General features: G+C 43.0%; 2 protein-coding genes across 2 annotated transcripts in view; both read right to left on the reverse strand.

Annotated features, from left to right (window-relative positions):
- arvcfa (ARVCF delta catenin family member a) overlaps window positions 1–6871 on the reverse strand; it is an 18905-nt gene extending 12034 nt beyond the window's left edge. The window contains exons 1-7 of the mRNA XM_030768142.1: window positions 6765–6871; window positions 4831–5291; window positions 4456–4639; window positions 4177–4294; window positions 3014–3182; window positions 2753–2770; window positions 2463–2534 (exon numbers count right to left, since the gene is read on the reverse strand). Coding sequence (XP_030624002.1) covers window positions 2463–2534; window positions 2753–2770; window positions 3014–3182; window positions 4177–4294; window positions 4456–4639; window positions 4831–5291; window positions 6765–6871 — 1129 coding nt within the window. The remainder of the gene's footprint in view (window positions 1–2462; window positions 2535–2752; window positions 2771–3013; window positions 3183–4176; window positions 4295–4455; window positions 4640–4830; window positions 5292–6764) is intronic.
- An 11904-nt stretch (window positions 6872–18775) lies between these two features.
- Window positions 18776–29069, reverse strand: zdhhc8a (zDHHC palmitoyltransferase 8a). Its single transcript, XM_030768143.1, has 10 exons — window positions 28966–29069; window positions 23384–23505; window positions 22267–22427; window positions 21252–21424; window positions 21014–21116; window positions 20822–20913; window positions 20570–20699; window positions 20176–20290; window positions 19832–19941; window positions 18776–19756 (listed from the first exon to the last, which is right to left on the reverse strand). The coding sequence occupies exons 1-10, from the start codon at window positions 29067–29069 to the stop codon at window positions 18776–18778; spliced, it is 2091 nt and encodes a 696-aa protein (XP_030624003.1).
- Window positions 29070–72089: the final 43020 nt, after the last annotated feature.

Consider the following 72089-nt stretch of genomic DNA (forward strand, 5'->3'; position numbering starts at 1 on the left):
CCATGAGTTATGGTCACAGTCCTTCCCACTCCATGCTTGGTGAAGTCCACGAACATCTCCTTGGTCTTAGCGACATTCAGCCCCTAAACAAGAGCTGTCACACCATTCCACAAAGTCACTGAGGACGGGCCCGTGATCTTGGGCAGGGCCTGAGAGCAGGGAAAGGAGCAGAGTGTCGTCCACAAACTTCACCAGGTAGTGATTAGGATGGCGGCTTTTGCGGTCATCTGTGTACAGGATGAACAGAAGGGCCTTTTAAGACCCCAGCCACCCCAACCACAGATTGTTTCAGCTGCTGCCAACTTGCAAGCGGTACTGCAGCCTCAAGGCCTGGACCTGCAGGCTCTGGGACAGTTTTTTCCACCCTCTGTGTTCTTAGGGTGAGAAAGTCCATAATCCACAGAATTAGCTGGTGATCCAGGTTGAAGCAGTTTAAGTATTTTAGCCAGGATTTGAGGTTGTAGGGTGTTGAAAGCAGATGAGAAATCTGCAAACAGGAGCCAGGCTGATGTTTTTGGGCCCTGTGGGTGTTCTTTGACAGTGTTCAGTATGAAAAGTCTGGCATCGTCGACCCCTCTGTTGGTGCAGAACACAAACTGAAGAGGGTACATCTGTGCAGCTGTGACATTGGTGATGTGGCTTTTCGCGATCCTCTCGAAGATCCTTCATGATGAGGGAAAGAAAAGATCCTATGGGCCCTCTACAGAGGCACAACCAAGAGCATCCTGACTGGTGGCATCACTGCCTGGTATGGGAACTGCACTGCCCTCAACCGCAAAACACTGCAGCAGATCGTGCGGACAACCCAGAGCATCAGTGGATGTGAGCTTTCCTCCATCCAGGATATATACAATGGACAGTGTGTCAGTAAGGTTCGTAGGATTATCAAAGCCCCCAGCCACCCCAACCACAGACTGTTTCAGCTGCTGCCATCTCATAAGCGGTACTGCAGCCTCAAGGCCTGGACCTGCAGGCTCTGGGACAGTTTTTTCCACCAGGCAAGCAGCCTGTCTGCCTGTGATACACACACGCACACACGCACACGCGCACACACACACACGCACACGCACACACACAGCCGTAGCTGTGCATACACAAACACACACGAACATGCAGACAACTACATACACATATGCACATTTATTAAGGCAGGGCCTACATGCACACTGTACTTTACACACACTAAACATTATTTATATGATCTTTTTTGGTACTGTTTTTCCTGCTATTTCTATTGTTATTTATTGCTATCGTTGCTACAAGGTTGAGGAGCCGAAACCCAAGAATTTTAGTCTCTTATACATGTATAATGGGATGTAACAATAAAGGAGGCTTGAATCTTGAGTCTTGAGTCTTGTGTGCAGGGTTCTGTGGGTGGAGTGAATCAGGGGAGTGGGAAGCTAACATAGATTAATGTATCTTGTGAAATATTTAAGTCAATTCAGAAATAAGGTCATTCTTTGTTTTTTGAGGAATGTTATTATTCTCGTTTATTCTTCCCTTTCACTTTTTAACTACCAAACTTACACAAAAAACGTTCTACACACATACATACAAGTACTTTTCTCTGAATGTTGTACAACTGACATAACTAACAAATTTTAGCGTTCTGCCTTATGATTCTGCTAAACAATTTGAGTTGTGTCTAAGGGCTCACTAGTGCCAATAGTTATGGCAGACCTGCATGAGCAAAGTCAAATACCTAGTGACTGGTAAAAGACACAAAGAGACATCGTGTGGGAAATCTGAGCATTGTCTTGGAGTGCCCTTAGAAGTCCATCTCTCAATAGAAACCAGACTCCTGACAAACTTGTGGGCCTTGTCTTCATTCTCCAAAAATCTAGAATTTAGTAAAACTCTAAATTCTTAAAATCTTAAAATCGAACAGCTTGATGACATATTTACATTACTACAAACACAACAGCACGAAAAATTTCCTTAAGTAAAAAGCATTCTTTCTGCTCCTCAGGCCATACGAAATTAATCCTCACCTAGTATCCAGCTAATCCAGAGTTCTTAAATCTGTATTATTCCCCTATCTGGAATAGAACCTTTATTTTGTTTTGATTTCTCTTTAAGCCCCTCTTAAACCCCGGAAAGCATGTTGTTTTTTTGTCTTGTATGACTTGTCCCATCTCCAGAGCAAAACCAGTCCCACAAACCTCCTTCATCTGTCAGTTATCCCCACTGGAGTGAATGACTCCCACACACACTTCACTTTCTCTATTCAGACAACAAAGCTTGAGTCCTTACCTCACATATAAAATCACTTGTGCAGTGTAATCTGTGTATTTCAGTATCGTCACTGACCACCCATGACAGACAAGTGCTTCAGGAAAAATCATTGCTGCTGCGTGTCACTCAGCCGTGATACTTCACGGTAAATGTGCCTCCTATTCTTAGATCACAACTCGAGTAAAAGAACTACAAATGACAATGAAAGTAACGACAAGTATTTGTACCTCTCATGGGCCTAGAGCACTTGGGCATGTCCAGAGCGCTATAATTTTTGTCACTCGTTCCATGTCTTCTGGCTGGAAATCCAAACCATGGCCAAAAAAACAAACAAGACAAGGCCATTCGAAAATATTAGAGAATAAGCCATTCTGTTGTCCAAACTAGCATATTTGTGTGTAGGAACTTTTGTGACTATTAGAGTATGAGTACAGAACAAGTCCACCGTACATCACACAACTGGTTTAAGAACAGACATGCTAGTGATAACGCTAACACAGAGACGGAGCAGACTTACCAAGACTGAACCAGTCCTCTGAAGAAGGACAGCAATGACAGCAAATCAACTCATTTAAAAAGAGATACACACCAAATATGTATTACAGTTAGCTGATTAAATAGCTCAAATTAATTGAAATATTGATATTTAAAAAGGTTTCAACATTTGTCTAACCTTAAAAGTAAGCCATATACAGAGTTAAGTACAGACAATGTGTATTTTTTGGGGGGGGGGGGGGGGGGGGGCGGGAGCAGGGATAGAGACACTAGGTCTGATAACCTTTAGCACTTCGTCCACCAAGGCAGTCTGTCTTGTCCTTCTTCTTTTGGTGGCTCCCTGATTTAAATCCATAATTTCCAGCTTGGCTGTGAGATTTCTTTGCCTCTGGTACCTCTTTGTGGACGTGGTAAGAAAGGTTCCGTAAAACGCAAACACAGTTTTCCACTGACTGAAAATGTACAGTTGAAAAATCTGAATTAACTGAGAGCATTTCACATTCTGTTAAAGTGTTGAAATGAATTGTTCTCCAGATTACTTCTGCATTTTGGAAGTGGCTAAATTATTGTGGCTATGTTTTGTTTTTTTTCCCCTCAGAATGTACAGACCCCCCCCCCCCCACATTTGCAAGGGTTAGGGGCACAGGACCCCCACGACAGTGGAAAAAACGCAAATGTCTCTAGGTCCCCCAAACCTTGACTTTTAATAATGTAGCCTGTATTTATGGTCATAAATGATGAAATAGATTAATAATACATATACTTTATACTTTTATGACTTTATAAACTTTTTAGTTTTCTTTACCTTGCACATTTGAATAAAATGATGTCCAAAACAAGTGTGTTGATACGTTTTCATACACATCAAAAATATGACATTTTTTATCTCGCTCTGTACTCTCTTATTTTTATTTTTTCTACACAAACTCTCTACTATACCGACAAGAACCTACGTTACTAACTCCTCTTCTCTTAAAGGTATAGCGTCGAATTATGTCTCAATGCAACAGCATGAATTATAACACAAAAAAGACTACAGCATCCTGGAAGGGACACAAAAAGTACAATTATGGGGGGTGCACCGCATTTACATTTTCTAGTCTACACGCGTTGTCTTTGATTTTCCGCAGTAGGCTGCAAAACTCCCCCCAGAAAATCCCATTTAATTATTGATGGCAAACTTATGAAAAATCGAATCCACGAAAGTTAATCCGGCAAACATGGAGGGTCGACTGTATACCAAACAGTGGGCAGTCATTTCACAAAAGTGAACTCTGACTCATGTTATACTTTTCATTTTCTAACCGATCTATGTTTGCTGTGATAAACCACTTCTGAGATCTGTGAGTCTGATCCCTAAGACACTCTAATACCTGCTCATGCTTCTCAGGGCTGAAGCATGTGTAGTTTTTTGTTCCTCTTCTGGTTATTCCTTTGAATTCCTACCTTGTTGTTCGTATCTTTCTTAACCACAGCTGAGTGAAGGACATATAACAGAGTGCCCACTAGACCCTCACACTCACGCAGCCTTTGGCGAGCTTCAGCACCATCAGAGCTTACATTCCTACAGAAAAGATTTAGCACCTCTTAGACAGACTTACACACTGTGTTATTCATCACACTACTCTGTCATGGAGCCGTGAGTACATGCTATGCCATTTCAGAACATATAGGAACAATGATCATAACAAGATGATAACAGGATTGAGCCAATAGAATAACCACCTTAAACATCCAGATGTATTCTTAAAGACTATGGTCCAGTCTGGGGCTCGTGATGCAGAGTGACTACTGTGGTCTCCCTTCCACCCAGAATGAGGGATGATGATTTCCTCTGTGAGTGTCTGAAGCCCATGGCTGATAACACTCATTTTGATTGGCTCATGAGAAGAGAGGTTCCAGAGTGTTCCTATGATGAAAAATGAGACATGAGTGAGATGTGGCAGTGGAATAGAAACAGTTCATTTGTAAACTTGAACATATATATTCATGAATTATGCAGTGTAATGAATCTTAATTAATTAATTCATTTTCAGTTTTCATTGATTAAGCAATGAGTTATCCATGAACTGAATCATGTTCTGCCAGACTTGTGCGAACCTGTGACCAATTCTCTGACCTCCATATCGCTGGACTTTCTCAGCAGTCTAAGCAGTGCAGGAATGCCATCACAGTTATTAATGGCCACCTTGTTGAGATGGTCTTTGCCAAAGGAAATATTGCGTAGGGCACCACATGCCTTCCGGTGGACTTCATTCTTAGGGTGATCAAGCAGTCCAACCAGCACCGGTATGCCCCTGAGCTGCCGCACATCCTGCTTAACCTTGTCATTCTCGTAGCACAGGTGCTGCAGGTATGCGGCAGCGTTGGACTTGACTGCGTCAACAGGATGGCCGAGCATCATAATAACCTCTTTGAGATTTGGGTCCCTCCAGCGTGGGTCCCTGCGAATGGTGTCCAGACTCAGAATACTCATGCGTTTCTGTGGTATCAGTGTTTGAATCCCACAGAGCTCCTGCACGTAGGCATTTGGCAGGGGCTCAAAGAGATCATCATAGCTGCTTCATCAAGAATGTAATGGGTGACAGGACAATGGACAGAGAAGAGGTTAAACATGCTCTACACTTTGACTTTTACTGCAATCAGCTTGGGTATCAGCTGACCCTCTAATTTTGGTGTAATGTTTTCTTTATGACATTGTCCCAGAGTATTGTTTTATGTTTGCTCCTTCCACTGTGTTTTATGATAACCCTACTGTTTTCTAATATTTACAGTACTGTGTATTTAACTCATGCACCCACCTGACTTTTGTTGGGTCCAAGGTGAGATCTGGAGTTTGTTGGATGTGGAGGGTTCCACTCATTGTGTGGTAACTTGTGCAGTCGTCAGGCCTTGCATCACTTTCTTCATTCTCACCTTCTGTATTTCCATTGCACTCAGGTGGTGAATTGTGGGCCTCTTGGCCAAAGCTTTCCCTTTTAAGTGGTAATGCGTAGTAACTATTAGGTGACCAGTGTGTCTGGGAAGGATGGTAATAAACTCCACGTAACGTGCTGAACATCTCCCCAGAGCTCTGCTGGAGGAAAGAATTCGCTTGTTGATTTCTGAGGGTCCCACTATGAGTCTTGGCAGAGATCTTGTCATAAGGGAGTATCATTGTAGTTATGTGGTCAAGGATTGTCATTGTGGTTGTGTGGTCAGGGATTGTCGTTGTGGTTGTATTTTTAGGGAGTGTTGTTGTGGTTGTGTTTTTAGGGATTGTTGTCGCAGTTGTGTGGTTAGGGATTGTCATTGTGGTTGTCTGGTCAGGGATTGTCGTTGTGGTTGAGTTTTTAGGGAGTGGTGTTAATGTGGTGGCCACTGCTGATATACCCCAATCTCCTTTGACCATGTAATTGTTTGTGGAACACATGTCATCTGGATCATGGGGAGTTTGGGTCACTATCTGCATATTCTCCTTGTCCACAACTGTACCATCCTGCAGGAGAAGCCAAAAGCATTGACAAGTCAGTCTTCTCTCTCAGTTTTGTCTCTTTAAATATGTACTACAGTTCATACAGTTAAATTTTAATTGCACTTGAATTCCTTTAGTTTGTTCACCACATGGATAAAGCAAAGAATCGTTCTAATTTTTGTATTACCAGTCAGTACTCTGGAGTGTCATAACTCCAGTAATAGAAGACAGAACAAATTGTCTTCTCCCATTGTACGACTTGAACAGGATGCTTTGTCATTCAGCTGAAAGAGTATAATTTGTACTTTGAAATTACAGAAAATGTTTTAACATTGGTTTCTTTTTCATTTTCTCCTACAACATTATTAAAGCTATAAAACAAGGAAAATTGTGAGTTGTGCCTTTTATTTCAAAGTCATGATTTTTCGGTTGGTGTAAAACCTGTGATATTGTCCAAGCAAGATTTAAAACAAAAATATGTTGAAAATATTCATTCATTACGCAAATAAGTCAAATGCCTTAACAGTAGCTGTGTGGACTAAGCTCTGTCTGAACTTTTCTAATATTCATACCGGCCCACTGTGGGGTCATAACCTCCTCACATGATTTACTGGCACTTAGGGAGTGAATAGCAGCCTCTGGATATGATGATTTCTCAGTGGCTATCCCAGAACTGATCACATGCATGTGTATCATGCAAAACATTTACAGCACTCATTTACTGATCCCTTGTATTGACAATTCTGCAAAGATAATGTGACAGTTTCCATCCCACTTTTGTCTCTGTGAGTCTAGTTCTTTCACTGTTGGAGATAACAGCGGTCAGGGGACAGGTGGATGTTTCTAGAACAAATTCATCATCTTTAGTTTTGGTTTCTTGTTTTAAAGGGGCAGTAAAACTATCTTCTGGCCTGTGTCCCTTAAAAGAACACACATCGATTTGGATCCAACAGAGAAAAAATGGTTCAGAGCAGAAACTAGGGACAAATGAATATCACTTTTGGTGTTTTTTGAACTAGTTCCATTAGTTCCATTGTTGCTTTAGCATTTTGTCTGCCATCTCATTCTCTCATCATATGGAATTTTGTTAGATTTACCATAGAACAAGTATTTGTTTAGCTACTAAATGCAGAGTATGTCAAGTATGTATTTATACCATAGAACTGTTACGTCTGTGGCCGCATTTTCAGTTGTTTCCTTATGTTTCTAGTGTTTTGCTCTCACCCCTGTCTCCTGGGCTCCCCCTGTTGTTTCATTTTTTCTGTGTTTGTTGAGTGTCTGTGCCACTCCATTCTCTCTCTCTCTCTCTCTCTAGAATGCCCATCAGTCTACACTAGGGGTGTGCATCTTTTCCTTATGAGACGATCCAATCTCCTCTCAGTGTTTGATTCAGTTAATCTCCTCTCCTGTCAATATTTAATTCAGTTAATCTCCTCTCCTCTCAATGGTTACTTCAGTTAATCTCGTCTCCTCTCAGTGTTTGATGCAGCCTCTTTTCAGTGTTTAGTGGACAAGTGCTGAGAGGAAGTTGTGCGCGAAAAGGGTAGATGTCTGCTTCATATAGTGTAAAATGACTGAAAATATTTAATGCGCCATCAAGATGGCTGTCGTTCTCTGAGCTCTTCCTTAAATTTAACTTTTTTGTTCACTTATTCACACTGTTTTATGCAACAACACTATATTTTTGAACGTCATGATCACCAACGATAGACAGACTTTGATCAACATCAGATCTACAGTGGATACACACTTTATAGCCAAATATTATTCAACAGACTCAGCGAACTTCCATTTGTTTCGATTTAAATTGTTTAGCCTACCTGCTACACCTTAGCGGAAAAGGAAGTGGGGCAAAAGAGCTGGAGCACTGGTCAGGCAGAGACAACAGAGAAAACGAGAAAAGCGCCCTCTTCGAAGTATCCTTTTAACGAATAATGTTCATTGTAATGAACATCATAATGTTAAGACTAATATTACTATGTATACAGGTGGTAGTGAAATTTTTTCCATTAGTGTACTTTCATGCCCACGTAGCTCATCTCAGTCTAGAGTCAGACAGACCATATTTCGTAGCAATTTAGTTCTAATTCAATTGACTCCCACCTCCGATATGATCACTGTAAGCCCGGTAACCCTGAAGTTACGCTTTTATCAATTGCTTTCACCTAAGGCGTAGCTGGTTAGCAACCTGATTAGTGATCTAAGCCTTGACATGATGGTTTGTGTGAAACTTGGTTAAAGCCAGACGCTTTTCTCTCTTTAAATGAAGCCCTAACTATTCATTTTCCTGTGCTGCTAGGGCAGCAAAGAAAGGTGGGGGTGTAGCTCTAATCTATAATACTAAATTTTCTCCTAGTACCCTTAGTTTACCGTGAAGCAATCCGGTATTGCCTCATCTTTTCTCATAGCAGTGCTCTATCGTCCTCCAGGGCCCTATAGTCAATTTCTAGATGAGTTTTCTGAATTTATCTCTGTTATTCTAACTAGAGTGGATAAAATCCTGATACTGGGGGACTTTAACATCCACATCAATAACAGTACTGATTCTCCTCATAAAGCTTTTACAGCTATCATAGACACTTTTGACTTTAACCAATATGTCCACGAACCAACTCATTTCAGTGGCAACACTTTAGATCTTATTCTAGCTCTCGGACTAGATATCTCTCATGTTGTTGTCTCTCCTTACTCTGCTGCCCTCTCAGACCATTTTCTTATTACTTTCAAAGTAACTCTTCTGTTCATGCCAGTTGTCTCTACCACAGTTCGTAGCTGCCATTGCATTAATGCTTCCACCACTGCTGCGCTCGCTGATCTGCTTCCTACTGCTCTCAACTCTTTCAATGATCAGCAAAGATCTTTGAACGACTTGACGGACAGCATAAATTCAACCCTCCGTAGTGTATTAGATATGGTGGCACCATTAACTATAAAAAACAGGTGTAAACACTCAACACCTTGGATTAATAATGAAACCTGTGTGGTGAAGCAGGTGTGTAGGAAATTGGAACGAAACTGGTGAGCAACCAAACTAGAGGTTTTCCGCTTCGCCTGGCATGACAGCCTGATAGATTATAAATGCGCTCTCTGCACAGCCAAATCCACGAATTACTAAATTTACCCAGAATCACTCCCCTCAATCTAGCCCTTTTACTGCAAATGATTTTGTTGATTTTTTCACGCAAAAATAGACTTAAATTAATTTGAATATTACGACAAATTATGAAATCAGACTGCCTGCACGCTCTCTGTCAATGTGCCTGAGATTAATCATGATGTGCACCCTTTAACTCAGTTTAACCCTATCTCTCTAGACGCACTGTCCAAATTGGTGCACTCTGCTCAGCCAGCCTCTTGCCTCCTTGATCCCCTACCTGCTAAACTTTACATAGAGCCTTTTTTGTTTATCGGCCCAATAATCTTAAACACTCTAAATATGTCACTTAAATCTGGTGTTTTACCCTCCTCTTTTAAAACAGCTGTGATCAGGCCTTTACTTAAAAAAACAAACCTTGACCATGAAGTCTTAAATAATTATAGGCCGATCTCTAATCTCCTGTTTCTTTCAAAAATACTTGAGCAAATTGTAGCTTCTCAGCTGATAGCCCATATGTCCTCTAACAGTCTGTTTGAAATATTTCAGTCAGGCTTCAAGTGTTTTCACTCTACTGAAACTGCGTTTACTAGAGTAACTAATGAACTTTTATTAGCCATGGATGCTGGTGCTACCTCTATTCTTATTCTGCTTGATCTGAGTGCAGCATTTGACACAGTCGATCACACTATATTGTTAAAGCGCCTGGAAAACCAAATTGGCATTAGTGGCCTGGCACTCTCTTGGATTAAATCTTATCTCCTTTAGAGAAAGCAGTGTGTCCACTATAATAATGTGACCTCTGAATACCATAAGCTTAACTATTGTGTTCCTCAGGGATCAGTCCTTGGCCCTCTTCTATTCTCTATTGACATGCTCCCTTTGGGTGACATTATTCGTAATTACAACGTTAACTTCCTATGTTATGCCGACGATATTCAGATTTTCTTACCAATCCAGCACAATGACCGCTCTGAATTGGTTAACCTTGAGGTGTGTCTTTGTGCTATTGAGGGTTAGATGTCTTCAAATTTCCTGATACTTAACGCAGGCAAGACTGAAATGCTGGTCATTGGTCCTACTACACATAAGCATCTTTTTAGTGATCTTACCCTAAATTTTGTCAACTGCATCATCTCTCAAAACTCTTCAGCTAAAAACCTTGGTGTGATTTTCTAGTCTCTCGCTAGTCACTAATCAAAAACACAACCAAAACTGCCTTTTATCACCTCTGTAACATTGCGAAAATTAGGCCCTTTCTAAGTATGGCTGATGCAGAAACCATGGTACACACATTCGTTGTATGTCTCAGCTAAGCCAGACGAGAGACACCAGCTTAATAAAATTGAGGAATGTGTAAAGGATATTAGGCACTGGATGCTTACTAACTTCCTCTTACTCAACTCTGAAAAGACAGAAGTACTTGTACTTGGACCACATGCAGCTAGGAGTAAGCATTCTGATCACGTAGTAACTCTGGATGGGCTTTCTTTTTCATCATGTGCGGCAGTAAAAGACCTTGGTGTAAGTATTGACTCCAGTCTTTCATTTGAAGCTCATGTAGATAATATTACCAGGATAGCCTTCTTTCAACTCAGAAATATTAACAAGATAAATGCAATGTCATTTCACGATGCAGAAAAACTAGTTCGTGCTTTCATTACCTCTAGGTTAGACTATTGTAATGCCCTACTGTTTGGATGTTCTAGTAGGTGTATAAATAAGCTGCAGTTAGTCCAGAATGCAGCAGTCAGAGTTCTTACAAGAACCGAAAGATATGACCACATCACTCCTATCTTATCAACACTGCACTGGCTCCCACTTAAATCTCGCATTGATTATAAAATCTTACTATTAACCTATAAAGCACTAAATGGTCTTGCGCCACAGTACCTGAGTGAACTCCTGGTCTTTTATGACCCACCATGCATACTTAGATCTAAGGGTGCAGGCCATTTGCTGGTACCTCAAATTGTAAAGGCTACAGCAGGGGGGTATTTCAGGAAGCGGGTTTAACAAACTCCGAGTTTAATTCTGAACTCTGAGTTGATTAACCCTGAGATGGGAAACTCTGAGTTTTCGGTTCCAGAAAAGCTGATCTGAGTTGGTTCGATCAACTCTGAGTATGTTAACTCCGAATTAAGCGCGTGCATGACAATTATAAAAAGCCATCATCAGTGGAGCTCCGATACTACGATTCACCATGGCAACCGGCGAAAACAAAAGTCGTTTTACTTCAGCCCGCGGCAGTTAGAAATTCTGATACGTAGTTATGGCGAGTATGAGCACAACTTGGGGCGACACAGTGATGCAGCGGGTAGCGCTGTCACCTCACAACAAAAAGGTGTTTGGTTCGGTTCCCACCTGCATCGGCAAAGGCGAGATAATCGGCGTGGGAGAGAATGGCTGCCCTAGTCAATGCGTAGGTTTGAATGCAGAAGTCTATTCATTTAACATGTAAGCACACTTTCTTTTAATATTACAGGTGGAAGTGGTGGAATGTAAGTGAATAAAATTCTATTTTCCTTTAGGAGCAATCCTACAGGCAGAAAGCGCACTTGGTAGCCGCTGAAAATGAAATATAAAAACATAGTTCAAACAGGTAAGACACATTTTGCTTAGGCCTATAGGCTCATGATTGTACCTCATTTTGGTTTTAATCATATTTGACATATTAAACAAAGTAAATGTCATTCAGTGGCTATTTCAACTTGGAGTAGCTTTAACCCCCAACAGAATGCTGTTTTAAGACACACAAATGTCCTCTCACCTAATATCCTGCTTAGCAGATTAACATTTGGGCTGTAAATACTCCCAGAGATTTTGCCAATTATAGTAGTTTAAAGTATACTGAATCAGAAAGCTGTTCATCACAGGATGATGATGAAGACACGTTGTCTGCTGTCTCAGAGGGATTCAGAAAGGCCTACTGTGGTTTACATTAATATTATGTATGGTAGCTACTGACATTTCTCTCCCTATTAAAGTGTTTTTACATTCTTGTGTGGAATTGAGTTTAAAATGCACATTGAAGGGATGACACGTTCTTATCCTTTTTAACAGAGCATGACTGGGCATCACCAGGAGGAGAGTCCATCAACCTCCACAGCACAGATTGACACAGTGAGATGTTAAATGCCAGGTTAATTCTGCATGTAAATCTGTAGAATTTAATGTCATCCTTATGTTTTCTCAGTTATGAATTAAGGAGGAAAATGGCTAAAAATGACTGAGAAATGATGCACTTGCAGTGGCAGATTAAATGGCCTATCTTGAAATTCAATTACTGGAACAGCAGTTAGAGGTGGGTGCATGGTCACAGGTGAATTGTTCATTGTTGGAACAATCTAAATATAGTAATTGTTGCATTTGTAGGAAATAAAGACCAAATAAAATGTGACTGATTTTTCTTTATTTGACTGCTGGGGGTGGTGGTGTCTTAATCTGTGAAATGTTTTTGGCAAATTCTCTCGGATGGCTCCTCCATCCAGGACATCTGCAGGGTGGATGGGACTGTCTTCCTCAGGATCGTTCATTTGTGCGGCAGGGTGCTGCTCTCCTCTAATTGTGGCAATATTATTATGGAGAACAACACATGGCAAAATAATGTCACACGCCATCTCTGGGGTTACCCTGAGTTTACGCAGACACTGGAGCCGGGCTTTGAGCATGCCTATTGTCATCTCAACCCAGGCTCTAGTCCTGCAGTGGGCCACACTGGAACGTTGTTGGGGGCCCAGCTCAGGGTTAGGGTAAGGGCTCAACAGAGAGGGCTGACATGGGTACTCTCTGTCACCAAGCAGGTGGCCATCAAACTCTCCTGTAATTATACAGTGGATACATTTTAAGGGTGTTAAAAGAGGGAGACAAGGGAATGATATTTGTGCAAAGCTTTACTTACCATGTGCAAATCCGTTGCTCAGGGTACACTAATGATACATTCGTATATCATGCACAGAGCTGGGCCACTGGCTTCAACATTTGTGATAAAGTGCACTGCATCACATATGATCTTGACAGTGCAGAGAATGAGATACATTAGTTGCAGTATATTGTGATGTATGGTCTTTGTTATTGTAAGACAATAGTCAGTATACCTGCACATTAATGCTTTGGAAAGACTTCCTATTCACATAGTCAACTTCATTAACTGAAGGAGCAGTGATAGGGATCTGTGTGCCATCGATGCAGCCCATGACACTGGGAAACGCTGCAACATAAAAACTAACGATTGATCCCAGTCTGAGGTCGCAGCAGAATGTCATGAACACGATATAATTTAAAATATCGTTACCTTTAACTGAATGATTCTACATCAGTCGCCTGCAATCCTGTAATTCCTCTTTGATGGTCCTTAGAGGTCTGACACTAGGAAAATGTGCAGTAGCCGTTTAAGTACAAGGGACACTTTTTACGGCTCTACAAACAGTTGCTTTCCCGATATACTCGGCGTCGCCAGTGTGATAAAGGAAACTCCCGTCGGCAGAAATAAAAATGAAGAGCAAAGAACTTACTCCGATCTGAGAGCAAGAAGTCCACGGTGTGATTAGAGATGTAGGCCGTTGTTCGGATAAATGATAGATTGTGATGAAAAACGGTAACGCTCGATTACGTAGTCATCAGGGAATGATAATACATCTAACTGGGGTCTCAAAAACTTCTCCCGGCATAAGGCTATGCGAATTAATTTGGTTTCAACACCGATCGGGTTAGCGACGAAAGGAGACGCCATGTTTTACAGATGCTTCAGGTTCAGTCGGAGGGAGGAGCTAGGGAGAAACTCAGGATTTGTTGAAGAAAACCTGCCAGCGAGCAGGTTAGGTTCACAGAGTCAGTTACTGCGGTAACTGAGCCAGAGTTTGAGTTACCTCGCTTTCTGAAACGGAAAACCCAGAGTTTCCCTCATCTCAGGGTTAACAAACTCAGAGTTTTCACTAAACCCGCTTCTTGAAATACCCCCCAGGGAGCAGAGCCTTCGTTTACAGTTATGGAACTGCCTCCCAGTTAGTGTTTGAGACTCAGACTCAGTCTTTATGTTTAAGTCAAGGCTGAAAACTTATCTGTTTAGCCAAGCCTCTTGCTAACAGCTTTTTACTAGGCAAAGGAGCAAATCTGGAGGGTTCTCGGACATAGAGTGTTTGGTAAACTGGGATGTTTGGATGCTGTCGCCCACTGTTGTGGCATGTAAAGCACTTTGAGACAGTAAACAGTGATATTGGGCTCTAAATAAACTTGAAACTGAGGCTTTTCCTACCACTCTCCCTTCCTCTGGAATGATTTACCTACAGAAGTTAGGCAGGCAAAGTCTCTCCATACCTTTAAAACCAGACCAAAGACTTATCTATTTTCTCGAACTTATGCATAATATAATTTTGATTTGACTTTGTTATAGACATGTAAATGAGACTATAAACCCTTTGAGACTATAAATAGTGATATTGGGCTCTAAATACAGTTATATTATTATTATTATTATTATTATTATTATTATTATTATTATTCTTATTATTATTATTCTTATTATTAGTATTATTATTATTATCAGTTTACAAAAGACCACCATCTGTTATTTCCAAAGTTTGTGGGCTTTCGTTTCTATTTGTTTGTTTGCTTTGTTGACCATTTTTCATCCACAGGAGTGACATAAAAGCAGAGATACTGTAAGTGTGATTCCTCTTTATTTTTATTGTATATAATTCTTTGGGACAGCATTTCTGATTAGCTATGGTTTTCATTAGAGATGTCCCGATCCAATCTCAAAGATTAATATTGGGGCGATCAAGGTATTTTTTAAGTGATTGGTATCGGCTTTACTGAGCACCACTCTAAGCCCGATCCTTTGTTTTATGTCAGCTGTCACGCAGGTGTCGTAAACGGAGAGCGTAATGTGTGGCAAGACACAACTAAAATGTCTGCAGTGTGGATATGTTTAAATTGGGAAACAAAAGCAGTCCAACAGCCAATTGTAATGTTTGCAACGCGATCATTTCGCGAGGCGGTAGTAACACAGAGCTGCGTTCAGTAGGTTACTACCACTTTGATACGGCGCCTAAAAAATAAACACTCAGCGGAATACAGTGAGTTCACTCAGGTAACACAGGCAAAGGCTGCTCCAAAGCAACACAAATTGGAGGATATACTCTTAAAAGAAAAGAGACATTTCGTCGAGACAGGGCTTTGTATCGGCAGATACTCAATATTAAATGACTCGGGACTTGATCGGGACATCCCTAGTTTTCATTATAATACAGGAATATCTCTAGTAATAGTCTAATTTAATAGTCTCAACAATCACTATAATATTCTTTAGAATCAATGTTTTAAGGCATTTTTGCAGTATACTTTGATGTGCCAATACTGATGCTCAGTTTGCCCAGCTCTATGTAAGTGAGGGTATATTTGCAAAACAGAAAGTTTGGCATGCACTGTGAGAGCTAGTGTTCCAGAGCAATTCTTAGACTGTAAGTTAGCTTACTCTCAGAAAGGTTCAACATCTCTTTCTTCTTTCCATGAGCCTATAGAAAATCTCTACTCATATCTGAATGTAAATCACACCCTCAAGCCAAATCTGTGTATGTATATCCTCCATTACACATATAGGCAACAGTATCAGACTTATTTCTACACTCTTAATATCCAGATATTATTTTGACCACCGAAAACCGCTACAGGCAGTTCAGCATCGTAATCAATACATACAGCACCTGTGACCAGCTCAAAGGTACAACAGAATGTATCAGCAAGAAATATTGTCACAATTCAGTTATGATGTCATTGACCAGTGAACTTCAGTAGCATGAGAGAATCATGAAGAAAGATTCTGCTGCCATTAACCAGTACCAACAACAGTGATGTTCAGGTGCAGGGTATCTTATACATTTGTCCATCCGTGTATATGAGTTCTTTCAGCATATGCTCTGATCAAGACCAACTGGCATTTTTATGTCTCTCAACTCCCATAGTTAGGCTTCAGCGACCGTGAGGACACCCCTTTTCACCAGTAAGTGACATCTGGGCCACTGCAGAGAGCCTGATAGAAAAGAATATCACCCAAGGACAGCCAAACAGAGCACAGCTACATTTCTGCTCCTGACTCTTGCGCCACGACAGTGCTTGGTCCACTGATGTTATTTAATGGCATTTTATGATTCAGTTTTATGCCTTTTTCTTAGTACTCACACATGCTTTTTATTCATGAATTTCCTTATCTCCTTTGAACTACTGATATTGTATCAAATCACACAGATACTGACACTATCAAATCACACTTATACTTACACTATCAAATCACACTGACACTGACACTGACACTATCAAATCACACTGACACTGATACTATGAAATCACACTGATGCTGACACTATCAACTCACTGTTGTTCGCTATCATCTGTCCCACTATCACTCAAATCCAATCTTTTCCTCTAAGTGTCTACACATGGAAAAACATAAAGTGGTCTGTCAAGCCACTGAAATGCAGGGAAAAAACATCACATTTAAATGTGGAGTGACAAGCTACTGTATATATACATATTAAACCCACTGGCTGTAAAACACAGAAGAATCAGCACAGATGATTAACTGTGAAATGCGACACTCACCTCTTTAACCTGGGCAGGCATCGTCTAAAAGCCTTGCGATCGGCTGGAACAGAGGGATAATGGCTCCTTTCCTGCACTGTGTTTTTTTTTTAGTTTTTCTCTGCAAGTGTGGCAGCAATTCAGACACAAGCAGACATCCCTCCTCCCAGCGATCACATCCACATGCACACAAAATCATACACACCCAGCCACCCACACACGCATGTACACACACACTCACGCACACACACACACACACACACAGACAGAGTCTCTCAAACAGTGTACGAAAAGACTGCTGCTCTGCCTTGAAAAAAAGATGCTGAATCAACAACAAAAAGCAAAGCCCCTCACAGAACGACCTTCACATCCGATAGAATAAAGAAATCCAACATGCTTTCCCAGTCATGTCCTCTGTCAAATCCACCTCAATACTGAATGCTTTAAACGAGGGATGAGGATGGAATTAGACAACGAGTTCCCAGCATTTCCAGCACTGTTGTGCCCTCTCCACTGTAGAGCAGGCTGTTCGGACACAGACACACACATACACACACACACACACACACAGACACCCAGACACAGAGCAGAGAGAGAGAGAAAGAGAGAGAGATCAACACTGAAGGACAGCCACTGTGTTGCAGATGAAAGCACCCACATACCTTCCAGTTCAATCCTTTCACTGCTTATACACACAAACTGACGTCAGTTCACAGCCTTGAGTGCTAATCATCAGAAGTACAATAAAATTCTAATCCAGTCACATTAACTGATCACAGTGCATTTCCACACACTTGAAACAAGCACAAGAGATGGACTCACTGTAGGTTCTAGATTTGAATGAACAACACTGAGAGCTTTCCTTATTATGCACTTTCATTTGTAATGCAGTGAAAAATGCCTTATGGGGTAAATTAACCCATGACATCTTTTCAGTAAAAAATTCTCTAGTTAGCATTAGGGACAAACCATCATTAAAATAATGATGAGTTTCCCCATAAACCAGAGTCATACAGATTCAGTGAATATTAGTTATGCCTGATGAAGTTTAAAATGTAGAAAAAGGCCAAATTATACCTGGTCCTCAAAGTTAATACAATGCTGCCTATTGTGCTCATCCCAATCGTCTGGGCAGTGTGCATGCTATTTCAGCTAATACATTACATCACATGCACTTGTAGAAAACTCTGTGTCATATATTCCTGTCAAAATTAACAATGTGTAGTGAAATCAACACAAAAGAGTACTCAGTATTTCAATTACATACTGAGACCAAAATGTAACTAAGACAATGTGTCTGTGAACTGCTCAGACAGTAATTTACTCTAATGCAAAATATTGGCATTGCATCAGTTCAACTCATAAAACTATGCATCCCTTTCTTTCACTGTAGAGGGAGCCCTATTCACTCTAATCAGGACAGCAGAAAATGTTCATGCATTCTCTTAGGGTTGGGCTGCTGAGGCAGCAAAATTGAATTACTTCTGATTATGATGAGGAAATTAAACAGAAACAGAAAAGTGAAGAAATTAATAAAACTTTATTAACAAGCCTGTAGACTACAAAACACAGCATTTCTACTACTGCAAGAATTCAAAAATGTGACTGTACACTTCATTATTTTTTCACTGACATACAAAAATACTTCAGTTTACATGTAAATATTAATTTCTTTATATCATGTCACCTGAATCGGCTGCTGTGTTTGACTGTTAGACCACAGCTGACAGTTGTCAGCTCATTGGAAACTGCAGATTGTTGAATGGTTTATTTGTCTGGCAAGTATTTCCATTAACAGAAATAATCTTAGTTAAAATAAGCACAGGAGACTCAGCAGTAGCAGTGGGATGCCATCATGGCCAGCGAATATGCAGACATGTACGAACGCAGAAATACACTAAGTTGCACACAGAGAAGGATCAGGATTCACACTTTGGGGCCTCAAGCTGTTCTGTGTCTTTTTTCTCTGAGGTAGTGATGAATGCCAGGGCTCTGTGGTTGGCATATGAGGAGGTGGGCATGGCCAGGGAGGAGCGCTGAGGCTGGCGGTCTAAAGAATTGTAAGATGGTGACAGTGACCTGCCCTGCTTGCTGCTGCCTGTGTTTGCCTGTAATGGGGAATTGGAGGTCCTGGGGGCACGGGTCAGTGAGGAGCATGACAGGCCTGTCCTACTCCCGTAACCGTACGCAGCGCTGCTCATGAGAAACTCCCGCGAGCCATATGCAGGAGGAGTCAGGCCACGAGATGCCGGTGGCCGTAGCTCTGGGGGCAGACTGCGTCGGTTGGGCATGTCATAGATCCCTGAGTCTGGGGTTATTGTGGTCTGAGAGTGGTCCTGCAGGATTAACAACTTCTCCCTGTCCTCCAGCTCTCTGCGCTCCTGAATGGAGGACATGATTGCTTTTGAGAGGTTGTCGTAGCGCATGGGAGAGTGCTCCCGTGGTTGGGGGGATTGCCTGTTGATGCCCATGAACGCAGGGCCACAAATGTTGGGAGGCTGGCGCTGTAAGTCAGGAACCCGTGCCAGGCCTAGGTCAAGGGAAAGGAAAGGCCTTTGGTAGCCAATAAGTCGACCCCCATGCTGGACCACATCTCCAGGATTCAACAGGTTGTCATATGAGAGGCTGCCTCCACAACCAGTAAGGGCACTGGGGGAGAGGATACTCTGGGATGAGACAGTGGTAGTTCCCTCTGCATGTGGACTGGGGAGCTGGGTTTTGTCTCCTCTGCAATGGGCATATCTGAGACTAAGGGACCGGGACGACAGCGTAAGGGAGTTTGTCTGCTGTGAGATGGTTTGCATGGCCAGCTGAGCTGGGGGTCTAAGCTGGTTCAGACAGGTCTCAGAGGACTGGTCCTGGAATCTATCACTCAGTTGAGGGTTATTCATCTTTCCAATCTAGGTGAAGAACAAGCAGAAAAATGAGAAATGTTCTTGTAGATATGCTTCAAACATAATGTAAAAACATCTCACCTGTTCTCTTGGCACTTGGTAATGTGTTTTCTCAATTGACTCTACAGCTGGGTGATCTTCACTCCTGTCCAGACCTGAAGACATTGCAGTCTTAGAGCACAGCAAGCTCTCTGGAACAAAACACAGTGCAGGCCACAAATACATTCTTGTGCCATCTGATTGTAAATAGGAAAGATGCACGTTTTAACAATATACATTTCACTTAATGGTGAAATGCATGTAATGTCCCAAGCATAACTGAATTAAAAATGAACAGCACTATTTAGAGAGTAGCCACTGAGCTGTTAAATGGGTTTGAACAAAACCTAATTTTGAAGCAAAGGGCAATATCTATATTCACTCACCTTCTAGGGCTGCCAAATGGCTTTTCAGTAGGACAGGGTCAGGTTTTGGAGGCAGTGGAGGTGGGTTGCTTAGTTCTTTACTGTCTATCACATCCAAGCCTCCTGTAAACTGATACTGCTAGTTGTAAGACAGGAATACATTAATCAGCTGTGTCAAATCAGTAAAATGTGAGTCCCAACAGAGTGAGGCATCTTCCTCATGTCAAATCTACAGTATAGTAAACTAAACTGTCAGAGATATTTACGGATAGACTGCATGACTTTGGTATTAGTCGCACATTTTAGTGTCTGTACTTTTTATGTTGCCAGGTTGTCCATAAGACTTGCTCTGAAGAAAAGAAGCATTTTACCCTGAATATTTAAGAAACTTTTAGATTGGAAGGAAGAACATTACCTCAGTGGGAAGTATTTTGCCCTGGATTGCATTGTCTCTGATGTTTATAGATGTCAGTTTATTGCAGTCTGGCCTCAGGAACGGGGGTTGTATTCGAATAGACAATCTCTTAGTAAACTGTCCAGTATACCTGCCATAGAGGAGACCAAGTAGGCAGTTGAATATAAAACTCTTCGCCAAATTTAAAACTAAATAGCCAGGCAAAAAATGGGTTGAAAAACTGTTCCCCCTGATATTCAGCCATACTGTTACCTGGGAGTGATAGGACGGCAAAGGACATATTCCACATTGCCACAGCAACCACGTGTAAATGGATTGACACTGCCTTGGAACTTCCCTGTCACCTGAGAAAAAGACAGTCCAGAGAGATGTGGGTGTCCTAGACAGAAAGCAAAGGTTCAGCCAATGGTGTCTGGAACCTCAGTCAGTACAGTGACCATTTACCTGCTCATTGGTTGTGCGCCCCCTGGTCACTAGAACCAAATGGAAGCAAGCCAAGCCCAATACAGGAAGGAGTAATAAGCCTGACATACTCATGACAACAAGACTGAATAAACAAGTCAAGGAACATCAACACCGGAGTTACCATTACAATAGCATCACCACGAACCAAATATATTGACAATTACAGATGACAAAAGAGCTCTCTGTATGAGATAAATGCTCTCAGGAGAAAGGATACGTAACACTTGCATGCAGCTCCCACAGATTCTCCACATGATCCAAGACATAGAACAGGCCTCCAGTAAAGACAGCAGCTATGTGCACGCTGAGGGACAGCAAAAACAGGAAAAAGTATCGATAGTTCCGCTTTCCAATGCAGTTGTTCACCCAGGGGCAATGATGGTCAAAATCCTGAGAGGAAAGGAACAAACAAACTGAGTAGGAATGACGTGTCCTGTAATTTTTGTACATTAAGAGTGAATATATATCACAGCTGTTACATGGCAACTCATGTCTGTTTATGAACACTCTTGTGCTATATTGGCTGTATTTATCATATGTTATAGTCACTGCTGTATTTAGCTCTATGTCTAGTATGAGAAATGTGTGTATCAGTGTCTGTTTTCCTTCCCACTTTCTCATTTTCCTCAGGCAAGACAGCTTCATATAGAAAAAACCTAAGCCCCTTTCACACATAAGGCCTGCAACACCTGGACAGTCCCAACTTACGTCTCACTCCCAGAACATTACCGGGACAAGGGTGTTCACACCACGCATGGAAGGCAGGATGTGATGTTAGTGAATACAGCGGAGTACGCTTTGTTTTGAGCAAAATCACGGATGAACACATCCTACTGAGTGACACGCTGCTGACAGTATTATTCATTTACAGCACATTTTGTAGACAACTGATGTTTTCACATACAATGCTTGGTTCAGAAAGACATGTTCATAATATTAGGAAAAAGCTGGATGATAAAATGGGATGAAGCAGAAAATATGAAGAAGCTGCTTGACTAAGAGCATGGAGATGCATCATCACAAAGATCATCTTCTTATCTGGCAATGTTATACATACATTCATATTAGAATCTATCAAAATGTGTTCCAGAAAAATCACTATGTCTGGTCCCTGAGAGTTGCTGGATCAGCTTTCCTGGAATTTGGATTACCACTCTACATTTTAAAAGACATAACTCTGCATCTTTTTCTTTCTCTCTCTTTCCATCGTTCACTCCACTTCTCCTTCTCACCTCCACACAGTGGTCACACACACTGCAGTGTGAGCAGCGTGGTGGTCTGTAGAAGTGGCAGGACGTGCACCACTTCATCCGCACCTGAACACTCCTCACCTCCACATTCTTGTACAGAGGTGCATGGAAGTCATCTTCATCCTTATCTTCATCCATACTGGCTGCCATGAAAACAAACAACTCATAACCTCTAAGTGTCAGGACGCTGATCCAAACATATTATTATTATTATTATTATTATTATTATTATTATTATTATTATTATTCATAGTTATGCATCATTCCAGTTTCATACAAATGGCTCCACAACTACGTCAATGATAATGAAAAGTTTATGTGTAAATGTGTGGACATTCACTAGGGTAAGAATTTCATGCAAGGTCAACTAGTCTGAAGAAAAGAGACACAATATTTTGGTATTGTCAGGAAAAGCAGCACATTCTCTCATCAATCTTGTCTCTTAACTGTGTCTCATTGTTTGATTATTCTGCATTTGTCATATGGCTATATTATGGATACGGAAATTATGCAATAAGGAGAGCCAAATATCCTCGTTGTCTGTACAGAGGAAATCTAGAGTAAAACAAGTTCCTTTCAATACCAGGACTGAGGCATAGACACATCTGTTTGTTAAACTGAAAACGTCATTCGTCTTAAACACATAATATGTTTGCGTATTTGTAGACACTTTCATTTTCCAAACACCCTCTTTAAACTGAACCAGTGTTATGTCTGAAGTTCATTTCTACATTTATATAATATACAAAGATACTCAGAAAACATACATCTTTCTTCTTACCAAAGTTATCACTACCGGTTTAGAGAAAAATATGGAGACTAACATCTATTAAATATTTACATTAATCATGTTCAAATAGCATCATCCCTCACTAAATGTAAACATGGACTGAAGAATGTGCTGATGGATCAATGATTATATGCAAATATGCATATAAAATATACAATTAAAGCTTTAAAAGTATCAATGTCTAGTAACAGAGTAAACAGGAACCCCAGTTAATCGTGAATTTAGTCCAAATTGTTCTTTCTCTAAGTGATAATGCATGATTGCATTGCTGCTCAGACATTCTTCATCATTTACATTAACTTGACTGACCCCTTGGAAGCACTCCGGCATCCATGAATGTTGCCATGGTGAAGTTTGCAATGACAAAGAGAAAAGTGATGCCAATGCATAGTGGAAAACTGAGTGAGATATTCTCTGCCAGCCAGGGGCACCTATACGGACAAGGACATTAAAAAGAAAATAAAAGAAAACAAACAAACAAACAAAATCATCATTACATAGTAATTTGAGTTATAGAGATGCTTATCAATTCCATCTATACCAAAATAACTACCTGAGACAAGCTTGATCCTTTCATGGAATAACTATGAAATGAATACTTTTGCAGAATAATCTAAGGTACATTATGAAAAATCTTACTGAGATCATTGTTTAAGACTAATGAACACACTGTTTCCCTAATACTACTTTCATAGTGTAGACAATGTAATACGCAGAATAATGGTAAAAAGAAAGAGAAAAACTCACTTTATCCGTCACATTCATATAACAATGTGAGAAAAATCTATCCTTTTGTACTAAATTGATGCCACAATTCAGAAGCCTTAACAGTACTATTTCATCTACAATATTGGTAGTGCTGCATCAAAGTCTGCACTGTATTCCTGTCTGACTAACTGCAAGCAGGAGAAAAGAATGCCCACTTACACATGAGCAATACATGAGATAAAGAACATGAGAATGGCATACAGCAGCATTGCTGCGATGATAGCACCGCCAAACTTAAGTCATTGAAAAGAAACTGGCTTACAACATTTGATATGGTCCTTATTATTCAGTCAAGAGTCAACAAAATAAAGACAGTAGTTCTATCTTTAATTTTTTTTCCTGTTGTATCCTGTATATTGTATTGCTGAATGGAAACACAATATTACTTGTTTGAGTTATGAAAGAAATACTCTAAAATTGATGTTTACAGATAACTGTTTAATTCTTGAAGGCTATATGCCATTGTTCTAGTTTCTATTTGTTAATGTTCACACAAATATATGGGTATAACCTGAATGGGATTTATTTTTTTCCTATGGTATCAAATCAGTTGTCAAGAATCAGAGACTTTTCCTGGTATTTGCATTAATGGCCAGAATTCTGGAATTGTGACATTTTTACTTTCTTGATACTTAAAGCACATTAAAGCCTACAAAGCCTAATAAGGTCATACTAGGTGCTCAGACTCAATCACTAAAAACATAGTACATGAAAACTATCACTCAGTCAGCTACCCCAGGAGTGCATGGTAATCTGTCAACTGTAGACATAGGAAGAAAATGCCTACAGGGTGAGATTACACGGGCATGCAATTACATTTTAAAGTTCATTATTTCAGATACCTCATGTCAAATTTCAGAATCTATCAAAGACACAAGAATGACATTCTCATTCTCATCATGTATCTCATTCACATGTTAGCAACAATGTACATTTATTTGTGAAATTCGCAGGTGAGTGTGCAACCATGCTCTCTCAATAAATGCAACCATACTGTTCAGCAATACAGTGGGCCAACCAAAGACCTGAGTCAGGCATTACATTTTTTTAGGATTGGTCACTTCTACAAATGGAAAGTCCATTCTTTCCTGTACCATCATCTCTTCACACATAAAAACAGGAACACTGCCAGATCATTTTTGGCAAGGCTCGTGGACCCCTTTCACATGTCCACCCCATTCACAGAAAATTGCTGGGACAAGCACAGTCACATCATATGAAAATCCATCAAAGACAGAGTTTCCTTTACACAGTGAAAGATGCTTTGTTTTGAACAAAATGGTGAGCAAAGAGATACTATCTCGTGTCCATTTACTAGCAATGTTATTATTTACCATATGTTTTGTGAAAAAAATAATGTTGTTACATATGCTATTAGGCTTGCTGGTTCACTAGCTTTTCTTTGACTGATTTAAATATCCCGGCTCAACTTGTTGTGAGCAAATTGTAGGGCAAATACGTCATTAAAAACCTCATCCTCCTATTCAGCGCTGTTACACCTCTGTTCACTCTCAAGTCTATCCAGTACTTTTCCAAAAAGGTCACTAGGTCTTGATCTCAAAAAATTGCTGAATCAGCTTTTCCAGAATTTCAACTCTGACTTGCACTGGCATATGATGTCACATTCCAGAAGATTGCCAGAACATTTATGATTAAAGCTGCGTGTTTGAAGGGGGTTCAAAACATGCAGTTCGGCTGAAGCGGTCTAGAGAGAAAAAAAATGACACTGCATCAATGGATCTTGAGTATGTTTTCATCTGTCTGGTCCATTATATCTGTGGACAAAAAAATCAACAAAAAACACAAAAAAACATAAAAATTCTAAAGATCAAAGCCTCTCTTTGAGTCAAACCCTGAGTGAAATGAAGGTGAAGATCTGGGAGTGGGGGAGGGCTGTGCCAGATGCACTTCAATAATCCCCCAGATTACGAAATCTGGATTATAAACCACTCCAGCAGCCGTTTATTACCACCAAATGGTAGCATACTGCCATAAAAATGTTCAACACACTACACAATACATTGTTATATTTTACTTGCACAGACATAGTGGAAGGACCTGTCAAAGGGGTAACAATATCAATTTGCATTAATAATTATAAATAAACCCGAGAAATCCATTTATAACTGTCCTCTGAATTACCCACAAGTAATGGGACCAAAAAATTACTACAGACATTCTGTTCTGTTCTATTCTATTCTATTCTATTCTATTCTATTCTAGTCTATTTACCTCATGCTATTCACGTCATCCTGAAATTAAACAGAGAGACATATTAACAGATGTAAAATGAGTGATGGCAAAGCAGTTTCCCTTTAATCATCTGATTCCTTATCAGAGGATTACTGTGAATTTCTCCATAGGACCCAACAAACATTGATTTCTGACCATCTGGACTGCAGGGAGAGTTCATTACTCTGCAGACTGCCTTGACAAGCTCCCTTTCCTAATGAAACAGGAGAGCTGTATTAAATCTGCTGGCAGTAAGCCTCCTTCCAATCTGCATTCTGACCTGAACATTGTAATGGGCCTGGAACATTGTAATGCTTCTACTACATTCCAGTCATATAACAGAGCAATGATATGCAGCATCCTACACAACTAGAAAAGAAGGCCACCAAATGACTGACACAGAAGCAGATTACACCTCAATTTCCAATATAATATGGCTACTGAGTCACAATAACTGACAGCTCTTACTGAACAGCTATATAGTGAAATGCATGAAACCAAAAGACTACATTAACTTGAGTGTAGAAAATGTGGAAAGATAAAGTTGAGGAAACTGTTTAAAAGCTTGATACTATGGAGATGTATGTTTGCTCTATAGTGCACTTATGAGTACCACTTAAAGCAGAACTTTTTGCTAACTGAAGTTTGATTGCTATCATATCTGGTATGTTCTTGATACCAAGACCTGCAGAAAGGTAGACTGTTCACTAGCAGGTTAAAATTACTAGAGTAAGTGACATTCTGTGAGTATAAGGGCAAAAAACTGAGATGTCTTCGCCTGTGAAAACTCAAGGCCATCTGAATTTACAGCACATTTTCTCCCATTGGTAGTTTGAGTTATGTCCTTACCGTTATCAACTACATTATGAAAAGAAGGATTCAAATGGTTTTGCATCATCTCATCGCTGAAGGGACTACGTTTAAACTTATAAAACTTCACAGAAAGACCAGCGGATTCAGGGCAACCTTCCTTTTTACAGGTCAAGAGCATGGGGAAGATTTGACAGAGCATAATGGTAGAAGAAGAGGATGTAAAAACACATTCTTCCTGGAACCAAAAAAGATATAAACATGCTAAAATGCTATGAAATGCCTAATGATATATCCTCCTCAGTCTTGGATTAATGTTGAACAGAGACAAGTTGATCATGGCAAATATAACAGATGGAGCCACATATTCTCATTAGCTGTATCACTGATTTTGGTAAACCATGGCAGGTTCCTGAGTTTTAAATTATAATTAAACTCCTGTTTATGGATGCCTTATATAAGCTTATCACTGTATGCTAGAAACTCTATATGAATTACTGTAATAAATAACAGAAACAGGAGATAACAGAAGATTTAGTAACAGATAATTATCTGTCTGTAACATTACTCTGATGGCTGTGATTTGAAGAGATAAGTATATTTTAACACTGTTTAAATAAGGAGGCTTTCATAATATGCCAATCAGTAAATCCACAAAAATCCACACGTACAAGGAAAGCTAAAATCTCTGTATTCACAAACTCACATAACATAGCACTGCATTTGTCCCGAACAATACATTTTAAAGCTCTATGTAGAGCTGCACCTACATAAATACAAGGCATTCCTAATAATTCAGATCCTGAATCCCAAGGATTGCTTATCCCACTAAAGCCTGTTCATGGAAATATGCTTATTGTCACCAGAAAGCAGATATTCAAAATGACATTCCTTAAGTCCTTAAGTTAATTTCATTCATTCATTCATTCATGCTTTAATTTCAGTTCTACATTAAAATACACACAATTAATCATCACATAACATGATAAATGTCTGATCATTTTCATATTAGACATTTGATGAAGTATGTAAAACATCACTTGCTCAAATTTACATTCATGAAAACATTAACACCAGCAGCACTATTATTCACAAAGATGTATTTACACAATTTTCTTAAACCGAGAGGCATTCATTGTGCATGGAGCAGAAGACACTGCTTAAAAACTCATTTCAGATAAATGAACGTAGTACCTAAAAATGTAAAATAAAACTATTGGGTTAACATTGTCATTGCTCAGTCTATGTTACCTGCTGAGGTCAGAGAATGGTGCATTAGTCAAAGTGTTCACAGAATTTTTCACAAAATTTCTCAATAAAAATGTGCATGTTTTGTCACTATAAAGAAATGAAGGCAGTTTGAAAATTAGACTGCATTTCAGGTCAGGGGCGTAGAGCTGCTTTTGCCCTCAGTGTCAAAGACCTTTTTCCAGATGGGAAATAAGAGTATGGATCAAAATTCTAATCCTCAACTTCCCATCTGCTAGAGCCATACAAGCTACATAATATGGGTACAAACCTACAGAAGAAACTGGGGCAAATATGCAATGGTCAGAGGGAACAGGACTAAGCCCAGCTGCTACTACCCATAAATACGATAAACAGTTGTGTGGGCAGAAATAAATTCATTCTTCGGTGAATGTACGTTGCCATCAATTTTCTCCATTCTTTACTCATATTTGTTTTAATACTGAACATTTTGTTGTCCACTGCACCACGAGACAGTCTCACTCAATGCAGATTTCCAATTAACAAACAGTTCAAATCTATGAATGCTACGCAGTTGCTGACGAGTTTAAAATTCTAAAATAAGATGAGCGCGCGAAATTAAAATGGATAAAGATATCTATAACTCTAAATAAACAAAAAATATCACTGTATTTAACACATTTGTGACACTACCACCTCAGCGATTATTTAATTCAAGTGTTTAAACACTACAGTGTTGGGCAATTTTTAATGAAATGAAAAATACGGGGAAAAGTTATAACAGACAGCTACGGTAAACACAAAGAAAATCTTTTTACTTTACAGAAACAAAAACAACTTCATAATATAATATTTCATATTGGGTAACTCACGTGAATACGAAGAAGAGTGTTGAAGAGCCCACGAGAAGACCAGCAGCTGTCGATACGGGAATATAAGAGCTAGGTTTAAATTTGTCTCCCGTGCTGTTGGGCATTCTGTATGTTCATTGTTCCTAGCTTTTCAGTCCGATAAACCTTGTGGTCCAGTGGGCGCAAATAAAGAGTGTTTCGCCATCCACCATGTCTTTAGTTTAAGTAAACGAATTGCTCAGAATCGTGTCAAACCGTTATACAGTCGTATAGCTGCACCCTCAAGCCATCTCTTGGAGGAGGGTGGGACTTCTGCAAAAAGATGGCATCGCCAGAGAATGCCTCTGTGGTATCTTTTGTGTGTTTGACTGTTTATTTGTATTTTAAAAAACGTAAATGTGCTTTCAATGTGTAATCTTAATTATTAATAGCATTCTTTCTGCCAATGAAAATACAGCGATGGTGAAACTTACAATAAATTCATTCTGTACCCTTAACTTTAACTATTGTAATAAAGGTTGGTATTCGCGTTTCTGTCCTCCGAGCACGCGATGAGTCATTCCCTCCTTTACTGGCTGTGGTGATCAAGGAACTTGGTTATCTAAGAGAACCGAATTCGAAGAGTATTATTGTACTTAATACTTTATTTAATATTAACACTAACAAAGAATTATTCTGAGTAATTTGTAGGTTCGGGGTTCTGAACGCTGAGTTATAAATCGAGTTTTTCAGAGCAACTGTATTTTAGCTGGGTTAAGATTTAGGAAAGGTTATGTTTACAGCTTAGTGATATTAGTACTCAGACTAACATTCACGGTGGCCTGTTAACCTGATCTTATCCATACCATTCGCACAACAGTGTGCTGTGTGTGTATAGTTTGTGTGCATGTGTGCTTGTGCCATGTTGTTAGCTGATTGTGTGTGTATGTGAGTATGTGTCTGTGGGGTCAGTGGTGTGATGTATGTATATGTGTTTGTGCTTAGTGCGTTTGCATATTTGATTCTTCAATGCATATGCAAAAAATAAAGAAATGAGATACAAAAGGACCCTATTTGCTCTGCATATTCATCATAAAAAAAAAGTTTCCTGAATACTTCAAATGTGAATTTCAGAGGGGTTTTTTTTTGGGGGGGGGGGGGGGGGGTGTTGTTGTTGTTGTTGTTGTTGGTTTTTTTTTTCCAAACACAAAAACGCAAACACTGTGTTATGGTCATGCCATTAATAGCTTCAAATACAAGTTTCTTGAACAACTGCATCACAAAACATTTCTAGAACATGACAAATGTGTGAGGTACATTTCAAAACTTATTTTGAAGTTAACAGAAAATCAAACACTGCTTAGTCACAGTCAGTACAGAAGTTACATCTGGCTCAATGGGCATGTTCCTGAACAGACACTGAGACCAAAATATGTAAACAAGCCCAAAATCGGTCATAAAGTCAGATCCCATTCAAACCTAACCCAAGCCATATCCAGGACAAAGAGTAAGGCAAAAATGTAATATTACTAACAATAAAAGACAAAAGCAAAACCAAAACAAGAGAGCGCTAACCCAGCTAAAAACGGAGTGAATGCACACCATGCTTAACTGATTAGTCTGTGCCCTCTGAGAAACAGAGATCTAAGAGTAGTACGCATTGTTTGAATGTAGAAAAATGTCAATGGGACGCTGCTCTTTGTTTCACATGTACACCCTACACATATCTCTGTAGTTCTTTTACTGTGTCAGGGAGATGAATTTGGCTGACTGCATTCCACAATGAGCATCTGTCAGCACCAAAACAAACATAAAGATCAATAAGTTCCTGAAATTAAAAGAACCAGAAAGTCTTATGGGATGAAGAGTGAAGCAGTCAGAACATGCCTGAACTTGGGTGCAAACACTTCAATTGCATTAGCTTACTTTTCAGGCTGTGGACCTTCTTGAGCAGCTTTGTTCTGTCAAGCACCAAAAAAAGTTTTTGGAATACTTCAAAGGTGTACTTCAGCTTCTTGGGGTACTCAAGGTTGAGGGCATAGATCAATCCCATCAACAGCATACATGCCTTGGTTCGGTTCCCACACCTGTTCAGCACTTGGTTGCCCTCTATCACAATAGACACAGCTACTGGATCCTCCTCGGCTGTGGGTATTATGGATCACAAGCACCTTCATGGTTTGGTCCGTGTGGCCCTCACATTCGTTCTCCATGTTACAATGGAAGAAACAAAAAGCATGTGCATTTTTAATTTAATTTAAGCATATTAACAAGATGCTGTTCCAATACAATTCAGTTTTCCTGGTCAAGCCATTTATTTCAACACAAGCAGGGTTTTTTGTATTAATAAGCACTTCAATACAAGCAGGTGACAAATTAAAAACAAAACCTGAATGCTTGACCCCAGTATCCCATAATGAAACATTTGTCAATCTAACCCATTGCTGTAGATGGAAAAATTGTCATGCTGGAACAGACCACTCACTCCAGGGCTGAAATGTGTCATGATAGAATGAAGGCATAACAGAGCCACCATTAGACCACCTGACTATAGGGGTGAAGCATTCAGATGCACTTCTTGCATGTAATGTAGGTCAAACCAATAAACCATCAATATCAAACATTAGCTTCAGTGTTCCCACCAAATGTTACTGAATATTAATCAGTGTACAAGTAAGCAGAAAATTAGAAATAAATGTCAACAACTCATGCAATATGTTTTTTGTGACTAAAATTTAGATATTCTGATTTGTTTGTTGAAGTAACATGATTCTACATGGCTAGCATGCTGGCATTCTAAAGTTCTGTTAATATGTGTCTTTTTGAAAAGGTGGACCATGCTATACTCCAATATGCCCCCCCCCCCCCCCCCCCCCCCCCCACACACACACACCTGACAGTTAATGTCATGTTCACACATGTGATTCTTTAAATGAAAGACTTGATAAGATACCAAACGTAATGTGTGTGTTTTAATCCTTCTTATACTAAACAGACACTTTTGTAAAGGCCAGGAAAAGTGCACAGTAATACCCTGAAGGTCAGGTATATCGGATTGGCTGACTGGCTGAATCACAGTTCTGTGATCGGTGTCAAAAATAAAATAACGGTATCAGGGCAACCCTGTGTGTAACCCTGTGAATACCTTGAGTTGATCAGTCATTGAATAACATACCTGGCAGTCGTGGAGGAGCTGTTCTTGGTGTTCCCCACAGTTCTCAATGAGGCAACAGACAACTGCATCCCTTTTTTTCCTCAACACTCTGAGACTGTAAGGAGATGCACTTTAGTGACAAGACTTATTACTGCAAATTAGTTTTCGCACTTTTGTGAAAAGTAAAACAAAAATATACCTCACTTACAGTGTTCAGGAGAGAATACCTCACTTTTATGATCTATGGTCTTTTTTATGGTCTTTTATGATCCACCACGCCTACTTAGATCAAAAGGTGCAGGCTATTTGTTGGTACCTCGAGTTGTGATGGCTACAGCAGGGGGCAGAGCCTTCTCTTACAGAGCCCCACAGTTATGGAACAGCCTCCCAATTAATGTTCGAGACTCAGACACAGTCTCTATGTTTAAGTCAAGGCTGAAAACTTATCTGTTTAGCCAAGCCTTTTGCTAACAGCTCTTTACTAGTGAAAGGAGCAGATCTGGAGGGTTCTCGGGCATAGAATGTTTGGTGAACTGGGATGTTTGGATGCTGTCACCCCCCCCCACTCTAACATGTTCGCTCAGGTTTGTTGACGGTGGAATGGGTGGAGGCCTTGTGTCCCAGAGTGCCATCATGTCCGTATTACCTTCTAGCTCTCCCTTTTAACTATGCTGTACTAGTTAGTCTTGCTGGAGTCTCTGCCTGCACTCGCCACACGATATATATTTTCCCTTAACCATTAGGCCTATGTTGAAATGAACATCTAACAATGTCTCTCTCTCTCTTTCTCTCTCTCTTTCTCTCTCTCTTTCTTTCTTTCTCTCTCTCTCTCTCTCTGTCAAGCCACACATGCTACTTGCCACACATGCAACTCCTGAGATACCAGTGATCCTGACTCCTCCCACCCTCTGGACTGATCCATCCTGGTGTTATCATCTTTCATCCCCCTGTCAGCCTCCTGTCAGCATCGCCATCCTTCCCCTTTGCTCATGCTCCAATTTACTTGCAATTGTAACTGCCCACTGGGTCAGCACCTATTGCACACCTGTCTGGCCAAGGAGGGGTCTCCTCTCTCTGTGGTCCTTCTCAAGATTTCTCCCATTTTCCCATTTCCCTTTTGGGTTTTTGGGGAGTTTTTTCTTGCCTGCCATGAGGATTAAGTCAGGGGGTGCCGTCCTGTTTTGATTTTGACTGTTGTGGCCTGTAAAGCCCTTTGAGACTGTAAACAGTGATATTGGGCTCTAAATAAACTTGAAACTTGATACATCCTTTGGCACTCATCAGCTGCAGAAGATATAGTGTGTACCTGTCAAGCTTCAGCATGAATGTCTCCTCCAGGGCAATTGTTGCAAAATGTTGGAACTCCTATTTGATTGGGTAAATGAATAAAAGGACAACATAAGAATATGACAACTTTCTCAATGATAGTCACCAATTCTAAAAGGCCTGAAACTAAGTTTATTTACTTTATTTATTTATTTATTTAACTTGTAAGTGAGCATATACAGTGTTAAACATAAATGTTACCATCTGAGGCCTTCTTGATTTTAAGGAGTGTATGAAAACTTTAAAATATATGTATATAAATAAAAATTCCCCCCTCGCCTCTATGGGCGGCCTTCTTTCCCCTCCAAGCTTGGGTCCTCTACCAGAGGCCTGGGAGCTTGAGGGTCCTGCGCAGTATCTTAGCTGTTCTCTGTGCTCTTCTGGACACAGATCTCGGATGTTCTTCCTGGGATCTGCTGGAGCCACTCTCCCAGTCTGGGGGTCTCAGCTCTGAGTGTTCCAATTGCCACGGGGACCACTGTTACCTTCATCTTCCACATCTTTCGTAGCTCTTCTTTCGGCCCTTGGTATTTCTCGAGCTTCTTGTGTTCCTCCTTCCTGATGTTGCTGTCCCTTGGGACTGCTATGTCTGTCACTATGGCTTTCTTCTCCTGCTTGTCCACCACTACTATGCTTGTCCACCACTACCTACTTGTCCACCACTACTATGATCTTAGCCCTGTCATTCTCCATCACCTTCTGGGGTGTTTCCCATTTTGACCTTGAGACTTCCAGTTCATACTCGGCACAGATCTTTCTGTATACTATGCCAGCCACTTGGTTATGGTGTTCCTTGTATGCCCTGCCTATATATATATATGTATATAGTAGTGGACATTATGGACATAATTCACCATAATCTGTGTTTTGCTGTACATTCTACGCATGCAGTTATTGTGTGCTTTTCTTAGTTATGTAGACACCTTTAAGAAAGAGTGTTTTCTTGGTTACTGCAGCTACGTTTGTTATATGTTTAAGCAGTGTGATTTTTGAACTCTCTCGTTTGGGTTTGTGCTAAAATAAATGACACGTGTCCCTGTAGACAAAGAGAAATTGTCTGTCTCTGCTATTTTTACATTGGTGACCCCAGCATTTGTCTGCTGAACGTCTTCAGAGACAGATCTTCACGAACATGACTACGAATGCAGTTTCTCTCAAGCTGCCAGAGTTCTGGGAATCGTCAGCCTCGGCTTGGTTCGCCCAGACAGAAGCGCAGTTCGCATTGTGAGAGATCACCGCGGATGACGTAAAATACTATTATGTGGCATCGACCCTCAGGAGTTCAACAGCGACCAGAGTGGTGAGCCTTCTCAAAAATCCTCTGCAGCAGGATAAATACGAAACACTTAAGGCTCACCTGGTAAAAACTTTCTCTCTACACGGTCTCGGCGACAGCAAGCTGTCTGACCTCATGGACAGAATGATGGATCTCCTGGGAGAGCACAAGCCCGACTTCCTCTTCGTCCAACTATTTCTATGACAGCTGCCTTCTCAGGTACAGCTGCTTTGGCCAACACCACCATCACAGATTGCCGTGCTCTGGCTGAGGAGGCTGATACATTTTTCCTGCCTGGTCAACAGAACTGTGTGGCTGCACTTTTTCCTGCTCAAACCTTTCCACCACTGCCTGGAGACAAAATGGTCGCCGCCGTAGCAGCAACTACTCAACAGTGGCAGGACTCCAGCCTGTGTTTTTATCACGCAAAGTTTGGTCCCAAAGCCAAGTGGTGCCAATCTCCATGCAGTTTCAGCGTGGTGGGAAATTTTGGGGCTGACGCTCAGTAGTGGCCATGAATGTCGGCCAAGCTGCCAGGCTGCTGTTCATCCAGGATACCATCTCCGGGCGGCATTTCCTGTGCGTCGCGGGCGCACCAAGGGGCATCCTTTCTGCATCGAGATTAGACGTCCTGCCTGCATCGAGAGTAGACATCAAGAGTAGACATCCTGGCAGCCCCATCCACACTTATGGCACCAGGTACGTGGAGCTGTGTTTCAGCGGACAGCGTTCAAGTTCAAGTCTCAAAAGTTTTACATGCCCACAGGATTACAATAACCAAAGCAGGGTGGCACCCCCTGACTTGATCCTCATTCAAACCAGACACTCATGCTCGAACAGATGAGACACAGCCATGCAAAAGATGAGGGAGGGAAGGAGAGCACTAGTGGAGTATCAGTACTTAACAAAAGAAATAAGGAAAATAATTTTATAGATGCATGAATGTTGCAAGACTAGTGGCTGTGGAGGGCGCAGGAGGAGCAGGGCCACACGAGGGGAGCATGGCCAGGGAGAGCAGGGCATGGAGACAAAGATAGTCAGCCGGCCTAGGGAAGGCGCCACATCCAGGCAGTAGGCACAGACATCGACCAGTCACACAAACAGAAGAGAGCAGGTTAGTAACAGAAACTGACAAGGTTAAGATAAAAGCACAGGAGAGGGAGGAGACAGACAAGATGAGAGGTATCTAAGACGGCAGAAACTAAGCTAAACTATGACAGGAGAGACTACGGCAGGGACTGAGCCTCACCGAAATTATGCTATCCATGCGATACAGAGAATAAAGGAGTCTTAAGTTTGGTTTTAAAGGTAACAAGAGAGTTTGTAACGAACGCTCTCTATCTCTCCGAATAGAAAGGGGCTACAAACGCATAAAAGGTCTGGGCGGACTATTTGCCTATACTACAGCTGCTGGCGATAACAAAAACTATGCTGTACTCTTTAAAATCACAGTAAGAACACAATACATATTAGTATACACACAAACCTCCGTTGAACTGACCGTATTTACAACAGATTTGAATTTATCCGTTTACAGATCGATAAATCCCCCACCATACATTTATCCCGAAAGAAAGAAGAAGAGCGTACCAATGACTGCTAATGTTATTTTATAAAGTGCACCCGACCGACAAACAGACATCACCATACAATCATACAACACTTCCCCAACAAAAGTTCATGATTTACATTATATACATTGTAATTTCGCAAAGCGCACAGGTCTTTGAATAGTCTCTCCCGCGGCAGCGTACCGACCAATGATACGCTTACACCTCTCCGATTGGGACACGGCGGTCCTGTTTAAAAACCCCGTGTCTCACCCGTCTGTACCAGGTTGGCGACCGCTTCCAGGATTTTTTGCCCCACAAAAGGTAAAAAAAGGAAAAAGGACCAAAGGTGAAAAAAGATCGCTTGCGTGCGTCCACGCCAACAAAAAAAAAAACAGTAATCCTTCGCATGTGCGACCCGTATCAACACAAAGGGTGTCCAACCATAATCAAAAGGTGATGCCGCCTCTCGCCTGTGCCGCTTCTGCCTCCTCCTAACCTACTGGCAGTACCTAAAAAAAACTTGTCCCATCCCACCAACACCTCCAACTGATTGGCAGGCCAATAGATGGGACCTTAGTCCTTTTCCCGTGTTTTTTCTTTTACTGCAGGCTGTCTGAAAGTCCCATCCTCCAACTGTCTGTTTATTATTAAGGCAATTTTATAAACAGACATTCAAATGAGAATACAAGGAAGGAACGGAAAAAAATAGACATATTAAAACATATATATTTATATATATTTTAATGGGTGCCTATTTGATTTCTTTAGGTGGGCTGTTCCAGAGAAAGCGTGCGTGGTAGGCAAAGGCGCGATGGCCAGCGAACTTCTTTTTAAGTCTTGGAACAACTAATAATTTAGCATCCTGAGAGCGCAGGGTGCGCGCGCGGGGGGGGGGGGGGGGGGGGGGGGGGGTAGTCATAGGGTGTAATTAATTCAGACAGATAGGACTGTGCAAGCCCATGGAGAATTTTAAATGTTAATAGGAGGAATTTAAATTCTGCCCTCATGTGAATTGGGAGCCAGTGAAGGGAGGCCAGGACAGGAGTGATATGGTTGAACTTCCTAGTTCGGGTCAAGATTCTGGCAGCAGCATTCTGGACAAGCAGAAGACTTCTGGTAGTAGAGGCGGGCAGACCAGAGTAAAGAACATTACAGTAGTCAAGGCGAGACGTGACAAATGCATGAACAATGGTTTCTGCATCAGCGATACATAGTGTGGGCCTTTTGGCGATATTGCAGAGGTGATAAAAGGCCGTTTTGGTAGTGTTCTTGATATGAGTGACAAGCGAGAGTCTAGAGTCAAAAATCACACCAAGGTTTTTAGCTGTGGAATTTTGCGAGAGAATGCAGTTGTCAAAATTTAATGTAAAATTATTAAAAAGATGCTTATGCGCAGGGGGCCGATGACCAGCATTTTCGTCTTGCCTGCGTTAAGCGTCAGGAAATTTGAAGACATCCAACTTTTAATACCACAGAGACACGCCTCAAGGTAAGACAATTCAGAGTGTTCATTGTGCTTGATTGGTAAGTAGATCTGAGTATCATCAGCATAACAGTGGAAGCTAATGTTATAGCTGCGAATAATATCTCCCAGAGGGAGCACGTAAATAGAGAATAGGAGAGGGCCAATGACCAAGTCCTGCGGGACACCATAGTTAAGCTGTCAGTACTCAGATGTCACATTATTATAGCGGACACACTGCTTTCTCTGCGAGATAAGACTTGAACCAAGAGAGTGCCAGGCCACGAATGCCAATTTGATTTTCCAGGCGCTTTAACAGTATGGTGTGATAGACTGTGTCAAATTCTGCACTCAGATCAAGAAGGATAAGCATTGAGGTATCACCAGCATCCATGGCGGGGCATAAGGGGATGTTGAGGCTAAGGATGCTGAGGCAAAAGTTTTGGACGTGTGGGCAGAGCCACATGGCATGAAAGTAATCATCTGTTGAGGTTGGACAATGTGAACATGTATTACTTTGGCTAAAGCCCATGTGGTAAAGTTTGTGAGTGGTAATGTGGGTTCTGTGAAGGACTTTATACTGTATAAGTTGGATTTTAGAATTACATGTCATAGAGAATGTGTTATTGCATATGCTTTGCCAGTTAATATCTGTTGGTAGGTTATTTATGTCTGTGGTCCATTTGTCTATAGGGATTGATATTGTGCTGTCTTCAGTTGCTAGAAGTTTGTATATTTGGGATAACTTTTTTTGAGGTTTGAGTGATTGTAACTTTGAATAGAGGGGAGGGATATGATTGTTAAAGTTCCTAGTGTTGATGGTTTTTTTTATGACTCCTTTTAACTGGATATACTGGAAGTAGCAGTGGTCCAGTATGATGTATTGTTTTTGGATGTGGTCGAAGGTCATGAGCAAGCCATCATTGAGTAACTGTCCCAGGCTGGTTACTCCTCTCTCATTCCAGGTTGAGAAGAAAAAGGGTTTGTTATTGATTAAAAACATGGGATTATGCCACAATGGAGTATGGATAGATGGTGAGAGACTGTAATGAAGAACTTCATTTGACTTCCACCAAGCGGTTAGAGTGGTGCTAATAGTGTTGTTTTTGTAACAGTTGTGAGTTTTTATGGATTTATCTATAAATGGGAGGTTTTTGACGCTCAGTTCTTTAGTTAAAGTATTTTCGATGTCTAGCCAAGGTGGATTGGTGTTATTTGTCCAGCGGTGAATGTACAGTAATTGGTGTGAGAGGAAATAGTAAAGGAAATTTGGGGCCCCAAGTCCTCCATATTGTTTGGGCTTTTGGAGTGTAGATAGTTTAATTCGTGGTTTTTGGTTTTTCCAGTAGAATCCAGTGATTGCGCTATTGAGAGAGGAGAACCAGCCCGAGGGTGGGGTGACAGGCGTCATGGCAAAGAGGTAGTTTATTTTTGGGAGAATGTTCATTTTAACAGTTGAAATTCGGCCAATTAGAGATAGTGGTAATTTATTCCATCTTTCCAGATTGTCTTTTATTTCTTGTAGTAGGGGGGTGAAGTTCAGTTTGAATAATTCGTTTAGATTTGGAGAGATGTGGATTCCAAGGTATGTAATAGATTTTGCTGTTCGTTTGAAAAGGGGGACCTCAGCCTCAGTATCCCAGTTGATCTTGGTTATGGGCAGAATCTCTGATTTTGTCCAGTTGATGGAGTAGCCAGACACCCTACTGTAGTTACTGATCAGAGCTTGGACTGCTGGAAGTGAAGATGAGGGGTTTGCAATGTATAACAGAATGTCATCGGCATACAAACTGATTTTATGGTGGTGTGAGTTTGATTGGATACCTGAGATATGGTCACATTGCCTAATGGAAGCAGCCAGTGGTTCAATGAAAAGTGCAAACAGTAATGGGGACAATGGGCATCCTTGTCTAGTACCTCTTTGTAACTGAAATGGTTTTGATATAAGTCCATTGCTTATAACAGATGCAGTGGGTGAATTGTATAGTGTTTTAATCCAGCTGGTGAAATATGGCTGGAATCCAAAATGATTAAGGGAGGTGAAGAGAAAGGACCATTCTACTCTGTCAAACGCCTTTTCAGCATCAAGTGTTGCTATGAAGAATGGTGGTTTGTTTGGAGAGGTGCTATTTTTATAGAAATTGATCAGTTTAAATAATCTTCGTGTGTTTTCTGAGGAATGCCTCCCCTTAATAAAACCAGTTTGATCTATGTATATTAATGATGAGATTACAGATTCCAATCTGATTGATAAAGCCTTGCTTATAATTTTTATGTCTGTGTTGATTAATGATATGGGCCGATAGTTGGAGCATTGGGTGGGGTCCTTATTTGGTTTTGGGATGAGTGTGATATAGGCAGTGTTCATTTGATGGGGGATAGTGGTATTTTGGTGGATATCAGATACCACTTTAAAAAAAAGAGGTGAAAGGAGAGGCCAGAACTGTTTATAAAATTCTGCTGGGTAGCCATCTGGTCCCGGTGATTTATTGTTAGGCATGAGATGGAGTGCTCTGGTGATTTCTTCTAGGGAGAGAGGTACCTCTAGATTCTCTGCTTGGGTTTGAGTTAGTTTGGGTAGGGAGACATTCCTCAGAAATGTTTCGGCATCTTTAGGTGAGGTGCTCTGGTTTGTGGTGTAAAGATTTGAGTAGAAAGATCTAAAAGAGCCATTAATTATGGAGGGGTTTTGGATTATATTTCCGGATGGGTCTGTGATTGAGGTAATGATAGATTTCTCTGTTTGTTGCTTCAGCTGATTTGCTAAGAGTTTACCTGTTTTATTTCCAAATTCAAAATGTTGCTGTCGGAGTTTGAGGAGAATACCTTCGGTTTTCTTGTTCAGTATGTTGTTTAGTTCATGTTTAGTTTTCAGGAGTTCCTTCATTACTGAATTGGTAGGTGTATGTGAGGCCAGAAGGTCCAATCTCTTCACCTCTTTTTGTAGCTCATGTTCTTTTGCAATTTCTTCTTTCTTTTTGTATGCGCAGTATGATATTATTTTCCCTCTCATAACTGCCTTTGCAGTTTCCCATAGTGTACATGCTGTTATTCCATTAATGTCATTGATTTCGATAAAGGATGCCCATTCGTTTTTGAAGTAGTTGTGAAATTCTTTGTCTTTAAGTAATGAATTATTGAAGCGCCATCTAGGTGGGGGATGGGGTTGGTGTTCTGCTAAAAAAATAATACTAATGGGGGCATGGTCAGAGATGATAATGCTATGGATGGCTGGGTCAGTTATTTTGTGTGTAATGGAGTTGTTTACCAAAAAGTAGTCTATACGGGAGTATGATTTATGGTAGGGTGAATAATATGAATATTCTTTATTACCTGGATTTTTTAGTCCATAAGTCCATAATCTGACATGTACTGTTGTCACAACCTGCACCGCCATTTTGGACTTTTGGTTTGCCATGTCTTTGTGCTCCTGTTCTTTGTCTGTCTCCGCCCCTCACCTGTTCCTGTTTTGTCTCATTATTACCTTGTTAATTTTATCCAATCCTGTGTTGCCCTGTTCAGTTCTCCTTCTATTTAAGTCCTAGTGTTTGCCTTGTACTTTGTCTATCGTTGTTTGTGTTTTAGAGCACTCTGTCATGCTGCACCTTTTTGTTATCGGCTTTTGTTATTAGTTTGCACTGTATTTTGATCTTCAGTTCAAGTAAAGTCTTCTGTTTGTCACCATCAACCATCGTGTCTTGCACTTGGGTCCTGCACCACACCACAGCCGTGACAACTGTTTAAGTAAGGATGAAGAGTGGTTGGGTTTATTAGTGGAGGTTGATGATGAGCGATCTATGCCTGGGTCCAGTACTATATTAAAATCACCGCCTAAGATGATATGGGAGTCAGAATATCTCCCATACCTTACTTGGCGATGTCTCTACGCTACACACATCGAAACATCTTAAATCATTCTTATTAATATCGCTAACCATTGCCAAAAAGACCATATTACTGAACTGGAAAGACAGAACCAAGATATCCATAGCTCACTGGCTCAACCTACTAACAGACCATTCAAATCTAGAAAAACTTACAGCATCTCAGCAAAAAAACATTAAATCCTATGAAGACACCTGGTCCCCCTTTCTACAATACCTTAAACGCTGATTCCTCTCCCTACAAGTGACCCATAACATTACTACTCTTTTCAACTTTTATTTATTTTCTCCTCTTAACACAGTGTGCAGTTTGTCCCACCAGCCCGGATTGTCTGGTCTTGTCTGTCTTGCCCCATCATGTCTTGTCAGTCTTGTTATGTTTAGTTGTTCAACCTTCATACATAAATACATATATACAAAGAATGATGTATTTATCTTATTTATTTGGTTATTTAACTGTTAATTTTTTTTCCCTTTTTTTTTCCTTCCCCCTCTTTTTTTTTTTTTTTCTCTTCCATCTTGTTTTCTTTCCCTCTGCTCTTTCTTTTTTGACTTTATTTGTGGTTGATCTTGTTGTTGTTTTTGTTTGTTTGTTTGTTTTGTTTTGTTTGTTTATTGTTTGTTAGTTTGTAGTTTGTTTGTTTTGTCTTGTGAAGTATTGTTGTACTTTGTATTTTTGTTATCCTGTTTTCAAAATAAAAAATTAAAAAAAAACAAAAAAACAAAAACAAAAACCCAGCATCCATGGCTAGTAACAGATCATTAGTCACTCTAGTTAGTGCAGTTTCAGTGGAATGAAAACTACTGAAGCCTGACTGAAACACTTCAAACAGGCCATTGGAGGACATATGAGCGATGAGTTGAGCAGCTACAATTTTTTCAAGAATTTCAGAAAGAAACGGGAGATTAGAGATTGGCCTATAATTATTCAAGGTTTCTGGGTCAAGGTTAGGTCTTTTAAATAAAGGGCTAATCATGGCTGTTTTAAAAGCAGAGGGTAGAACGCCCGACTTAATTGACAAATTTAAAAGGTTGAGGATTATAGTGCCGAGGACCGAGAAATGCTCTATGCAAAGTTTAGGAGGTAGGGGATGAAGCAGGGAAGAGGTTGGTTTAGAAGAACTTCGGCTAGAACTTTGTCACAGCAAAAGTGGCTGTCCCCCTCCTCAGCGTGGATTTCTTATGCACCTATGGACTGCTGGTAGATGTGAAAAACCACTGCTTGATCGGCACTGTCACTTTCTGTTCATCGGCAGAGCGGACTCCATCTGCCTGTCTAGCATGATTTCTGCCACAGATGAGTTTCTCCAGCTTCTCGCCAAGTTCCCGGTCCTCACGCAGCCCACCTTCCTGTCATCCACTGTCAAGCATGGGGTAGAACACCACATTGCCACCACTGGCCAATGGTGGTGATCACCCCATTTGGACATTTCGAATTCCTGTGCACTGCCACACCAAAGCTGCTCTGGTGCAGTTTCCAGCGCCTGAAAGGCGGTTGGATCACGTTAACATGGACCTGGTGGGCCCCCTCCCCCTCTCCCATGGTTTCACTTACCTCCTCACCATGGTGGACAGGACCACTTGTGCGTAGTCCTGTCCGGTAACATACTCGGGCGAATATTTAGAAAACATGTTTATGGTGCTTTGTGCATTTATCCCAGTCTATTAAATTTAACTGCAACTTGTAACTAGTTATCACAAACGATTAGAGAAGCAGGCTTGTGACCGAATGGTCGCTGGTTCAGTTTCCAGGACTGACAGGAAAAACATCTATGGCTGAAGTGCCCTTCGGCAAAGCACTTAACCCCCAACTGTGTGCACTGATGTGTAAGGATGGGTTAAATGCGGAGGTCAAATTCACTGCTCACAGTGTGTGTTTGCAATCACAGAGGCTTAATCTTTAATCTTAATCTTTAATATGGCAACTGTACTAGTTCTAGAAAACCCTTGTAATGCGGTTCTTGCCAATTCAGCAGAAAAGCTAATTGGTTATGGTCTAGACACCATCTAGTGGCTAGTATCAGACTTGTATGTACTGGTTGTAATTTCTCTATTCCTTTATGTTCCTGTTACATGCGGCGCATTTGTGTGTGTGTGTTTGCATCTTGTTGCGTCCTGTGTCTTGTTTTCTCTCTCTTTCTCTCCTCTCCCCTGTCACCTGACGCAGGGATCCAGCGGTGGCACGAACCAGCTGCCACTCCCCACCTGGCCTGGTGTTGCGTCCCACCTCCGTGTTCCCTGCCAGCCAACCAAAGACGCAGTGCCCCTCGTCGGATGGCCAACCGGAGATGGGGCGCAGAAATTTAAAGATGCCAGATTTGAACTGTCGGTAGATTTCGGTCTTGTTTGCATTCGCTCGTGTGCTCTCTCGTGTTATAATTACTCGCTGTGTATTGTGTTTGACTTTTGTTATTGTTTGATTACGGATTTGGTTTACGGATTGGCTTTGTTTGTTTTCAATTGGCGTGGGGAGAAGAACAGGTAAGAGGGGGATCCCTGCGCTAGGAGTTAACTGTGTATAGGGGTTTAGGTTAGAGGCGGGTGTCACTATTGTATGTTTTGCTTTGGTAGTCAGTGAGTGTAGTTAGGTTTATTTTGGCTCTGCCACCTTTTTGTTTTTTCATAGTTAAGTATGTGTTTTCCCGTAGGCATTTAGGGTGGTTTTTGTTCTATTTCGTTCATTCCTTTGGCACCGTCTATAGTTCCCTCCCCTCTCCGTGTTCGTGTAAATATTTCTGTACATATATATATTCTTTGTCACTTTGTAAATATCTTTAATACATTGCACTTTTTTGTTGTACATTGCTCCCGTGTCCGTGTGTTTTTCCCCCTCACACCATCCCAATCCGACACTGGTGGTGGGTTTCTTTATGCTACGTCCCTGCATCATACCCCTAGACCCAACTCACTATCTGGGACGTAACAGTTCCTTTGTACAGAGACCACACCAATACATATTTCTATTAGACTGAAGTTTTAATAAAGGGTGGACTTCAGTAGCCTCTCATCTTTGCCTAATCATCCTTCTGACTGAGGACTGGAGTGATTTCAGTTGGACTCCAGCAGATATAAACCTCTAGATATTGAAGACATATTTTTGCGATTTCAGCTTGGCGTGATAATTGTGCATCTTGTATTTGAGGCATTGCTGCCAGCTGAATATCCCTGCAAAGGACCCAGGCTCCTTAAGGCATGGAAACTTCTCAACAAGGGATACAGCCACTGAGGCTACTTGCAGACTTGAGGGGTAGGCCATGTAAGAGAATATGGCTTTGGCAAAGTCTTGCATTATTGCCGATTTAACACTTGCATCTCGGAAATGTGTCAGTGGCATGGTATTACTTGTTTGCCTTTGCAAGGATAAGTTCAATGTCATGGGAACACTCTGGGACAAGTGGTACTGACCATGGAGCGGAGCGGCATGACGCAGGGAAGAGAATGGTGTCTTATGAGCTGGACGATGCACGGCCATCCACAATAGAGATGTATACTTCACTGTCATCCACAGTGGTGTCCACTTCACCGTCATCCGCAGGGGTGACCACTGAACTCAGTGAGAGGACAGTCCTGATTCATCTGCTGGGTACAAGTCAAGAATGATCGTAGGCTCTTTTCTTACAATTTTCATAGGCCTTGTTGTGCAGGTCGGCAGTTGAGGTGACACTGAAAGATTGGTTCCCAAAATCTTTATTTGTGTAATGTAAATCTTTGTTCCTGAGTAATTGGAATATTTCAACGATTATTGAAACAAGATCTTCCATCATTTTAGGAATCCCTGATAGAAGCATCACCTTTCATATATCGTGTTCTTCTATGATGACTTGCAACTGCACTGACACTGTCATTCGGAGTATGTGTTGTCATCAGCTGTAGGGAGAGAGAAAGAGATGAGATTGCAGTTTGTTAAAATTTGATAAGTTTACTTCAGTCAGGACTACTTCAGTCAAAGAAAACTTGCCATCTGCAATAAGTTATATTTGGCAGTCTGGCTCTGTTCTGGGACCTCCCTGCCCTTGCATGTGCATACATGGAGAGCCTTAGGCAGGGAGAGCAGCAGCAAAGACCCGCAAAACGACCATACCAGGCAAACCTCCCAGGCCTTCCATGCACTTACAGGGAAGTGCCATTGAGAAAGCAGGGATGTCTGGAAACACCCTGTACACAGCTGTGACTTTATGCCTCTTGCAGGATGTCCCCAGGGAGTTGCACAGTTCAAAGTCATCTATGTAAAGAGAGAGTGGGAGTTTAAGTTCATTTCCACATAAAAAGCAATTTTCTCTGAGGAAAGATCCATCATGCAATGACTTGTATCCTGAAGAAACAGCAGATGGCCTTCTATTCTGTAATATTGTGTCTTGAATGTGTTTGTTGTTCAAGCTGAGACAATAATGGGAGAATTGGTACATACTGGAAGGTTTTTTTTCTCGCTACCATCAAGTATGTACTCAACTGGCTTAGTCAGTGAGAGATGCTCCTTAATAAAGTGGTGTCTCCTTTAATGTGTGCAAAGGCCCATCCACCCCTAAAGCAGCACAGAGAGTGTTTCGTTGGCAAAGATCTTCCACCAGTTCTGTAATCCCCGAGTCTTCAAAAGTGCAGCCATGCTTCCTCAAAATGCTCTGTATACTTTCTTTTATAACTGGGCCAGATGCAGGTGATGTTAGGAAATTAAGTTCCTCTGCTAGTTCAGCCATGCATATACTAGACACATTGAAAATGCATCCCAATTTAAGGAGGAGCAAACTCAGTCTCTCGATAATCATTTTGATCAAGTCCTCATCCTTCTCAAGGACAGAGTCACAGTTGTGTTTGCTTTCAACAAATTTGCTTTCTTCATGCTTTGGTGTTCATGAAAAATAAAGGTCTTAAAATCTTCTACTGAATGGGGGATTATGTTTCCAAGGGTGTGTTCAAATTTGGCAAACTAAGACGAATGTTTCAGGTTTTCTTTGAACTTTTAAATTTAATCGTTTTTTTAGGTCAGCATACTCCGACAGCATTAATTCTCTAGGCTGCTAATAACAAGCAAGGTATCATTTCAAAATTTAAATACCACAAGGCACAGTTTAAAACTTTTTCAGGTGGACACCAAGGTACAAAATATTGTCTTTCTGTGTGGAAACTGCATGAATGACACACCAGGCATGTGAAGAAAAGGAGCTGGCTGGGCTTAGTTGTCTGTGGGTGATACCTGAACAAATGTGTTTGTAATGCACCCCATGTCATGAAGGTGCAAGGGCAATCAGAATGGAAACAGGGTATAGACTGGTTTCGACCAAAATGGCCATGTTATAATCTATAGTATTTCAATAGGTCCAATCATTTTGATGCTGTGAAGTTACATATTTTGCACAGCCAGTTCATTTGCAGTAAGGTAGCACTCTCATAATATTCCTCAGTTTAGGGTCTTCAGTCCGTGTTGAGTTCCTAATTACCTAATGTTCATGTATCTTTTGTGAAAACTGGCATACCTGAATGCTGCAGACAGATGGGTCCAACACCTGCAGACAGACAAGTCCAAGACCTGCAGACAGAAAAGAGTCTGCTTTTGTTTTCAGTTGTACAAAACTGTAAGATTAGTTTATCAGACTGTGTAACTGTCATACTGCAACTCTGCACAGCCCTGCTGATACACTGGATATGTGTTCTTTATTTTTTATATGTGACTTAAAATGTAAATTGGCAAAATGTGAATATTTTACAATAAACGTAGTTTAAAAACAAATTGTAAAGCCAGAAATTTACTTTATCTTTTAACTGCAGTTGTTAAAAAGGCTGCCGCTCCTTTAAGACTGAGGGGACTGAGAGGCCAATCACTGGCCAGTAGAGTAAAAATTGCTTAGTCAGGCACGGACAAGTTTGAGAACGGCACGGGGAATCATAAGTACGGCAGTTTTATAATTTAAAACCAGTCAATGCTGATATTAATAGTTCGGTAGTAGTGTCGCCGGTGCGTCTATGAACAACGTACGTTGCCTTTGTTTCTCCTGTTCGTAAGTGTTATTGTTGTTCATAACGTAGTAACGGAGAATGTAACTATAATATTAGCATTCAGAGCGATAATTGTTGAATGACAAAAGGAAATCTCCGCCGTAATGGTTTGTCCTCTCCCTCATAGATTTGTGTATATTCAGGTTTTGAATGTTTGAATGTTTACGATGTCGTAACGGTCAATGAGTATAATGTTTACGGGGGAGATTTATTTATTTACTCCAGGTGGCGCATGCGCACTTATGCACGTGTGCCTTTCATATTACGGCAATGTTTGCAAGTAGTTTGTACTGTTTAAATGTTAAGCCCATTTGTATTTTGTACTTAATATCTCTATATTTGTATTCTGCTTGCTCTTTTAGAACCACACTCACACACACACACACGCGCATACACACTACCCCAAGTTCACGAATGAGTGACAATAAAGAACCCTTAATTCAAGACTGGTGACTGGAACCCCTCTCTTACGACGCAGCTAGAGTTCTAACCAGACTCTCTACAGTGATTTGAACTATCCGAGCAGCACAGAGTGTCCTAACTTTCAGTAGTGTTTGTTGTAATTATGTCTTTTATAGTAATTAATTAAGTCTTTATTTATTTCCAAAACTATAAATGAAATTATATAATGGCAGCTATTTAAAATTCAGTAAAAAAAACAAAACAAAAAAACCCAACATACTTACTAATTTCTTAGGGTAAGTAAATCTTAAATGTTATAGTACTTTGGGTCCTAGCTGAATACTTTGACTGCCACCAGACCTCTCTGGTCTCTTAGTGAGGTGTAGTGGTAAAATACGTATATATTTTGTTAAGTGAATGGAATGTGCGGACATACTTTTCATCTTGTGTTACACTTCTCTCACTCAAACACTGGTTTATCAACCAAGCTCTCACACACCTGCCCCACAGTTTTAGAGAGCTCTCATTATCTATGGGCGTCAAGGCCGAAGGCCCTTGGCTGCACGGATATCTGTGTGTGTGTGAGACCTTGTTGTCAGTTCTTCCACCATCAAGACTCTGTCTGGGTGCCTCTGATGACCTCCTCTCTGCTTTTGCTGTATACGCTACCTTTTACTCAATAAAGACAAAAGCTACCTTAAGTCATTGTCGTGCCTGTTTATTATTTTCAACACTTTTAAAAACATTGATGCCCAACAATTTGGTGCCGTGACCCGGATGGAATAGAAGACTGTCGAATGTAAAGGTGCGGAGCGGAGACGGTTGACGAGTAACTCTTCGGACAGCACGGGGAAATTCCATGGACTGCAGCCATCGGGGATTGCCCTCCGGAGAGACAAAGCCAACGCCGCAAGTGTGCGCGCGAGTCGTTCTCAGTTCTATCTCCATTAAGAAGTTTGTTTAGCTGTAAACTCATATGTGGTTGTTTCCTATTAGTCAACAAAGTTAGACTAACTAGAAGAAGTCGTATACGCAGTCAGTTTATTAGTTTACCATGAGTTGTACAGAGAAAGATACTACACAGAAGGGAGGAGTATTGCCTCCAAATGTTGCATTGTCGGATGTTAAGGATGAACTGGTTAAGTGGTTTGATTCACATTTTGACTTAGCCGATACTGAGAAAGAAATATGTGCAAAGTATGGCATTAAACCTTGTAAGAATGATCAGTGGCATCCTGATGACATTAAAAGGGCATGGGGTAAAACACAACGCATGAAAGATGGCACAGAAAAAACTAAATGGCTTTTGGTGGCTCTCTCTAAGCTCAGACAGCATGAACTAAAAATTGAACGAGATAAAAGTCAACATGAGATTGGTAAGTTAAAATCCACCAATGATTTCCTTCGCTCTGAGAATGAGAGGCTGAGAGAAAGAGAGAAAAAGGTCCATTTCGCTAACAACACTGCAGTTGGCAATCTGCCAGCTCAAGAAAACACCCAAACTCACTCTCACTCTGAGGTGAAAGATAGCCATAACCAAGGCGCCTCTGCAAGGTCAGACTCAGAGTCACCTTCCGCGTTATCTCCCTTGTACCCATGGGAAGATGTAAAACAACTGGCAGAAAAAGTGGATGACCCAAGAGCTTATGAAAATAACGAGGATGAGAAGGAACGGGAGGAGGGTGACCCCGACTCTAAAGATAAGCCGCTAGCTCTGAGAGTAGTCCACACCAGATCCAAGAGAAGCATGAGGCCTACAGGAGAAGAAGTTACAGATGAGGACGGAAATGCATCTAGGATAAACATCCAGACGAACATCCCCCTAACACCAGATTTGGTTGACTTAATACTGTTTACTGACGGATCTTCCAAGACCATTGAAGGAAGACGGAAAGCAGGATGGGCGGTGACTTCAAGTCATGAGGTCATGGCAAGCGGTTCTTTGCCTGCAGGGACTTCAGCTCAACAAGCAGAACTCCATGCACTTATTGAAGCGTTAAAAGTGGCAGAAGGAAAGACAGCCAATGTCTACACTGATTCCAGGTACGCCTTTGGGGTGGTCCATGACTTTGGATCCCTGTGGAAACAGAGAGGGTACCTGACAGCCACCGGCACACCCATACGCAATGGCAAAGAAGTAGCTCAACTACTAGACGCTCTTAAACTACCAGATGTTGTAGCAGTACTCAAGATTAAAGCACACTCCAGACAAAAGGACGAGATCAGTAAGGGAAATGCGGTAGCAGATGAAGCTGCTAAAGCTGCCACAAGGAGGGGTGATGAAAAACGTGATGAAAAACGTGATGAAAAACGTGATGAAACGAGTGATGAAAACTCTGACAGCAGCAATGTTGACTCAGCCCCAAACGACATGGATGAGACTTTCAATGGTGGCAGCACGAGAATGCCCACCAGCAGAACTGCGGAATTGCGACATGTTATTGTCCACGATCTCAAACACAATTGTGAATTGCAAGACAGTTCAAGCCGAGAGGAACGGTGGACTTGGATGGAGAATGGTGCAAAGCTGTATGATGACTTAGTATGGAGGAAAGGTGACAAGGTTGTTGCTCCTTCCTGCCTCTTGCCATATCTGGCTCAGCAGATACATAGCGTCGGCCACATTGGACCTAAAGCAATGATCTCAAGATTTTCTTCAATCTGGTATAACCCTCTCTTTAGAGCGGAGGCTCAGAAAGTTAAAGACGCTTGCATCATCTGTCAACAACATGATCCGTCTCCCGGAGCTCCAGTTCCAATGCTTCGACTGAAAGCGCCACCTGGACCTTTCAGGCATCTGCAAGTCGATTACATCACCTTGCCAAAGGTAAAAGGGAAACAGGACGTCTTAGTCATCGTGGATAAGTTCTCCAGATGGATTGAAGCTTACCCAACAAAGAAAGGGACGGCCTCTTACACAGCTAAAGTGCTGGCACAGGACATCATTCCCCGATGGGGACTCCCTGACGTCATAGACTCAGACCAAGGAACACACTTCACAGGAAAGGTGTGTCAGGAAGTGTGCCGACTGCTGGGTGTCCAATGGTCGTTACATTGCGCTCACCACCCCCAATCATCTGGCATGGTGGAATGGGCCAATGGCGTTCTCAAAGCACGACTTTCTAAAATGCACTCAGAAGGACTTTCATGGGTTGATGCTCTTCCTATGGCTCTGTGCAGCATGAGAGCGACAGCCAATCGAATAACAGGACTCAGCCCTTTTGAAATCGTCACAGGACGACCAATGAAGCTTCCTGGTACGCCAGATCTACGCGAAGCTGATGTCCACCTTCTCTCTGACTCTCTTCTCCAATACTGTTGCGAGCTCGCTAAAGCTGTCTCGGCAGCAGAAGCACAGGTTAGGCAGGCCTGGGGAGAGCCACCAGAGGGGGGACATTCTTTAGTGCCAGGACAGTGTGTCATGATTAAGAAATTTCCACGCTCAGGTCTAGAACCAAGATGGGAAGGGCCATTCCCAGTCTTATTAATTACACCATCAGTGGTTAAAGTACAGGGCAAGAAACGTTGGGTTCACGCTTCACACTGTAAACCAATTAAGGGTGTGCAAAGTGTAGGAGCCAGTGGGAAGAACTGAGTTGTTTAGAGGCTCAGGGGCCACCCCACGGTGAAGATAGTTAGTTGTCAATGCTATTTAGCTCCCACCTGCACTTTGATTAGCTTCCATCCTTACTTTTTAAAACTTTATGGTTAGTGATATATGTTGTGACGAATGTTGTTACTCCCCAAAATGTTTCTGTTTTCTTTGTTTTACAGGCCTGAGATACATCGACGCCTTCCAACAACATACCACGATTGGGTCTTAAGGTGTCCGCGTCTGAATAAACCACGAGAGTTGAGCTTAACAGGTCACCTGAGTCTGCAAGCTCTTCAACAGACCCATATAGGGAAGGCAGCTAAGCGGTGGTTTGAAGATCCCTGTGTTCTAGCAGTAGGGTTTCTCTCATCTTACCGACAGACAGCTAGACGTACTCCTAACCCATTAACAGATTTGGTTGCTGATAGAGTAACAGAGCTCCCTTCTTTACTCAGTATGCATATTGGGTAAGTGTAAATTTAAACACAGGTCATTTATATTGTAAACCACATAGTCAGTGGACTAAAATTCGCCCAGGGGGTAGACATAGCTCTACAGTAGCGTATTTCGCATACACTTCTGCTCCTTATCCCGCTAATTAGGTAATTAGACTCATCGCTACCAGGTGAAGTGCTAGTAACCTCTCCCTGGCAAGCCTGCGCTGCTGATCAACGACTCACAAAGGGTCACATCAGCCAGAAGACTGAAGACGAGGAGGAGACGAAGATCTTCAGATCTCCCTCATCATCCTTCATCATGAAGCACATTGTTGTGTTTATGATTTGTTGGTCTTTGGTGTTGTCTTTCAATCCAAAAGATAACTATTTTGAGAGCATATTGACCAAAACACGTCACATGTTGTATGGTAACTGTAGTGTTTGTGTGCCACATGTTCAGAGTGTTGGGGCGGGAATTCCATGGGTAGCCCATCAGATATCTAATTGTGACACATGTTCCCTCCTACACACTGATCATATCTTTCCAGGGTATTTGTCATTCTCTCCCTGTCATAATATGTCTGGTCTAGAAGTAGGTGCATGTTGCCAACCAGGGGTAGAACCGTGTGACACCACTCATGCTCCATCGGTAGGTATGTCTGACATTTTAACACCCTTGACCTTCTCTTGGTGTATTCAGCAAGATCGAGACTCTCCCTTTCTGGGTGAAATCGACCTAAGTGTTCATATGTTTATGAAATACACGGTACCGTATCCTCTCATGCTAAAGCTCCAGCTCAGGGCTATGACTCTGTCATAAGCTGTGTAACTGACTCTGTGGCATGGTTTAAGCTGCTATCCATCAATCGCTTTTGTCGAATAGGAGCCCCTCCTGGTACCCAGTGGCTCTGTGGGCATACTACATATGACGAATTACCAGCTCGTTTTAATGGTCGGTGCACATTGGTTTACCTATTACCCGCTATTAGACCTAAATTTCTGAATGAGACATTTACACCTTCTAACACCTCTAATACTCTGAATCAAAGGCAGCGTGGTCATTCGCTCATATTAAGGGCAGGTCATCATGTTAAACGCTCCTTTAGTGTAGTTAGTGGTTCTCAGGTGATATTGGCTAGACACCCATCTTCTCGAATCTGTTGGTATTTTACACCTGCAAACAGTAAGAGGTTAGGTGAAGAAACAAGACAGTTTCAATGTTTGTTCCCTGATGGTACTAATTCCTGGTATTCATCACCAGTTCCGTCGCAGTACAGAGGCCATGATGACCCCCTGACAGATGGCATCTATGGACCTGTTGGTATTACTTTGATTGTCACATCTAAGATACAGGGTAATTTTAGTTGGCGACGTGAAACTGATCCTGACTTAAACAAACCAATTGCTATACAATGTCAATCACATCTAGAAATCGCCGTAGCACAGACGGTTCAAAGGGGTGCGTAGAACATTTTACCTGTGGACAAACATGGTGGACTAGAGTGTTAGGAGCATTAATTCCTAGTTATGGTGTTATGCAGTCTTTAGATCAAATTAGAGAATTGTCACAGGAGGTGCAAAAGCTTGCTAATGACACTCTCGCTGCTTTAGGTGATGTCTCCTTTACCCTGCAGTCCCACCGTATGATGATCCTGCAAAACCGTATGGCTCTAGATTACCTTCTTTCTGCCCAGGGTGGTGTATGCTCAGTCGTAGGCCCAGAGTGTTGTACTGACGTGGCCGACCCCTCTCAGAATTTATCACAAATTATGGGTGACATCTCTGATCTGAGCCTACGGGTTCAGAGTATTCAAGGTGATAACAGTGGTTGGTTCAGTAGCTTATTTGGGGGCCTCTGGCCTATGGCCCAGCAGGCACTGCACGTCCTTACTTTGGTGATAGGGGCAGCTCTGTTTGTGTATCTCATCCTGAGACTTATGTGTTGTGGTATCAAGGCTGTTACTACTCCGAGACAATTGCAGCCAAAACATCGGCGTGCTCAGAGGCCGTTAATGCCTTTTTGAATGTGACATTTCTTTCTACTGCATGGTACGCGGATTGATTTGTTAGACCTCCTTATTTCAGGATGTAGATGGATAATGGCTTGATCACCCATTATACGTTTAGAGGGCTCGGTATATGGTTTGCTTAGCACATATTTAGCTCATGCATGTATGTAGTAATCATTAGGCTTCTCAATGATTAAGAGGGGGGAGATGTGGGTCCTAGCTGAATACTTTGACTGCCACCAGACCTCTCTGGTCTCATAGTGAAGTGTAGTGGTAAAATACGTATATATTTTGTTAAGTGAATGGAATGTGCGGACATACTTTTCATCTTGTGTTACACTTCTCTCACTCAAACATTGGTTTATCAACCAAGCTCTCACACACCTGCCCCACAGTTTTAGAGAGCTCTCATTATCTATGGGCGTCAAGGCCAAAGGCCCTTGGCTGCACGGATATCTGTGTGTGTGTGAGACCTTGTTGTCAGTTCTTCCACCATCAAGACTCTGTCTGGGTGCCTCTGATGACCTCCTCTCTGCTTTTGCTGTATACGCTACCTTTTACTCAATAAAGACAAAAGCTACCTTAAGTCATCGTCGTGCCTGTTTATTATTTTCAACACTTTTAAAAACATTGATGCCCAACAGTACAAAACTATTACTGTTACTATCTACATAAGACAAAGTATTTTGGTATGAAAAATCAGCATTTTTAATTTAACCAAGTATCCTGTCCAATTGGGTTTTTTGGTGACTTTCTAGTCTTTACAAGTCATTGTTTGTCTTTTTTATTGTTCTCGGTTTAATTGTGGCATTATTTCTAATGCTGACCTTTTGACCTTTTAATGGTTTTTGGCTTTTTCCGATAATTTCAGTGCTCTTTTGTCTTCTTTCTTGTTCAGTTCTTTGCCAAATGGACTGTTTTGTCCTATCTTTAGTCCCAATTTGGATTTTTTGGCTCCTCAAATCTATCCGTGTAGCGCACGAGTCCAACTGGTGTGTGAGTGGTGCTAACCATATCCAATTGGGTTTTTTGGTGACTTGCTAGTCTTTACCAGTTGTTCTTTGTCTTTTTTTATTGTTCTTGGTTTAATAATGGCATTATTTCTAATGCTGACCTTTTGATGGATTTTGTCTTCTTTGGGTGATTTCGGTGTTGTTTTTGTCCATTACTTCCCCAGATTGACTGTTTTTGTCTTCTCTTTAGTCCCCAATTGGGTTTTTCTGGCTCTTTGAATTGATCCGTGTAGCGCGTGAGTGAGGCTGGTGTGTGAGTGGTGCTAATCACCATAAAAGACTGGGCCCCATTTAAGGTCTGTTGGCCTCAGACCACCCCCCTGCGTGCTGTCCAAGTGGACCCAGGGGGGCTGGCTACCGACCGAGGCAGACTGTTTGTTAACACCGCAAGGTATCCCCAGCCTGCTAAAACCAAGGCCCTGAGGAGGCAGGTCCCGTGCATTACGTCACCTCCCAGACAGCCCTGGGCGGGAGTCCTCTTCCAGCGGATATCTTCCTTACCAATTTCAGCCGAGCACGCTCGAACCGAAATCCTTTCGGGAAGCTACCAAGCTTCTACTGGGTTGGACCCCCAAAGGGTTCACGACATCCAGCGGGTTAATTTCCCTACCATTCCACTCCCTGAGCGAAATTTTTGGGAAACAGCCAAGCTTCTACTGGAAGCGCGCCCCCCAGCCTGTCTTTTAGATCTACATTTAGGCCTGGGATTAGGGTGAAGACTGGATTTTAGGGTTAGGGTAGGATTAAGTTCAGGTTTAGGGTTATGATTAAGGTTAGGATTAGGTTTAGGGCGGGGTTAGGGTTAAGTCTAGGTTTAGGGTTATGGTTAAGGTTAGGGTTACGGCTAGGTTAGGGTTAAGTCTAGGGTTAGGGTTAGGGTTAGGGTAATAGTATAATAACCATGATCATCAAATGATGATCTTCTTGTAACTGCCGAGCCATTAGGGTTAGAGCCACCGAATTTTGTGTGGGTGATGGTCTCCACCCACTGGCCATGTGTATCAAGTTTGGTGGCACTGGCACATTGCTTTCACATAGCTGCCATAGTCTCCCATTATGTTAGGGTTAGGGTTAGGGATGAAAACCACTCCAAGGTCATCCCTCGGCCAATAACTTTTTTTCTGAAGGTGGTAGAGACTTGGGACCCAGGTCCGCCTGGGGTTTTTTGAGGATGCCCTTTCCAATGGTAGCAGTCCCGAGTTTCTACGACAACTGGAAGTGCCAGAAACTTCCGCTGGACCCCTTTCAAAGTCATCCCTCGGTCAATCACTTTTTTTCTGAAGGTCACAGAGACTTGGAACCGGTGTCCAACCAGGGGTTTTGGAGGACGCCCTTTCCAACGGTACCAGCCCCGAGTTTGTACGACAAGCAGAAGTGTTCTTTTAGTTGGCAGACTTGGTGTTTGTTATATTTGGTTGTGTATTAGGGTTAGTAGCTGAATGAAATTGCAATTCAAGATGTTGTTAGGTTTAAAAACTTGGGAAAAAAAGGGTTAAGGTTAGGGTTAGGTATTGGTTAGGGTTAGGGAACGGTTAGGGAACGGGAACGGGTTAGGATCAGGGATGAAAACCACTCCAAGGTCATCCCTCGGGTTAGGGTTAGGGTTAGAATAAGGGATGAAAACCACTCCAAGGTCATCCCTCGGCCAATAACTTTTTTTCTGAAGGTGGTAGAGACTTGGAACCCGTGTCCGCCTGGGGGTTTTTGAGCATGCCCTTTCCAACGGTACCAACCACGAGTTTCTACGATAAACAGAATTGCCCGAAAGCTCGATCGAGGCGATTTCAAAGTCATCCCTCGGCCAATAACTTTTTTTCCGAAGGTCATAGAGACTTGGAACCAGTGTCCAACTAGGGGTTTTGGAGGACGCCCTTTCCAACGGTTAGGGTTAGGGTTAGGGTTAGGATAAGGGATGAAAACCACTCCAAGGTCATCCCTCGGCCAATAACTTTTTTTCTGAAGGTGGTAGAGACTTGGAACCCGTGTCCGCCTGGGGGTTTTCGAGGATGCCCTTTCCAATGGTAGCAGTCCCGAGTGTCTAGGACAAGGGGAAGTGCCCGAAAGCTCCGTGGAGGCCATTTCAAAGTCATCCCTCGGCCAATAACTTTTTTTCTGAAGGTCACAGAGACTTGGAACCGGTGTCCAACCAGGGGTTAGGGTTAGGGTTAGGGTTAGGAATAAGGGATGAAAACCACTCCAAGGTCATCCCTCGGCCAATAACTTTTTTTCTGAAGGTGGTAGAGACTTGGAACCAGTGTCCGCCTAGGGGTTTGTGAGCATGCCCTTTCCAACGGTAGCAGCCCCGAGTTTCTACGACAACCAGAAGTGCCTGAAAGCTCCATTGAGGCCATTTCAAAGTCATCCCTCGGACAATAACTTTTTTTCTGAAGGTCATAGAGACTTAGAAGCAGTGTCTGCCTAGGGGTTTTTGAGGATGCCCTTTCCAACGGTACCATCCCCGAGTTTGTAGGACAAGAGGAAGTGTTCTTTTAGTTGGCAGACTTGGTGTTTGTTTTATTTCGTTATTTATTAGGGTTAGTAGTCGAATTAAATTGGGTTAGGGTTAGGGTTAGGATAAGGGATGAAAACCACTCCAAGGTCATCCCTCGGCCAATAACTTTTTTTCTGAAGGTGGTAGAGACTTGGAACCCGTGTCCGCCTGGGGGTTTTTGAGCATGCCCTTTCCAACGTTAGGGTTAGGGTTAGGGTTAGAATAAGGGATGAAAACCACTCCAAGGTTAGGGTTAGGGTTAGGGTTAGAATAAGGGATGGGTTAGGGTTAGGGTTAAGGTTAGAATAAGGGATGAAAACCACTCCAAGGTCATCCCTCGGCCAATAACTTTTTTTCTGAAGGTGGTAGAGACTTGGAACCCGTGTCCGCCTGGGGGTTTTTGAGCATGCCCTTTCCAACGGTACCAACCACGAGTTTCTACGATAAACAGAATTGCCCAAAAGCTCGATCGAGGCGATTTCAAAGTCATCCCTCGGCCAATAACTTTTTTTCCGAAGGTCATAGAGACTTGGAACCAGTGTCCAACTAGGGGTTTTGGAGGACGCCCTTTCCAACGGTTAGGGTTAGGGTTAGGGTTAGGATAAGGGATGAAAACCACTCCAAGGTCATCCCTCGGCCAATAACTTTTTTTCTGAAGGTGGTAGAGACTTGGAACCAGTGTCCGCCTGGGGGTTTTCGAGGATGCCCTTTCCAATGGTAGCAGTCCCGAGTGTCTAGGACAAGGGGAAGTGCCCGAAAGCTCCGTGGAGGCCATTTCAAAGTCATCCCTCGGCCAATAACTTTTTTTCTGAAGGTCACAGAGACTTGGAACCGGTGTCCAACCAGGGGTTAGGGTTAGGGTTAGGGTTAGGATAAGGGATGAAAACCACTCCAAGGTCATCCCTCGGCCAATAACTTTTTTTCTGAAGGTGGTAGAGACTTGGAACCAGTGTCCGCCTAGGGTTAGGGTTAGGGTTAGAATAAGGGATGAAAACCACTCCAAGGTCATCCCTCGGCCAATAACTTTTTTTCTGAAGGCGGTAGAGACTTGGAACCCGTGTCCGCCTGGGGGTTTTGGAGGATGCTCTTTCCAATGGTAGCAGTCCCGAGTGTCTAGGACAAGGGGAAGTGCCCTAAAGCTCCATCGAGGCCATTTCAAAGTCATCCCTCGGACAATAACTTTTTTTCTGAAGGTCACAGAGACTTGGAAGCAATGTCCAACTAGGGGTTTCTGAGGACAACCTTTCCAACGATACCAGCCCCGAGTTTTTGCGACAAGCAGAAGTGTTCTTTTGGTCGGCAGACTTGGTGTTTGTTGTATTTGGTTGTGTTTTAGGGTTAGTAGTGGAATGAAATTGGAATTGAAAGTGTTGTTAGGGTTAAAAATCTGAGGAAAAAAAGGGTTAAGGTTAGGGTTAGGTATTGGTTAGGGTTAGGGAACGGGTTAGGGTTAGGGAACGGGTTAGGGTTAGGGAACGGGTTAGGGTTAGGGACCGGGTTAGGGTTAGGGAACGGGTTAGGGTTAGGGACCGGGTTAGGGTTAGGGACCGGGTTAGGGTTAGGGTTAGGGACCGGGTTAGGGTTAGGGTTAGGGACCGGGTTAGGGTTAGGGTTAGGGACCGGGTTAGGGTTAGGGTTAGGGTTAGGGTTAGGGATGAAAACCACTCCAAGGTCATCCCTCGGCCAATAACTTTTTTTCTGAAGGTGGTAGAGACTTGGAACCCGTGTCCGCCTGGGGGTTTTAGGGTTAGGGTTAGGGTTAGGGTTAGGGTTAGGATAAGGGGTTAGGGTTAGGGTTAGGGTTAGGGTTAGGGTTAGGATAAGGGATGAAAACCACTCCAAGGTCATCCCTCGGCCAATAACTTTTTTTCTGAAGGTGGTAGAGACTTGGAACCAGTGTCCGCCTGGGGGTTTTCGAGGATGCCCTTTCCAATGGTAGCAGTCCCGAGTGTCTAGGACAAGGGGAAGTGCCCGAAAGCTCCGTGGAGGCCATTTCAAAGTCATCCCTCGGCCAATAACTTTTTTTCTGAAGGTCACAGAGACTTGGAACCGGTGTCCAACCAGGGGTTAGGGTTAGGGTTAGGGTTAGGATAAGGGATGAAAACCACTCCAAGGTCATCCCTCGGCCAATAACTTTTTTTCTGAAGGTGGTAGAGACTTGGAACCAGTGTCCGCCTAGGGTTAGGGTTAGGGTTAGAATAAGGGGCTGAAAACCACTCCAAGGTCATCCCTCGGCCAATAACTTTTTTTCTGAAGGCGGTAGAGACTTGGAACCCGTGTCCGCCTGGGGGTTTTGGAGGATGCTCTTTCCAATGGTAGCAGTCCCGAGTGTCTAGGACAAGGGGAAGTGCCCTAAAGCTCCATCGAGGCCATTTCAAAGTCATCCCTCGGTCAATAACTTTTTTTCTGAAGGTCACAGAGACTTGGAAGCAATGTCCAACTAGGGGTTTCTGAGGACAACCTTTCCAACGATACCAGCCCCGAGTTTTTGCGACAAGCAGAAGTGTTCTTTTGGTCGGCAGACTTGGTGTTTGTTGTATTTGGTTGTGTTTTAGGGTTAGTAGTGGAATGAAATTGGAATTGAAAGTGTTGTTAGGGTTAAAAATCTGAGGAAAAAAAGGGTTAAGGTTAAGGTTAGGTATTGGTTAGGGTTAGGGAACGGGTTAGGGTTAGGGAACGGGTTAGGGAACAGGTTAGGGTTTAGGGAACGGGTTAGGGTTAGGTACCGGGTTAGGGTTAGGGAACGGGTTAGGGTTAGGGACCGGGTTAGGGTTAGGGACCGGGTTAGGGTTAGGGTTAGGGACCGGGTTAGGGTTAGGGTTAGGGACCGGGTTAGGGTTAGGGTTAGGGATGAAAACCACTCCAAGGTCATCCCTCGGCCAATAACTTTTTTTCTGAAGGTGGTAGAGACTTGGAACCCGTGTCCGCCTGGGGGTTTTAGGGTTAGGGTTAGGGTTAGGGTTAGGGTTAGGATAAGGGGTTAGGGTTAGGGTTAGGGTTAGGGTTAGGGTTAGGATAAGGGATGAAAACCACTCCAAGGTCATCCCTCGGCCAATAACTTTTTTTCTGAAGGTGGTAGAGACTTGGAACCAGTGTCCGCCTGGGGGTTTTCGAGGATGCCCTTTCCAATGGTAGCAGTCCCGAGTGTCTAGGACAAGGGGAAGTGCCCGAAAGCTCCGTGGAGGCCATTTCAAAGTCATCCCTCGGCCAATAACTTTTTTTCTGAAGGTCACAGAGACTTGGAACCGGTGTCCAACCAGGGGTTAGGGTTAGGGTTAGGGTTAGGATAAGGGATGAAAACCACTCCAAGGTCATCCCTCGGCCAATAACTTTTTTTCTGAAGGTGGTAGAGACTTGGAACCAGTGTCCGCCTAGGGTTAGGGTTAGGGTTAGAATAAGGGATGAAAACCACTCCAAGGTCATCCCTCGGCCAATAACTTTTTTTCTGAAGGCGGTAGAGACTTGGAACCCGTGTCCGCCTGGGGGTTTTGGAGGATGCTCTTTCCAATGGTAGCAGTCCCGAGTGTCTAGGACAAGGGGAAGTGCCCTAAAGCTCCATCGAGGCCATTTCAAAGTCATCCCTCGGACAATAACTTTTTTTCTGAAGGTCACAGAGACTTGGAAGCAATGTCCAACTAGGGGTTTCTGAGGACAACCTTTCCAACGATACCAGCCCCCGAGTTTTTGCGACAAGCAGAAGTGTTCTTTTGGTCGGCAGACTTGGTGTTTGTTGTATTTGGTTGTGTTTTAGGGTTAGTAGTGGAATGAAATTGGAATTGAAAGTGTTGTTAGGGTTAAAAATCTGAGGAAAAAAAGGGTTAAGGTTAAGGTTAGGTATTGGTTAGGGTTAGGGAACGGGTTAGGGTTAGGGAACGGGTTAGGGAACAGGTTAGGGTTTAGGGAACGGGTTAGGGTTAGGTACCGGGTTAGGGTTAGGGAACGGGTTAGGGTTAGGGACCGGGTTAGGGTTAGGGACCGGGTTAGGGTTAGGGTTAGGGACCGGGTTAGGGTTAGGGTTAGGGACCGGGTTAGGGTTAGGGTTAGGGACCGGGTTAGGGTTAGGGTTAGGGTTAGGGTTAGGGATGAAAACCACTCCAAGGTCATCCCTCGGCCAATAACTTTTTTTCTGAAGGTGGTAGAGACTTGGAACCCGTGTCCGCCTGGGGGTTTTAGGGTTAGGGTTAGGGTTAGGGTTAGGGTTAGGATAAGGGGTTAGGGTTAGGGTTAGGGTTAGGGTTAGGGTTAGGGTTAGGGATGAAAACCACTCCAAGGTCATCCCTCGGCCAATAACTTTTTTTCTGAAGGTGGTAGAGACTTGGAACCAGTGTCCGCCTGGGGGTTTTCGAGGATGCCCTTTCCAATGGTAGCAGTCCCGAGTGTCTAGGACAAGGGGAAGTGCCCGAAAGCTCCGTGGAGGCCATTTCAAAGTCATCCCTCGGCCAATAACTTTTTTTCTGAAGGTCACAGAGACTTGGAACCGGTGTCCAACCAGGGGTTAGGGTTAGGGTTAGGGTTAGGATAAGGGATGAAAACCACTCCAAGGTCATCCCTCGGCCAATAACTTTTTTTCTGAAGGTGGTAGAGACTTGGAACCAGTGTCCGCCTAGGGTTAGGGTTAGGGTTAGAATAAGGGATGAAAACCACTCCAAGGTCATCCCTCGGCCAATAACTTTTTTTCTGAAGGCGGTAGAGACTTGGAACCCGTGTCCGCCTGGGGGTTTTGGAGGATGCTCTTTCCAATGGTAGCAGTCCCGAGTGTCTAGGACAAGGGGAAGTGCCCTAAAGCTCCATCGAGGCCATTTCAAAGTCATCCCTCGGACAATAACTTTTTTCTGAAGGTCACAGAGACTTGGAAGCAATGTCCAACTAGGGGTTTCTGAGGACAACCTTTCCAACGATACCAGCCCCGAGTTTTTGCGACAAGCAGAAGTGTTCTTTTGGTCGGCAGACTTGGTGTTTGTTGTATTTGGTTGTGTTTTAGGGTTAGTAGTGGAATGAAATTGGAATTGAAAGTGTTGTTAGGGTTAAAAATCTGAGGAAAAAAAGGGTTAAGGTTAAGGTTAGGTATTGGTTAGGGTTAGGGAACGGGTTAGGGTTAGGGAACGGGTTAGGGAACAGGTTAGGGTTTAGGGAACGGGTTAGGGTTAGGGACCGGGTTAGGGTTAGGGAACGGGTTAGGGTTAGGGACCGGGTTAGGGTTAGGGACCGGGTTAGGGTTAGGGTTAGGGACCGGGTTAGGGTTAGGGTTAGGGACCGGGTTAGGGTTAGGGTTAGGGACCGGGTTAGGGTTAGGGTTAGGGTTAGGGTTAGGGATGAAAACCACTCCAAGGTCATCCCTCGGCCAATAACTTTTTTTCTGAAGGTGGTAGAGACTTGGAACCCGTGTCCGCCTGGGGGTTTTAGGGTTAGGGTTAGGGTTAGGGTTAGGGTTAGGATAAGGGGTTAGGGTTAGGGTTAGGGTTAGGGTTAGGGTTAGGGTTAGGATAAGGGATGAAAACCACTCCAAGGTCATCCCTCGGCCAATAACTTTTTTTCTGAAGGTGGTAGAGACTTGGAACCAGTGTCCGCCTGGGGGTTTTCGAGGATGCCCTTTCCAATGGTAGCAGTCCCGAGTGTCTAGGACAAGGGGAAGTGCCCGAAAGCTCCGTGGAGGCCATTTCAAAGTCATCCCTCGGCCAATAACTTTTTTTCTGAAGGTCACAGAGACTTGGAACCGGTGTCCAACCAGGGGTTAGGGTTAGGGTTAGGGTTAGGATAAGGGATGAAAACCACTCCAAGGTCATCCCTCGGCCAATAACTTTTTTTCTGAAGGTGGTAGAGACTTGGAACCAGTGTCCGCCTAGGGTTAGGGTTAGGGTTAGAATAAGGGATGAAAACCACTCCAAGGTCATCCCTCGGCCAATAACTTTTTTTCTGAAGGCGGTAGAGACTTGGAACCCGTGTCCGCCTGGGGGTTTTGGAGGATGCTCTTTCCAATGGTAGCAGTCCCGAGTGTCTAGGACAAGGGGAAGTGCCCTAAAGCTCCATCGAGGCCATTTCAAAGTCATCCCTCGGACAATAACTTTTTTTCTGAAGGTCACAGAGACTTGGAAGCAATGTCCAACTAGGGGTTTCTGAGGACAACCTTTCCAACGATACCAGCCCCGAGTTTTTGCGACAAGCAGAAGTGTTCTTTTGGTCGGCAGACTTGGTGTTTGTTGTATTTGGTTGTGTTTTAGGGTTAGTAGTGGAATGAAATTGGAATTGAAAGTGTTGTTAGGGTTAAAAATCTGAGGAAAAAAAGGGTTAAGGTTAAGGTTAGGTATTGGTTAGGGTTAGGGAACGGGTTAGGGTTAGGGAACGGGTTAGGGAACAGGTTAGGGTTTAGGGAACGGGTTAGGGTTAGGTACCGGGTTAGGGTTAGGGAACGGGTTAGGGTTAGGGACCGGGTTAGGGTTAGGGACCGGGTTAGGGTTAGGGTTAGGGACCGGGTTAGGGTTAGGGTTAGGGACCGGGTTAGGGTTAGGGTTAGGGACCGGGTTAGGGTTAGGGTTAGGGTTAGGGTTAGGGATGAAAACCACTCCAAGGTCATCCCTCGGCCAATAACTTTTTTCTGAAGGTGGTAGAGACTTGGAACCCGTGTCCGCCTGGGGGTTTTAGGGTTAGGGTTAGGGTTAGGGTTAGGGTTAGGATAAGGGGTTAGGGTTAGGGCTAGGGTTAGGGTTAGGGTCAGGGTTAGGGTTAGGGTTAGGGTTAGGGTTAGGGTTAGGGTTAGGATAAGGGATGAAAACCACTCCAAGGTCATCCCTCGGCCAATAACTTTTTTTCTGAAGGTGGTAGAGACTTGGGTTAGGGTTAGGGTTAGGGTTAGGGTTAGGGTTAGGGTTAGGGTTAGGGTTAGGGTTAGGGTAAGGGATGAAAACCACTCCAAGGTCATCCCTCGGCCAATAACTTTTTTTCTGAAGGTGGTAGAGACTTGGAACCCGTGTCCGCCTAGGGTTTTCGAGGATGCCCTCTCCAGTGGTAGCAGTCCCGAGTGTCTAGGACAAGGGGAAGTGCCCGAAAGCTCCGTGGAGGCCATTTCAAAGTCATCCCTCGGTCAATAACTTTTTTCTGAAGGTCACAGAGACTTGGAAGCGGTGTCCAACCAGGGGTTTTGGAGGACGCCCTTTCCAACGGTACCAGCCCCGAGTTTGTGCGACAAGCAGAGGTGTTCTTTTGGTCGGCAGACTTGGTGTTTGTTGTATTTGGTTGTGTTTTAGGGTTAGTAGTGGAATGAAATTGGAATTAGGGTTAGGGTTAGGGTTAGGGTTAGGGTTAGGATAAGGGATGAAAACCACTCCAAGGTCATCCCTCGGCCAATAACTTTTTTTCCAAAGGTGGTAGAGACTTGGAACCCGTGTCCGCCTGGGGGTTTTCGAGGATGCCCTTTCCAATGGTTAGGGTTAGGGTTAGGGTTAGGGTCAGGGTCAGGGTCAGGGTTAGGGTTAGGGTTAGGGTTAGGGTTAGGATAAGGGATGAAAACCACTCCAAGGTCATCCCTCGGCCAATAACTTTTTTTCTGAAGGCGGTAGAGACTTGGAACCCGTGTCCGCCTGGGGGTTTTGGAGGATGCCCTTTCCAACGGTAGCAGTCCCGAGTGTCTAGGACAAGGGGAAGTGCCCGAAAGCTCCGTGGAGGCCATTTCAAAGTCATCCCTCGGTCAATAACTTTTTTTCTGAAGGTCACAGAGACTTGGAAGCGGTGTCCAACCAGGGGTTTTGGAGGACGCCCTTTCCAACGGTACCAGCCCCGAGTTTGTGCGACAAGCAGAGGTGTTCTTTTGGTCGGCAGACTTGGTGTTTGTTGTATTTGGTTGTGTTTTAGGGTTAGGAGTGGAATGAAATTGGGATTGAAAGTGTTGTTAGGGTTAAAGACTTGGACAGAAAGAAAAAGGGTTAAGGTTAGGGTTAGGGATTGGTAAGGGTTCCATGTAAAAGTGTATTATTAGACTGTCTAGGGTTAGGGTTAAGGTGAGAATTGATGGTCATTTAAGGCCAGAACTGAAATTGGGTTAGGGTTAGGGTGAGGTTAGGGTTAGGGATAGGTTAGGGTTAGGGTTAAATCTAAGTTTTAGGGTTAGGGTTAGGGTTAGGGTTAGGGTTAGGGTTAGGGTTAGGGTTAGGGTTAGGATAAGGGATGAAAACCACTCCAAGGTCATCCCTCGGCCAATAACTTTTTTTCTGAAGGTGGTAGAGACTTGGAACCCGTGTCCGCCTGGGGGTTTTGGAGGATGCCCTTTCCAACGGTAGCAGTCCCGAGTGTCTAGGACAAGGGGAAGTGCCCGAAAGCTCCGTGGAGGCCATTTCAAAGTCATCCCTCGGTCAATAACTTTTTTTCTGAAGGTCACAGAGACTTGGAAGCGGTGTCCAACCAGGGGTTTTGGAGGACGCCCTTTCCAACGGTACCAGCCCCGAGTTTGTGCGACAAGCAGAGGTGTTCTTTTGGTCGGCAGACTTGGTGTTTGTTGTATTTGGTTGTGTTTTAGGGTTAGGAGTGGAATGAAATTGGGATTGAAAGTGTTGTTAGGGTTAAAGACTTGGACAGAAAGAAAAAGGGTTAAGGTTAGGGTTAGGGATTGGTAAGGGTTCCATGTAAAAGTGTATTATTAGACTGTCTAGGGTTAGGGTTAAGGTGAGAATTGATGGTCATTTAAGGCCAGAACTGAAATTGGGTTAGGGTTAGGGTGAGGTTAGGGTTAGGGATAGGTTAGGGTTAGGGTTAAATCTAAGTTTTAGGGTTAGGGTTAGGGTTAGGGTCAGGGTCAGGGTTAGGGTTAGGGTTAGGGTTAGAATAAGGGAGGGTTAGGGTTAGGATAAGGGATGAAAACCACTCCAAGGTCATCCCTCGGCCAATAACTTTTTTTCTGAAGGTGGTAGAGACTTGGAACCCGTGTCCGCCTGGGGGTTTTCGAGGATGCCCTTTCCAGTGGTAGCAGTCCCGAGTGTCTAGGACAAGGGGAAGTGCCCGAAAGCTCCGTGGAGGCCATTTCAAAGTCATCCCTCGGTCAATAACTTTTTTTCTGAAGGTCACAGAGACTTGGAAGCGGTGTCCAACCAGGGGTTTTGGAGGACGCCCTTTCCAACGGTACCAGCCCCGAGTTTGTGCGACAAGCAGAGGTGTTCTTTTGGTCGGCAGACTTGGTGTTTGTTGTATTTGGTTGTGTTTTAGGGTTAGTAGTGGAATGAAATTGGCATTGAAAGTGTTGTTAGGGTTAAAGACTTGGACAGAAAGAAAAAGGGTTAAGGTTAGGGTTAGGGATTGGTAAGGGTTCCATGTAAAAGTGTATTATGAGACTGTCTAGGGTTAGGGTTAGGGTTAGGGTTAGGGTTAGGGTTAGGGTAAGGGATGAAAACCACTCCAAGGTCATCCCTCGGCCAATAACTTTTTTCTGAAGGTGGTAGAGACTTGGAACCCGTGTCCGCCTGGGGGTTTTGGAGGATGCCCTTTCCAACGGTAGCAGACCCGAGTGTCTAGGACAAGGGGAAGTGCCCGAAAGCTCCGTGGAGGCCATTTCAAAGTCATCCCTCGGTCAATAACTTTTTTTCTGAAGGTCACAGAGACTTGGAAGCGGTGTCCAACCAGGGGTTTTGGAGGACGCCCTTTCCAACGGTACCAGCCCCGAGTTTGTGCGACAAGCAGAGGTGTTCTTTTGGTCGGCAGACTTGGTGTTTGTTGTATTTGGTTGTGTTTTAGGGTTAGTAGTGGAATGAAATTGGAATTGAAAGTCTTGTTAGGGTTAAAGACTTGGACAGAAAGAAAAAGGGTTAAGGTTAGGGTTAGGGATTGGTAAGGGTTCCATGTAAAAGTGTATTATGAGACTGTCTAGGGTTAGGGTTAGAATTAGACTTGATGGTCATTTAAGGCCAGAACTGAAATTGGGTTAGGGTTAGGGTTAGGGTTAGGTTAGGGTTAGGGATAGGTTAGGGTTAGGCTTAAATCTAAGTTTTAGGGTTCGGGTGAGGGTTCGGGTTAGGGTTAGGGTTACGTTACAGGATAAGGGTTAGGGTTAGGGTTAGGATAAGGGATGAAAACCACTCCAAGGGTCAGGGTGAGGGTCAGGGTGAGGGTTAGGGTGAGGGTTAGGGTGAGGGTTAGGGTGAGGGTTAGGGTTAGGGTTAGAATAAGGGATGAAAACCACTCCAAGGTCATCCCTCGGCCAATAACTTTTTTTCCGAAGGTGGTAGAGACTTGGAACCAGTGTCCGCCTAGGGGTTTATGAGCATGCCCTTTCCAACGGTACCAACCTCGAGTTTCTACGACAACCAGAAGTGCCCGAAAGCTCCGTGGAGGCCATTTCAAAGTCATCCCTCGGCCAATAACTTTTTTTCTGAAGGTCATAGAGACTTAGAAGTAGTGTCTGCCTAGGGGTTTTTGAGGATGCCCTTTCCAACGGTACCATCCCCGAGTTTCTAGGACAAGAGGAAGTGTTCTTTTAGTTGGCAGACTTGGTGTTTGTTTTATGTCGTTATTTATTAGGGTTAGTAGTCGAATTAAATTGGAATTCAAAGTGTTAATAGGGTTAAAAACTTGGGGGGGGAGGGTTAGGAAACGGGTTAGGGTTAGGGAACAGGGTTAGGGAACGGGTTAGGGTTAGTGAACGGTTAGGGTTAGGGTTAGGGTTAGGATAAGGGATGAAAACCACTCCAAGGTCATCCCTCGGCCAATAACTTTTTTTCTGAAGGTGGTTAGGGTTAGGGTTAGGGTTAGGGTTAGGGTTAGGGTTAGGGTTAGGGTTAGGGTTAGGATAAGGGATGAAAACCACTCCAAGGTCATCCCTCGGCCAATAACTTTTTTTCTGAAGGTGGTAGAGACTTGGAACCCGTGTCCGCCTGGGGGTTTTGGAGGATGCCCTTTCCAACGGTAGCAGTCCCGAGTGTCTAGGACAAGGGGAAGTGCCCGAAAGCTCCGTGGAGGCCATTTCAAAGTCATCCCTCGGTCAATAACTTTTTTCTGAAGGTCACAGAGACTTGGAAGCGGTGTCCAACCAGGGGTTTTGGAGGACGCCCTTTCCAACGGTACCAGCCCCGAGTTTGTGCGACAAGCAGAGGTGTTCTTTTGGTCGGCAGACTTGGTGTTTGTTGTATTTGGTTGTGTTTTAGGGTTAGGAGTGGAATGAAATTGGGATTGAAAGTGTTGTTAGGGTTAAAGACTTGGACAGAAAGAAAAAGGGTTAAGGTTAGGGTTAGGGATTGGTAAGGGTTCCATGTAAAAGTGTATTATTAGACTGTCTAGGGTTAGGGTTAAGGTGAGAATTGATGGTCATTTAAGGCCAGAACTGAAATTGGGTTAGGGTTAGGGTGAGGTTAGGGTTAGGGATAGGTTAGGGTTAGGGTTAAATCTAAGTTTTAGGGTTAGGGTTAGGGTTAGGGTCAGGGTCAGGGTTAGGGTTAGGGTTAGGGTTAGAATAAGGGAGGGTTAGGGTTAGGATAAGGGATGAAAACCACTCCAAGGTCATCCCTCGGCCAATAACTTTTTTTCTGAAGGTGGTAGAGACTTGGAACCGGTGTCCGCCTGGGGGTTTTCGAGGATGCCCTTTCCAGTGGTAGCAGTCCCGAGTGTCTAGGACAAGGGGAAGTGCCCGAAAGCTCCGTGGAGGCCATTTCAAAGTCATCCCTCGGTCAATAACTTTTTTTCTGAAGGTCACAGAGACTTGGAAGCGGTGTCCAACCAGGGGTTTTGGAGGACGCCCTTTCCAACGGTACCAGCCCCGAGTTTGTGCGACAAGCAGAGGTGTTCTTTTGGTCGGCAGACTTGGTGTTTGTTGTATTTGGTTGTGTTTTAGGGTTAGTAGTGGAATGAAATTGGCATTGAAAGTGTTGTTAGGGTTAAAGACTTGGACAGAAAGAAAAAGGGTTAAGGTTAGGGTTAGGGATTGGTAAGGGTTCCATGTAAAAGTGTATTATGAGACTGTCTAGGGTTAGGGTTAGGGTTAGGGTTAGGGTTAGGGTTAGGGTAAGGGATGAAAACCACTCCAAGGTCATCCCTCGGCCAATAACTTTTTTTCTGAAGGTGGTAGAGACTTGGAACCCGTGTCCGCCTGGGGGTTTTGGAGGATGCCCTTTCCAACGGTAGCAGACCCGAGTGTCTAGGACAAGGGGAAGTGCCCGAAAGCTCCGTGGAGGCCATTTCAAAGTCATCCCTCGGTCAATAACTTTTTTTCTGAAGGTCACAGAGACTTGGAAGCGGTGTCCAACCAGGGGTTTTGGAGGACGCCCTTTCCAACGGTACCAGCCCCGAGTTTGTGCGACAAGCAGAGGTGTTCTTTTGGTCGGCAAACTTGGTGTTTGTTGTATTTGGTTGTGTTTTAGGGTTAGTAGTGGAATGAAATTGGAATTGAAAGTCTTGTTAGGGTTAAAGACTTGGACAGAAAGAAAAAGGGTTAAGGTTAGGGTTAGGAATTGGTAAGGGTTCCATGTAAAAGTGTATTATGAGACTGTCTAGGGTTAGGGTTAGAATTAGACTTGATGGTCATTTAAGGCCAGAACTGAAATTGGGTTAGGGTTAGGGTTAGGGTTAGGTTAGGGTTAGGGATAGGTTAGGGTTAGGCTTAAATCTAAGTTTTAGGGTTCGGGTGAGGGTTCGGGTTAGGGTTAGGGTTACGTTACAGGATAAGGGTTAGGGTTAGGGTTAGGATAAGGGATGAAAACCACTCCAAGGGTCAGGGTGAGGGTCAGGGTGAGGGTTAGGGTGAGGGTTAGGGTGAGGGTTAGGGTGAGGGTTAGGGTTAGGGTTAGAATAAGGGATGAAAACCACTCCAAGGTCATCCCTCGGCCAATAACTTTTTTTCCGAAGGTGGTAGAGACTTGGAACCAGTGTCCGCCTAGGGGTTTATGAGCATGCCCTTTCCAACGGTACCAACCTCGAGTTTCTACGACAACCAGAAGTGCCCGAAAGCTCCGTGGAGGCCATTTCAAAGTCATCCCTCGGCCAATAACTTTTTTTCTGAAGGTCATAGAGACTTAGAAGTAGTGTCTGCCTAGGGGTTTTTGAGGATGCCCTTTCCAACGGTACCATCCCCGAGTTTCTAGGACAAGAGGAAGTGTTCTTTTAGTTGGCAGACTTGGTGTTTGTTTTATGTCGTTATTTATTAGGGTTAGTAGTCGAATTAAATTGGAATTCAAAGTGTTAATAGGGTTAAAAACTTGGGGGGGGAGGGTTAGGAAACGGGTTAGGGTTAGGGAACAGGGTTAGGGAACGGGTTAGGGTTAGTGAACGGTTAGGGTTAGGGTTAGGGTTAGGATAAGGGATGAAAACCACTCCAAGGTCATCCCTCGGCCAATAACTTTTTTTCTGAAGGTGGTAGAGACTTGGAACCCGTGTCCGCCTGGGGGTTTTGGAGGATGCCCTTTCCAACGGTAGCAGACCCGAGTGTCTAGGACAAGGGGAAGTGCCCGAAAGCTCCGTGGAGGCCATTTCAAAGTCATCCCTCGGTCAATAACTTTTTTTCTGAAGGTCACAGAGACTTGGAACCCGTGTCCAACCAGGGGTTTTGGAGGACGCCCTTTCCAACGGTACCAGCCCCGAGTTTGTGCGACAAGCAGAGGTGTTCTTTTGGTCGGCAGACTTGGTGTTTGTTGTGTTTGGTTGTGTTTTAGGGTTAGTAGTGGAATGAAATTGGAATTGAAAGTGTTGTTAGGGTTAAAGACTTGGACAGAAAGAAAAAGGGTTAAGGTTAAGGTTAGGGATTGGTAAGGGTTCCATGTAAAAGTGTATTATGAGACTGTCTAGGGTTAGGGTTAGAATTAGACTTGATGGTCATTTAAGGCCAGAACTGAAATTGGGTTAGGGTTAGGGTTAGGTTAGGGTTAGGGTTAGGGTTAGGGTTAGGGTTAGGGTTGGGTTAGGGTTAGGGTTAGGGTTAGGGTTAGGATAAGGGATGAAAACCACTCCAAGGTCATCCCTCGGCCAATAACTTTTTTTCTGAAGGTGGTAGAGACTTGGAACCCGTGTCCGCCTGGGGGTTTTGGAGGATGCCCTTTCCAACGGTAGCAGACCCGAGTGTCTAGGACAAGGGGAAGTGCCCGAAAGCTCCGTGGAGGCCATTTCAAAGTCATCCCTCGGTCAATAACTTTTTTTCTGAAGGTCACAGAGACTTGGAACCCGTGTCCAACCAGGGGTTAGGGTTAGGGTTAGGGTTAGGGTTAGGGTTAGGGTTAGGATAAGGGATGAAAACCACTCCAAGGTCATCCCTCGGCCAATAACTTTTTTTCTGAAGGTGGTAGAGACTTGGAACCCGTGTCCGCCTAGGGTTAGGGTTAGGGTTAGGGTTAGGGTTAGGGTTAGGGTTAGGATAAGGGATGAAAACCACTCCAAGGTCATCCCTCGGCCAATAACTTTTTTCTGAAGGTGGTAGAGACTTGGAACCCGTGTCCGCCTGGGGGTTTTCGAGGATGCCCTTTCCAGTGGTAGCAGTCCCGAGTGTCTAGGACAAGGGGAAGTGCCCGAAAGCTCCGTGGAGGCCATTTCAAAGTCATCCCTCGGTCAATAACTTTTTTTCTGAAGGTCACAGAGACTTGGAAGCGGTGTCCAACCAGGGGTTTTGGAGGACGCCC

This window comes from Chanos chanos, chromosome 3 (assembly GCF_902362185.1).
Source record: "Chanos chanos chromosome 3, fChaCha1.1, whole genome shotgun sequence".
Lineage (NCBI taxonomy): Eukaryota > Metazoa > Chordata > Actinopteri > Gonorynchiformes > Chanidae > Chanos > Chanos chanos.

What these genes read in the sequence shown, in the direction of transcription:
- zdhhc8a (XM_030768143.1), bottom strand. Translation starts at nt 29,069, where the DNA reads ATGCCCAACAGCACGGGAGACAAATTTAAACCTAGCTCTTATATTCCC. An exon ending in ACACTCTTCTTCGTATTCAC is followed by an intron (nt 23,506 to 28,965) that starts GTGAGTTACCCA and finishes TTGTCCGTATAG; the next exon opens with GTGCCCCTGGCTGGCAGAGA. An exon ending in ACCAAGTGCCAAGAGAACAG is followed by an intron (nt 19,757 to 19,831) that starts GTGAGATGTTTT and finishes TTCTTCACCTAG; the next exon opens with ATTGGAAAGATGAATAACCC.